Raw genomic sequence first — 69,950 nt, forward strand, 5'->3', positions numbered from 1 at the left:
TCTAATTGAGCAGCAGCATCTCCACCCCTAAGGTCTAGCACAAGGAAAAGGACAAGAACAAAACTCTTCAAATGTGCTGGTGCCCCTCTCACCAGTTTGGGTCTTGTAGGATTACTGAAGGGCCTGTTTTTCTGGGCCTTCCCATTGTGGAGGATTAGGCTTTACACAGTGTATCCACTCTAGTACTGCAATTTCCTTGAGCCTTAAAATCCCTTCTTCAACACTAAGCCGAGGGATAGCAGGCATCTTCAACTCCTTTTCAGTAGGATGTCTTTTGATAATAGCTTCAGCCAGCCATTCAAACTTCTGACACCTTTTTTTTTTTAAAAAAGGATTTATTTATCATTATATCTAAGTACATTGTAGCTGTCTTCAGTCGCACCAGAAGAGGGCGTCAGATCTCATTATGGATGGTTATGAGCCACTATGTGGTTGCTGGGATTTGAACTCAGGACCTTCGGAAGAGCAGTCAGTGCTCTTAACCACTGAGCCATCTCTCTAGCCACTGACGCCTTTTTTTTGTTTTGTTTTGTTTTTTTTTGTTTTTTTTTTTTAGGATTTATTTATTGATTATATGTAAGTACTGTAGCTGTCTTCAGACACTCCAGAAGAGGGAGTCAGATCTCGTTACGGATGGTTGTGAGCCACCATGTGGTTGCTGAGATTTGAACTCCGGACCTTCGGAAGAGCAGTCGGGTGCTCTTACCCACTGAGCCATCTCACCAGCCCCACTGACGCCTTTTTTAACTGTGCAAGTTTCCATATTAAACCTAGAATCTCCACTCGGAGGGCCCATGACTATAAACTCAGCCTCATCTAGTTTTATGTTCCTTCCACCATTATCACACACCCTTAAAATCCCTTACCACACTTAATCCCCAGAGTTCTGCTTGAATGAATTAGCAAACTCATTAAGCTCCTTAGTAGTGTATCGAATTTCCTCATGGGCTACACTTTCTACCTTCTTGGGGCCGGCTTGGCCTTGAGTCTGGTTATAGGTCTAGAAGAAACTGTTGGTGGGCCTTGAGAAACATCAGCATTGTCTGGCTTTTTCATCAGAGAAAGTCACTGCTGGTTTATCAGACTCTGAGGGATTAATTTCCTCATGTGAAAAGGGCGTTATTTCAAGGGGTGGGGCTGAGAGTACTACTTCGGGTGAGGTAAACCCTTGAGAACCTGAGGATTCAGAGTTCTCAGTTTCAACAGGGTCCTCCCACACATCCCCATCCCAAGATATAGGATCCCATTCTTTGCCTATTAATGCCCTTACTTTAACTGCTGACCCCCTCTGAGGCTGAGACTTGAATTTTCGATGTAATTCAGCCAACCTTAGCATGAGGGCTTCAGTTTGATTTCCTGTAGCTCAGCTCTGTGGCTGCTGGAGAAAAGACACTCTTCAAGGGCACACATAGAAACCTTAGACGGTTAACTTGCATCTGGAGTGGTTCAGTTTTATCATACACCTCACTCCTTTCCTTCATCAATTTCTTCCCAGAGATACTAAGCAACAAGCCAGCAAAATCATTTTCCGATTTTAACCCCAACATGGCCCTGACCTCAGTACTTGGGAAGTAGAGGTAGAAGGATAAAGTATTCAAGGCCAACCTTGGCCACATTTGGAAGCCAGCCTTGGCTACACAAGATCCTGTCACAGGGGAAAAAATGTCATTCTGGCTTACTAGACAAAAAAACATTTTTAATTGTGTAAAATTTTACATAGAAAATACATAGAAAGTACGAAAAGGATAACTAAAATCTTCAACATCAAAAGTGGACAGAACAATTTTTCCCATGTTCTTTGAAGTCTTGGATTTTTGAGAAAAATAATTCCAGGAGGTACAAGGACAATTCTTCCCCAAACTGATAACCCTTAACACATCTTACATAAAAAGAAAGGAGCACAGGACAAACTGCAGGATTTGTGGCATCTAGGTTATAACTATCAATTTAAAACAGTGACACATGCCAGGCAGTGGTGGCGCAAGCCTTTAATCCCAGTACTTGGGAGGCAGAGGCAGGCAGATTTCTGAGTTTGAGGCCAGCTTGGTCTACAGAGTGAGTTCTAGGACAGCTAGGGCTATACAGAGAAACCCTGTCTCAAAACAAAACAAAACAAAACAAAAACCAACAACAAAAAACAGTGACACAAACCATGTAATGCAGGAGCCTCTATTCTAACCCAGTGTGTTTTATGAAACAAGAGACAGGGCTAAGCTAACTAAAGGAATCCAAACACCCCTTTCTAAGCAGTGACACTATTTTAACTAGACACTCTATCCTGATCCCATGTGTCCTTGTCACAAAGATGATTTCAAAAGCAAGCAAGCAAGCAAGCTGCTTTTCACCTTGTTACGACCCAGTGAGCAGTGATTAACTCTGCTCCCCTCCCTCCCTCTTCCTGCCAAGTGTCTCCTTCCCTCCCCTCCCCTTTTTGCAGTAGAGATTAAATTCAGGCTTCACATGCCAGGCTGACTCTCTTCCACTAAGCTATATCCCCAGTCCTGTTTTTACTTCTTATTTTTGAGATAGAGTCTTGCTAAGTTACCCAGGTTGCCCCTGAACTAGCTCTAGCTGGGGTAGACCTTGAATTTCCAATCTTGCCTTAGCCTCCTTTGTAGCTGAGATTGCAGACCTGCACCACCAAACCCAGCTTCTAACCTAAAATCAAACTGCAATTGTCACATGGGAAGTCGCATTATAGTAGCATTAACTGTCCCAACTTGATAGAAAGTGCACTGAACAATAATACAATGTAGCAGAGACCACAGAAAGAAGGGAAATTGAGCTTACTACATAAAATTCTCCACAAATTCAAGAGTTAAACAGCACAGCTCAGTGGACAAGAGAGGAACATGGTTCTCACTAAACAGAACAGCTACCGTTTCTAAAGAACAAGATGTTTCTTGTCACTGAAGGAAGGATTAAGGCAGCTGAGGTGGTAGTCACTGTAATCCTAGTGAGAGGCTGATGCAGGAGGTCTGAAGTTCAGGGTCATTCTCGGCCAGAAGAAAAGTTTGAGACCAGCCTGGGCTACGTGAACAAATGGAAAAAAGTGTGCTCACACGTGCGTGTGCCAGTGTCAGCCTCAGCCCTTACCCTCTTCTCACATCCAGAAAGCTAGACTGCTAGCAGGGGTAGGTAAGCTCAGAAGCAGCCCAGGTAGTGCCACCGACCCACCCCATAGGAATTGAGTGTATCATTCTCTTGTTCTTAGGCAGTTTCTCATGAGTGACTTTAAGAACAGGCCAGGCATTGTGACCCATGCCTATGATTTCAGCAGGATACAACCACAAGCATGAAGCCCTCCTAATCTATAGGATGAGTTCCAGGCCATGATAAGATGTCTCACAAAACAAAAGGAAGCCAGATCTCCTTCTGGATAAGGTAGGGAAGCCCCCAAATGAAGGAGCACTTAGAGGCAAGGAAGAGGGAAAGTGAGCAGGGGGGTGTATCGGACGGTCACTTCAAACCAAAACCTGACGCTCCCACCCTGTTTTCGTCTAGTAGAAACCAAGAATATGGGTGGTTTTATGTGTGGGAGGAGAGGGGTCTGAAACAGGATCTTACACACTGCAGCCCATGCTGACCTGGAACTTACTATGTAGTCCAGGCTGGCCTCACATTCACAGCAATACTGCCTCAGACTGCTGAGTCATCACGTACCTGTCTGCTGCTGTTTCAAAAGAAAGAGATATGAATACTTAGTAAACTGTACATGTTAATGACTTAGATAATCTAAAGGTTTAAGAGCCAACCACGCTATAAAATGGAATAGTGATATTTCAACGGTAACTACATCCCCAAACTGGAAGTTAGAAAAGGGATCTCTTAGCAAATAGGAAGCCAGGTGTAGAATTTATACATATATATCTATATTTTAAAGTATAAAATTGAGAAAGTATATACAGAAATCATCATTCTAAGTCTTAAAAAGGAGACATACAAAAAAGGGGCCTGAAGAGCCATGGCGAGTAGAGGGTAGATGCTTAGCAGCTGGAAGAATGCATATTGCCCAACTGCCCAGCAGCCAGCATGAGAATATCTTTCTTCTCCTTGTGGAAGCGCAGCTCCTTGCCCGCCAGCCGGGCTTCATCGAGCTCCCGTTCAGTGGAAGCCAGCTCTCTTGACAGTGCCCCTGGCACACTCTGCTCCCGGCTCACCCAGTCCAAAGCCATTTGGTGGCGAATATCATCATCCAGGGCCCGATGTGAATAATGAGCCAACACCTCCTGGTCAGAGAGGAATGCAAAGATCACTGAGAAGGTCAAAATACGTTATACACGTCATTTAGCACAGTGACCCTGATGGATAAGACGTATGTCCTATATCTTATAGCACAGTGATCCCAATAGAACTTAGCCTTGATTGTCTGACCTGCTTTGCACATATGTCCTATAAAGAGTTGTTTTCCCCTGACTCATAAGAGTTTATGTAAAGCAGAAGGGCGTGGAGCAGGAGGTTGAATACATGCACAGATCAGAGAAGCACAGGGCCCTGCTGTGAGGAGCACAGTGAAGTTCAGGCTCAAGGACAGGTCACACCTTCCAGTACTCCAACAGCATGTAGAAGGTGTTTGACTGGTGGAAAATGTGGCCATCTTTTTTGTTTTGTTTTGTTTTTCGAGACAGGGTTTCTCTGTGTAGACCTGGCTGTCCTGGAACTCACTCTGTAGACCAGGCTGGTCTCAAACTCAGAAATCCACCTGCCTCTGTCTTCCAAGTGCTGGGATTAAAGGCGTGCGCCACCACGCCCAGTGTGGCCATCTTTTAAAACTACAAAATCTAAATGTGAAACCCTCAGCACACTATCTCCTTGGTTGTTTGTTTTGAGACAGGGTTTCGCTGTGTAGCCCTGGCCATCCTGGAACTTTTTCTATAGAGCAAGTACACTGTATCAAGCCACCACTGGCCCTTGCTCAAGGGTCTGTAGGAATGCCCATAACTTGGCAAAATTATGTTAAAAATGCAGTGACTATTTTATCTCTTCTGTTCCAGCTAGCTCCTTGTTCTAGAAGGGAGGGGAGGGCTCCATGAAACAATGGAGACTGACCCACAGTTAGTGTGATAGACTGGGTCCTTCCTGAGTTCTTAGAGAGAACTCAGAAGGTGATCGTTTCAGAGTTAGCAGCCTGTTTTAGAAGGGAGGCATAGCAGAGCAGACTAGTTCATGTCATAGCAGCCAGGAAACAGAGAGGACAAAAAGGTAGGGCTTTTTGTTTGTTTTATTTTGTTTTGAGACAGGGTCTCACTGTGTAGCACTACCTGATGTGGAACTAGCTAGAACTCAGATCTGCCTGCCACTGCCTCCTAAGAGCTGGGATTAAAGGTGTGAGCTACCAAGCCCAGCTTAGCCAAAGAGTTTCCTAAGGGTAACTTTACGGTGGGGAAGCATGGCAAAAAGAGTACAGTAACATTCAAAAAGCAAAGACTACAAGAGCAGGCCGGGCGCTTGCAGAAGGCAGAGATGGGTGGATCTCTATTCAAGGCCAGCTACTCACTGCAGAGTGAGTTTCAGGACAGCCAGGGCTACCCAGAGAAACCTTGTCTTGAAAAACGAAAAACAAAAAAGAATACAAGAGCAAAGATGCTAAATAAGGCCTTTAGTAGTCACAGCTTAGTAACCATTTAACAGCCCAAAGTAGCTCTCCTCCTGCCCTTTCCCTCGGGTGACTCTTACCTGTCGAGAGCACTGTCTTTCCCTCATGGCCTTAAGGCTGCCATTCCAGTGCAGTAGCTGAAAAACTGTCATCAGCTCCTGAGAAACGAGAGGAAACACCAGCGTGAAGGCCATTTTTTGTTGTCAACATGATGATGACCCCTGGAACTAATTAAAACCCAAGCTGCTGGTTACACCTGTGAGGGTTTTTTCTTGATTGGATCATTTGAGGTGGGAAGACACTCCCTTAAGTCTGGGCCACACCTCGGGGCAGTCTCTATGAAGGACTTGAAGAAGGAAGCTTGCTCTGCCTGCTTGCTCTTGCCCTCGCCAGGAAGTCCATTCCTTCATTGGCATTACAGCCTATGCTTTTGGGATTTTGGTGTATACTGAAGACCATCTGAGACATCCAGCCTCATGAACTGAATAGCTACTGGATTCTAAGAGTCAGTCATTTTTGGAAAAGTCAGACCACAGCCTATAAGCCACTCTAATAAACTGTGTGGGGGTGGGGGTGGGGGGGGTACACATGCATTCATTCTGTCAGTTCTGTTTCTCTAGAGAACCCTGACTAATACAACCAGGATAGTGATTTTAAGTTATGAGACTGCATCAGAATTACAGGGGAAAAGTTTTACTAATCATATTGTGGAAGCATCTATAATTATCAATTCTGGTATGCACCCCGTGCGGGGAGAGAGGTAATTGTACACTGTAAATTTTAACCACATTTTCTCCCTGTGTCTTTTTCTGAATAAGGAGGTAAGGATTAGTAGGTGGCATTAAAATTGCTGTATCAGGCTGCTCTGCTTTATTAGAGCCAGGGATGTGAGTGGAACTGTACCTGGAACTCCAGCATTGACTTGCCCTTATTAGATTCCAACATGAATCGAAAGGCACCAATCCCCGTATTTGGGTTGTCAGCTTCCTCTCTGTTACCCTGGTAACAGGAGAAAGAAAAAGACAAATAGATCTTTAGTTAGATTATTTTGACTGGCACTATCCAATAGGCACTAGTCACATTTCTGTGCATGTGAGTGTGTATGTGCATGTGTGCAGTGTACTCATCTGGAGGCCGCAGGCTAGTGCTTTTCCTTGGGAACACTGGCCACTCCTGTCAGACAGGATGCTTGGCCTGAGGCTCACCAGGCAGGCTAGACTGGCTGGAACTCTCCATGAGAGCTACCACACTCAGCACTTTAAATGGGCTTTGGGGATCAAAATAAGGGCCTTCTGCTTGCAATGCCAATGGTTTACTGCTAACTCATCTCTAGCCCTTCACACACTTCATCTTAGCCAAAAGGCTGAGAAATGATATCTCTAGCCCTTCATGAGCCACATATTTAATCTTTAAAGATTTTTTTCCTTTTTTTTTAATTAGGTATTTTCTTCATTTACATTTCCAGTGCCATCCCAAAAGTCCCCCATGCCCTCCCCCTCCCCCTCTCCTCCCCCCCTAAAGATTTTTTTTATATGTGTATGTTTGTGTATCATGTGTGAATGTCAACAGAGGCTAGAGGAAGGCAGCAGCTTCCCCTTGGAGCTGGAGCTATAGACAGCTCACCTGACATAGAGAACTGAACTCCCGTCCTTCTAGAAAGCAGCAAGTGTTGGGGCTGGAGAGATGGCTCAGAGGTTAAGAGCACTAACAGCTCTTCCAAAGGTCCTGAGTTCAAATCTCAACAACCACCTGGTGGCTCACAACCACCCGTAATGACATCTGATGCCCTCTTCTAGTGTCTGAAGACAGCGACAGTGTGCTTATGTAAATAATAAATACATCTCAGAAAAAGAAAGCAGCAAGTGCTCTGAACTGCTGAGCCACGTCACCAGCTCCCATACGTTTCATCTTAATGTTCAGCTGCCACATTGAAATAAAAACAAATAGTTTAGCTGAGTGGTGGTGATGCACGCCTTTAATCCCAGCACTTGGGAGGCAGAGGCAGGTGGATTTCTGAGTTTGAGGCCAGCCTGGTCTACAGAGTGAGTTCTAGGATAGCCAAGGCTACACAGAAAAATTCTGTCTCGAAAAAAAAACAAAACAAAATAAACAGACAAACAAATAAATAAATAGTTTAAGAGTCTGTGTGTGTGTGTGTATAGGCCAGATATTAATTTTGGGTCTTTCCCTCTCTTTCCCTTCCTCCTTCCCTCCTTCCCTCCCCCTGTCCCTCCCTCCCTCCCCACTTTTATTTGTTGTTGTTCTCTTGTTCGTTTTTAAGATTTATTAACTTATTTTATGTATATGAGTACCCTGTAGCCATCTTCAGACACACCAGAAGAGGGTATCAGATCCCATTATACATAATTGTGAGCCATCATGTGGTTCTGGGAATTGAACTCAGGACCTCTGAAAGAGCAGTCAGTGTTCTTATTGAGCCAGGTGTCCAGGACCTTGTTTTGGGTTTTGTTTTTTTGTTTTGTTTTTTGTTTGTTTGGATTTTTTTTTTGTTTTGGTTTTTAAAATTTATTTTTTGAGACAGTTTCACTGTGTATCTCTGGCTGTTCTGGAACTCAATCTGTAGACTAGTCTGGCCTTGAACTCAGAAATTCACCTGTCTCTGCCTCCTATGTGCTGGGATTAAAGATGTGTACTACCACCACCCAGATGATAAAAATTTTTCTTATTATTTTTGTTTGTTTGAGATAGGTTCTCTCTATGGTCCTGGTTATCCTGCTACTCACATGACCATCATTATAAAAAAAAAATTGAATTCCACAAAGCTCAGATTAAAAATATCATGATACTAAAGAAATATAAAGACAAATCAATAAACATAAAAACACAGATAAGGAATTAAACACAGACTTGGAGCACACACACACATTGGTAGTATAAACAGAATAGAAATGCAGACAAAAGGGCTGGAGCCATAGCTCAGTCATTAAGAGCACTGGCTACTGCCCTAGAGGACCAGAGTTCAATCCCCAGCACCCACATAGCACATCAGAACCAGCTATAAATCCAATATCAGGGACCTGATGCTCATCTGGCTTCTAGGCACTGGATGTATGTGGTATACCCATATATACAAAGTAATCAAATACAGACAGAAAAGAACAAAAATGGATGGATTCCTTGCCTCTCCCATTCCCCATGCTCCCTCCCTTCCATTTCCAAGTTCCTTACATTGAAAGATGCCAGGGCCTCTGAGACACTCTTCTCAATAAACTCATCAGTAATTCTTCGGGATGGATGCTCATTAAACACAGAGTTCATTAATGCAATCTTTGCAGCACTTCGCCGGGCCTCAGCTTTTGTGGGACAAAACTAGGCAGGAGAGAAAGAGTGAGAATATATACACATGTGCATCTAAGAGGGGGGAGGAGGAGGAACAGGGAGGACACCACTGAGGAAGAGGAGGAGCAGCAGAGAGGATACCACTGAGGAGGGAGGAGGAGCAGCAGGGAGGACACCACTGAGGAGGGAAGAAGAGCAGAGAGGACACCACTGAGGAGGGAGGAGGAACAGCAGGGAGGACACCACTGAGGAGGGAAGAAGAGCAGGGAGGACACCACTGAGGAGGAAAGAAGAGCAGGGAGGACACCACTGAGGAGGGAGGAGGAGCAGCAGGGAGGACACCACTGAGGAAGAGGACATTTGGACACCATGGAGGAATCAGTTGCATTCATCACACTTTCCGAAGCTTTAGTGAAAAATGGCATGGTGTTTGGAAACACAATTTTGACTCAACATCCTGAAGTCATTAAAGAATTGGAGATGACTACTACAAAATTGAATGCAGAGCTAGGAAGGCTGCTGAAGTCAGCAGATAGCCAGCCATAAGACATGGAAAATGCATTTATGTAAAGTGTCAGTGGACTAATTACTCAAAAGCCAGTTTGTCAGGCAAGGCTCTCTGAATTCTGGATAACCCAAGATTTAAACAAGGCCATGCATGACCTGTTGGAAGCACTTATCTGGGTTTCTTCCACGTTCTCTTAGCTGTAAACAGGCATTTTCTACAGCAGACCAGAGGAGCTACCTCCATAGGAGCTAAGGCTGAAGATGTCTTTTTTGCTTGAAGTAAATGCAGGGAAGATGGGTCACTGAGGTAAGGAATGATGACTGAGGAAAACAAGGGAAACAGCTTTTTAAAACTAACTAACATGGTCTTAGGGCAAATCTAATGTTCAGAAGTCAGATCACCTGACTTCAGATCCTTGGCCGTCATGGTCTTCTGCTATAGTCTCTAACAGGCGCTGAAGAAGCCTCTGCCCCTTGGTCACTCATGATTAAGAAGAGTGATACAGCTTTTTCCTTTTTTGAGATAAGCTGTCTCTCTGTGTAGCTCCTGCTGTCCTGGAACTCACTATGTAGACCAGGCTGACCTTGAACACAGATCTCTCTGCCTCCCAAGTGCTGGGATTAATGGCGGGCGTGTATTACCACATTGGCTTGATGTTTCAGCTTTCAAAGGGACAGTGGGAGATGTTGTCACTTAACTATATTGATAAGTCCTGGTTTCCTCCGGAGGGCAGTTCCCTCTGAGACAGCATATGGAACTTGATATATCCACATTAAGGCTTTTTGTTTCTTTAGTTTCTTTATTTCTACTTTATATTAACCTGTTAACTACTTTATCCCATAATATTACTACTAAAAAAGTCGATGTGCAGAAAATCACTAGGAAAATTCCACCTGCCAAGGGGAATGTAAAATAAGCTAAAAGAAGCCAAGAACAGATAATTTGACTTTCAGAAAATAACAAATCAAAGTAAAACTCAGCCTGCCCTTCAGATGGTGATGGGGTGAGAAGGAGCCATAATACCCTGAGGAAAGAAAGGGGGCTGAGATGGGCCCGTGTTAAAGGACTTGCTGCACAGGTGTGAATTCAGAATTCGGCCAGATTTCAGACCCCAGGTTCTGGAACCCATATACATGATGCCTGCCTGAGGTTCCAGCCTCTGGAACAGCAGAGCTGGGATCCCCAGAGCAAGCTGGCTAGCAAGAGCTGCCATGTTGGCAAACTGTAGGTTTGACTGAGAAATTCTGCACTGATGAGGAAGGTGGGAGAGTGGCTAAGGATGTTTCTCTGTCAGCCTCAGGATTCCACACACACAGCAGGCATGGGTACATGCACCCACATCCGTGCACACCACGAATGAAAACGGAAAACTAATCATTAGTCTGGGCTTATATTTATCTGAAATGGATCAAGTGTTGAGCCAAAAGGTTTAGTCATCTGATTTAAAACAAAGCTACCAAGCCAGGCATGGTGGTGTACACCTTTAATGCAGGCAAATTTCCATGAGTTCAGTCAGAGCCAGCTTGTTCTACAGAGTGAGTCCCAGAACAGCCAGGACTATAGACTCCATCTATGGAGAGAGAGAGAGAGAGAGAGAGAGAGAGAGAGAGAGAGAGAGAGAGAGAGAGAGAGAGAGAGAGAGAGAGAGAGAGAGAGAGAGAGGAGAGGAGAGGAGAGATTTCCTTAGGAAATCTCTTAAACAGAGTTTTTGCCTCTGTTTAAGGCAAAAACTGAGCTACAGTGGCTTTTACTCATGCGATAGGTAAATTGACATCTATGTACTAGTCTCTGAATGGGTGGCAGGTTTTTAATACTGACTAAGAAGAAAGATAGTTTGCAAGGTCCTGGGTTTAATCCTATGTGTATACACGCACATATACACATATACAGAGGGGAAAAACAGATACAGTTGGGAATCCTTGCAAAGACAAGCAGTAATGATACATTGTAAGTCATATGATGAGGAAACCCAAGGTGCTATAGACACAGCAAGGGCTCCAACCATATCTAATGGTGACACAACCACATGAAAACTAACCAAAGGTGTCTATTATCTTCTTTTAATTCTATCCAGATTCTTTAAGGTGACATTTTGGAAGGCTGCCTTCCTCTCTGAAATGGAAAAAAAAAAAAAATCTTGATAATATTCATAGAATCTGTATAATTTATTTTTAAAGATTTTTATAATCTGTTTTATTTGTGTGTATATATATACATGTATATGTATATATGTGTGTATGTATGTATATGTGCTTATATACACACACACACACACATACATACATATATATGGGTGTGAGTGCCAGTAAAGGCCAAAAGGGAGTGTGGGATTCCCTGGAGCTAGAGTTACCAGTGCTTGTGAGCTGTCTGACATGAGTGCTGGGATCTTAACTTGGTCCTCTGAAAGAGCAGCCAGCTCTCTTAATGGTTGAGCCATCTCTTTAGCCCCTATAATTTCTCACTAGCCTACAAAGCTTTCAAGTATTGCCTTTCATCTCTGTATAGAACCTTAGCAATAGGAAAACTGTAGAAACAGTGTAACCGGGAAGCTAGGGCTGGCTGTAGCTCAATTGTAGAGTGTTTGCCTGGTGTGCCGGAGGCCCTGGGAGCAGCCCCCTAAACACGTCATAAATGGGGCATGATAGCTCTATGTCTGATAATCCCAGCACTTGAGAGATGGGAACAGGAGGATCAAAAGTTCAGCATGATCATCCTTAGCTACATATTTTGAGGCTAGGCTGGACTACATGAAATCCTGTCTTTAAAAGAAGAAGGAAGAGGGGATGGAGAAACTTCTTGTTCTTCCAGAGGACCTGAATTCGGTCCTCACACACAGAGAACCCACATCACAAGGTTTATAACCACCTGTAACTCCAGCCCCAGCGGCTTGCTCTCATCTTCAGGCTTTATACACATTCGCCCAACATACACACATATACATGTAATTAAAAATAAAATCAGAGTCAGGCAGTTGTGGAGCACGCCTTGAATCCCAACACTTGGGAAGCAGAGGCAGGCAGATCTCTTGTTCAAGGCCAGCCTGGCCTATACAGCAAGTTCCAAGACAGCCAGGGTTGTCACATAGAGAAACACTATCTCAAAAATCATCATCATCAGAGCTGGAGAGATTGGTTGGAAGCACTGGCTGCTCTTACAGAGGGCTCAGGTTAGATTCCCAGTACCCACATGGCAGCTTAAAACAATCTGGAACTTTAGTTCCAGGGTATCTGGGCACTCCTCAAATGTGCTACACAGACATAGAAGCTAGCAAGACAGTCATACAAATTTCAAAAAGAAGAAATGGCAAGGAGTTGGGAGTGCAAGAGTGGAAGCCAGATTAAAGCAAAGGTTGGCGCTGGGAGTGCAGTCATAACTGCTCAAATTTGAAATGGGTTTGAGTTGTGGGCCAAAACAAAGTATGCTGATTTAGGCTCCTCTGTTATCTCATGAGCCTCAGGTGCTTGCTGGAAGGATTTGCCTAGAGTTAGTCCTCATATCCATGACATCAGGCAGAGACCAACGGCCAAATGATACAAGTCCTTGTCAGCACTTACACATTTACCCTTTCTGCAGCCTCATGACTCTTACCTGGAAACTCCCGAAGCAGCTCCCCCCAGGCAGAGTGACATAGCAGACGTAGGGAGGACTGTTGGAGGGGACCATCTCGTACACCACCAGAGCCCCGTTCTTCAAGTCAGCACCCCGAGACTGTTTCATCTGCCAGAATTCCTGAAGGGCCTCCACCACATTCACTGCAAGAGGGCAGACATAGACTAATAAATCAGCATGCCAAAGTTGGGCTTCCGTCCTCCTTTTCCTCCTCCTCCTCCTCTTCCTCCCCAGTGCTCTAGTTCCTAGCTTCTTAAAGTATGGGTTGTAACCTTGTATGGGGTGAGGTAAATAAATGGAGAGTGGGAAACTGGAAACAGAAAAAGGCTCCTGGATGTGCTGTAAACAAAATGATTCAAAATCAAATGTGAAATGGACCCACAGTGTTTCTGACAATGCCGCTGGTGGAGGATCATATAGCAACGCAGCAGCCTTGGTGCCTTGTGACACCTCAAAGATGGCTGAATCACTTCTGCTCAGATTGGAGATGCTTATAGGTCATGAACTGCACTGTCTCTAGCATGAATTTTTGGATCTTATGGAAACATAATAGTTTCTAAATAGTTCCAAAAATAGTGTATTTCTTATTGTGTTAAAATGTTCAATTTAAAAATTGTTTTGTGGGACTGAAAAGATGGCTCAGCCATTTAGAACATTAAAATGTCAGATTTATCTTTTATTTCTTTGTATGTTTATGAGTGTTTTGCCTGCATGTATGCCTGAGCACTATATATGTGAGGTGCTGGCGGAGGTTAGAGTGCACATCAGATCCCCTGGAATTGGAGTTTGGATGGTTGAGAGCCACCATGTGGGTGCTGGGAACCCAACCCTAATCTATTGAGCTATCGCTCTAGCCCTGCAGTGTTTGCTTTTAAAAGTTGTTGGTTTAAGTTTAATTAAAATAGATAGGTGGGGGCTGTAGTGATGGCTCAGCAGTTAAGAGCTCTGACCACACTCTTCCAGAGATCCTGAATTCAATTCCCAGTAACCACATGGTGGCTCACAACCATCTGTAATGGGATCCAATACCCTCTTCTGGTGTGTCTGGAGACAGCTACAGTGTACTTATATACATTAAATAAGTAATATTTAAAAATAGATGGATGGATGGATGGATAGATAAGTGGAGGTCACCAAGATGACTCTTCTTGAGCCTGGTGATCTAGTTCCATTTCTGAAATCTACATAAAGATGGACGAGAACTGACGCCATGGAACTGTTCTCTGACCTCCACAAATGCCATGGCACAAATGCCCATAAACGTGTATCATGCACACATATAAATAAATAAGTGCAATTTTAATTGTTATGTTTATTTGGCTTGTGATTAAAAGTTTTCTTTTAAAAGGCTTATTATTTTTGTATATGGGTGGGTGTGCTTGAGTATGTTTGAGCACCCTGTGTGTGCAGGGCCCATAGATCTAGGAGAGGGTACTGAGTCCCTAGACCTGGAGTTGCACATTTCAGCCCAGGACAGAGTTGTTACTTCGGCCAGTCTGTACTAAGTACTACCATAAATCGGCTCTCAGTATTGATGATGATGGGTTCAGAGTATCAATCAACTTTAAAACTGTTGAAGATGCTCTATGTCCACAGTGTCAAATACTCATCCTAGATTTACTTTGGTGGTGCACGCCTTTAATCCCAGCACTTGGGAGGCAGAGGCAGCCTTTAATCCCAGCACTTGGGAGGCAGAGGCAGGTGGATTTCTGAGTTGGAGGCCAGCCTGGTCTACAAAGTGAGTTCTAGGACAGCCAGGGCTACACAGAGAAACCTTGTCTCGAAAAAAACAAGAAAAACCAAACAACAACAACAAAACCCCACAGGTAAATGAACAAGATAAGAAATAGATATACAGGCTGGGGAGATGGCTCATGGATTAAGAGTACTGTTAACCTCAGGCTTTTCTGAAGGTCCTGAGTTCAAATCCCAGCAACCACGTGGTAGCTAACAACCATCTGTAATGGGATCTGATGCCCTCTTCTGGTGTGTCTGAAGACAGCTACAGTGCACTTACATACAATAAATAAGTCTTTGGGCCGGAGCAAGCAGAGGTCCTAAGTTTAATTTCCAACAACCACATGGTGCCTCACAACCATCTGTAGAGCTACAGTGTACTTGTATGTATAAAGTAAATAAATTAATCTGTAACCCCCCCTCACAGATTGTAATGCTTTAAGTTAGTATCACCAATACAAACTGGCCAAAATTAAAAAAAAAAAAAGAAATAGATATACTAGATGATGGTGGCATATGCCTTTAATCCCAGCTCTTGGGAGGCAGAGGCAGGCCAGCCTGGTCTACAGAGCAAGTACCATGACAACCAGTGCTACACAGAGAAATCCTGTCTTAGAAAAAAACCAACAAACCAATAAATGCAAATAAACAAGTCAGACTATCTCATTAGTATGCATATTTATCTTAATCTTTAGTAAATGGTAAAGTATATGTATACTAAATAACTGTTTTATTGTATCTGTGTGTGTGGTTTTGTACGTGTGTGTCTGTGAGTGAGTGTAGGTATGTGTCACAACCTATCTGGGAACAAAAGATAATCTTGGTTTATTAGTCCCTGGAGTCTGACTTGTTTGAGGAAGGGCTTCTTGTTCATCACTACTAAGCCACACTAGCTGGCCTGTGAGCCATCACTCATCTTGCCACAGGCACACTGGGATTACAGATGTGCTGCACTGCATCTGCCTTTCCATGGATTCTTCAAATCTGAGCTCTGGTCCTCACACTTGTGTGGTATGTATTTTATCACCGAATCATCTCTCTAACCCTAAAGAATTGCTAAATTAACATTTAATTCTAGTTTACTACCAGGAAATGTTTGATTTGTATATCTATTCTATATACCTATATTCCCAAGGTTTGAGAACAATTTCTTGGGCAAAAAGAGTGTGGCCAATGGAAAAGTTTAAAAACCCTGCTTTATCTCACATTTTGATTAGTACTGGATACCAAAGGAGTTTAACTTAAATACTATAGGTGGCGTTTCCAGGGCTAGCCAGCAATTATTACTGTGTGATAAAGTACAAGTCAGTTATTCTACAGTTGGTCGACTGGCCTAGGAGAGTGACAGCCATCACCAGCAAGTAGCCCCATCACATTTATGGAGTGATTACTAAATGTCAGTGCTGCACCCACCAATCATAGCCTTACGAGGCCGGTCCTTTTGTCATTACCATTTTACAGATGAGGAATAAGACTGGGAAGGGTTCAATAACTGTCCTGGAGAGATGGATGGCGCAGGGGAGAAGAGCATTGGCGGCTCAGTAATAACAGTCCCCGAGGATCAGATGCCGCCTTCTTGCCTCCACAAGACTTATACATAGGCAGGACACCCATACACATAAAATACAAATAATTTTTTTAAGGCTATGAACTACTGAACAAGAGGCCACAGAACAAGAAGCAAACCTAGCTAGGTGTGGTGGCACACGTCTGTAATCCTTGCACTTGGGAAGCTGTGGCAGAAATTTAGGGCTGTACTGCCTATTTTTATGTCAACCTGACACAAGTAGGATCATCTGGGAAGAAGGACTATGAATGGAAAAAATGTTTTGACTGTATTGGAGGCCAATCCATAGGGCATTTTCTTGATTGATGGTTTATGTGTGAGGGTCCATCCATTGTGGAGGTGCCCCCCCCCACCTCACCATGCACCTGAATATAGGAAAGCAGGCCTAACAAGCTATGTGGAACAAGTCAGAAAGCAGCACTCCTCCATGGCTCATGCTCACAGGTTCTTACTAGGCTTGAGTTCCTGCCTTGTAATGGTTATTCTTGGTTGTCAACTTGACTGCATCTGGAATTAAGTAAACTCCAAAAGGGGAGGGTACTCGGTGAGGGTTTTTTTTTTTTTAATTATTTTCGTTTTATATATCTTGGTGTTCTGCCTGCATGTATAGCTGTGTGAGGGCATCAGATCTGAAGAGTTACAGACAGTTGTGAGCTGCCATGTGGGTGCTGGGACATGAACCTCTGGAAGAGCAGTCAGTGCTCTTAACCACTGAGCCATCTCTCCAGCCCTCCCCCTCTTTGCTTTGTTTGTCCTTCACTGGCCCTAACCCCTACTTATTCAGGGCTCCAGCATCTATTCAAGACTAGCTGCGACACCCAGCCTCAAAGACTAAGCAAGCGACTTCTGAATTCTTGGTAGCCAGCCATGTTGGATTAGCTGAACTACAGCCTACCTGTAAATCATTCTAATATCTCTCTCTCTCTCTCTCTCTCTCTCTCTCTCTCTCTCTCCCTCCCTCCCTCCCTCCCTCCCTCACACACACACACACATACATGAGCAATATGAGAGAGACGTTCATTATATAGGCTATTACTCTAGTGAGTCCTGACTAATATATACCTTGACTTCCCTCAGAACTATAAGCTGAAATAAACCCTTTCCTCCCCAGGTTGGTTTTTATCATGATGTTTTATGACAGCAATGAGAACCCTAAGAGAAAGGCCATCCTTTAGAGGGGAGGGGATAGGAGAATGGTTCTTGTGGTTATAATACTTGCTGTGTAATCACGAGACCCTGAGTTTGGCTTCCTAGAGCCCAAGTAAAAGCTGATATGATGTTGTATATAAAACTCCGGTGTTGGGGAAGGGAGAGTTGAGTAGAGACAGGTCCCTGGGCTCACTGGCCAACCAGCCTAGACAAAAAGAGAAGCTCTAGGTTCAGTGAGAGATCACTGGCCTCATAGGCACACATATGGGGAGTTCACCAGTGTACACAAGGTCATGTGTATATGACAAACTGATGACCTTGGTTCCACAATCAAATCATTTTTTTATTGTTGCTGTTTTTATTTTTTTCCCCTTACTTACAGGGCCTTACAGACAAGTACTCTACACTAGAGGCTTTAAAAGGTACTTTAGAAAAAACTTTTTAAAAATCTTTATGTGTGTGGGTGTTCTACCTGCATGTAAGTGGTGCACATATCACATGTCTGGTACCCTTGGAGGCCAGAAGAGTATTGGATCTCCTGAAACTTAAGTTCAGATGGTTATAAGTGGGATAGAATCCAGGTTCTCTAGAAGAACAGCTGGGGCTCTTACCCTCTGAGCCATCTCTCCAGCCTCTTAGTTGTACATGTTTATTTCTGTTCCAGCCTCCTAATTTCTGGAATTACAGGCACAGCCAACCTAGCCTATCGTCAGTGTTCTGAAAACTTTAGACAACACTGCCATTCAAGGAAATATGACCCTCAAACTTGATCCTCAAGTGAATAAACTAATGGGCAGAGTTTCTTTCTGTTTTACAATGTTATGTGTATATTACAAGAGAGAATGGAGCATATGGATTCTCTTCTGAGGCTTTTTCTGGGTAGTAATGGTTTTTGAGGAACCTTATTTTGGGCAGTCCTCCCTGAGGGTCTCTTCTCTTTCACACCTTGCAGGGTTTGTGGCAACACTGCAATGCCTGCCCTCTTTTTCCGTGGACCACTTCTCAGGACTGTGTTTGCAGGAAGAGGGATGCAATGATGCCTACAAGAAACAGCAGGCATGCTGCCAGCATAGGGGTTCACATCTACATCCCCAGCATTCACAAGGCCGAGGCAATAGGACTGCCTCAAGATGGAGGTCACCTGGGCAACAGCAGCCATCCCAAGCAAGCCTCAGCTGCTGAAGTGAGATCTTGTCTCACAAAATTAATGATGACAAAAATGAAAAGAGCAAGCGTGCTTAGTGCTTATTATAAAATGGAAGGTTCTCCAAAATCAGTGTGCCTCTCTCATGATGCGGCCACAGCCTGTGCAAGCATCTGCCCGAGCCTTCTGCATCGCTTAGGGAGCACGAAGACTGATGCACCATGATGCTCATGCTTCTGGCTGTGCTGAGTCAGTCATAAGTCCATTATCTCTGAGCCGGAAATCTTGTGGCTTCTAGCATTTAGTAAATAGAAACCAGCTAACGTTATTAGTTGTAAGTAAGGTAAAAACCAAAGTCTAGACATGACAGTATTCTGGAGTACTCCCTTCCACTCCTTAATGTTTGGGCTCAGCCATTCCAAAATATCTTACTGGGTGTTTGCTCTGTGACTGACTGTTAGCTACACTAAGACAATGGCCCCTTTTCTTTGGGGCTGTATTGTAAAACGGGAAAGACATTAGCTAGATATTCTCAAGCATTTGAGACAGCTACAACTCTGATAAGTCCTATAGTGCTTTTAAGAGGTTTTTGGTTGGTTGGTTGGTTGGTTGGTTAAGTAGTTAGTTAGTTGGTTGGTGTCATTTTTTTGAGACAGGGTCTCTCTGTTTAGTCCTGGTTGTCCTCAAATTCACAGATCCACCTGGCTCTGTCTCCCATGCGTTAGGATTAACCAGCATACCACCACACCCAGCTCTCAGTGTTAAGTGTTAAGAAGATCAAACAAGCTACCTTAAAGGTCATGTCTAGGCTGAAGCATGAACAGAAACTCTTTAGGCAAAAAGTGAGAGAATGATACACCATATAAAGAACAGCAGGTACGGAGGCTGTGAGGGAGCAGAAAGCATAGCAAACACGGGAGTGAGGGCCCACCATGCCTGCAGGAGAGCCAAGGGAGGGAAGGGACGTGCAATCCAGGATGCAATTGCAAAAGGAGGCAGTGACCAAACTGAGTCTTGTTTGGGGTTACTTTCAAAGCAGTGCATTTTACATGGGAAAGAGGATCTGGTCAGTTCAGCTTTGGCATGGATCACTTTGACTCCAGGGCTCCAAATATTTCAAAAGGCTTTTACTGGAGCCTCACAAATCACACAGATCTTCCAGTACCTTACAGCATGAATACTCACCCTCTCTCAATTCCCACAAACCTCATTCATTTCCTCATAGTGTGCTAGTTTGGGTCTATCAAGAAGGTGCTAAGGTGAGAAATATATGCAAGAGATTTATTGGAGTAGACCGAAGGGACAGCCTTCAGGGCACAATGGATGTCTGATGGGTAGAAGCGGGGAAGGAAAGAGTCTTAAATTTGTCCAAGCCAGTAAGTATGCCAAAGGAATCCCATATCTTACCCCATGTGTCTGCATTAACATCCCTGTTGTTATGTCTCAGTCATTGACTGAGGCAGTGACAGGAATCTTGGACTGTGTGCAAACGTGGTGATGGACCTAGAGGGGCAAGGGCGAGGCTGTGAGCCAGTTCTGCTTCTGAAGAAGGGATCTGACCTGAACACTTTCACTAAGAAAAGTCAGTCTTTAAGGAAGAAAAGAACAGGACACAGCCTTGGCCAGCAAGATGATCAAAACTGGGTGGCCAATGTGTCAGCTCTTACCTGCTCTGCAAACTAAAGCAAAGATCCCCATAGAGCAGCTGCTAAGGAGAAGCAGCAGAAGCCCTTTTCTCATCTCACAGCCTGTATGTGACTGACTTGGTAGAGTGTTCATTGTTCTATCAAAAGGCTGCATGAAAAGGAAAGGCCCTCTTTCCTGTCCTTGGGCCCCATTGGGCTCTTCAGAGGTCACTCTGGCCCAGAGAGCTCCACCATCTTTGTTCTTTCAATGGAGACCTTTTCAGCCCTTGTCTTTGAGACAAGCAACAGCCCCCCTAACGCAAACAACAGGGAAAATACTAGGGTGGCTGAGAAGGGGGAGGCGACCATGGGGAAAGGGCCATTCAAAGATTATGCTGGTCTCATATCCAGCTAAAGCCAGACCCTGGCATAGACCGCACAGGGCTGGGTCTTCATAATCCCTCAAAGCCAAAGGAAATGGGAGCTAGTTTAGGTAAATGCTGAGAATGAAATGAGAGCCTGAGGAAAAGGGTTTTGTGTTTTGGCTTGGGGTTTGGTTTGGCTTCTTTTTTTTTTTTTTTAAGCAGTTGATTGTGATCTGCATTTGAAAATGTTCCTAAGTGATGCTGTGTGATTGGGGGAAGCTGGAGCTCTGGGGCTCAAAGCCTGCAACAGAATTGCAGCATGAATCTAGAGATCCTAAGGGCAAGGTTCTTCCCAGCTTGGGAAACCTAACCAAGATCCAATCTATGTCTGAGCCTCAAAGGGCCTCATGAGTCCCCTAAAACTTACACTCTTACAATGTGTGTACATTGTTTGAGTTTGTACATGTATAAGTGAATAGCCCATAGGGTTTTGTTTTGTTTTTTGCTTTGTTGTTTTGTTTTTCAAGACAGGATTTCTCTGTATAGCGCTGGCTGTCCTGGACCACGCTTAACTCAGAGACCCATCTGCTTCTGCCTCCTGAGTGCTGGGATTAAAGGCGAGTGCCCAGCAGGTTTTGATTTCGGTTTGTTTTGTTTTTAAAGCAGATTTTCAGTAAGGAATCATGGACATAATGGTTTATACAAAATATTAGAAGAACAGGATATATTTGACAAATGCAATGCTTTGTAGAAGTTACTGACAGATGCTGGGTTGAGATAAAGACCAAACACGTGTTTAAATGCTTATACCATGATGCTGTGAACACAAAAGGGAATATTTGGGTTTTGTTTTTTACTTATAGGAAATAAAACATTAGATGACTATCTAAATGAAATGTTGGTGACAAATGATTTCTTACTAAGGATAAAGACATTAAAATAACACATCAGGCAGAGGCAGGCGGATCTCTGAGTTTGAGGACAGCCTGGTCTGTAGAGTTTTCCAGGACAGCCAGAGCTACACAGAGAAACCCTATCTTGGACAGAGAGATGGGGATACACACACATGCACGCGCACACACACACACACACACACACATGCTAATTAAGTGGACCTTTAAAAAGACAATAAATATAGAGTGAGAACGAAGCTCAGTAGTAGAGTGTTCGCCTAACAGGCCGAAGCGCTAGCTCCGGGCTCAATTCCCAAGCACCAGGGAGGAATGAAGGAAGTAACATAGGAAAAACAATAGTAATAAAAGAATAATTCCAGGACCAGGGGTGGTAGCATACATCTCTAATCCCAGCCCTGAGGGGGCTGAGTCAAAAGGACTGCACATTTGAGGCAAGCCAGGACTACACGAGAGCCTTCCTCAAAAAACAAAGCAAGCAAACAAACAAAAACTCAAACCAGCCATAGGCAGAGAAAAAGATTAAAGACAATATTGTGTGTGGGGGGGGGGAGACAATATTGTGGTAAGGATGAAGGGGTTAAACAGCAGTAACTAGGTAGTGCCACCGAGAGGTAAGGGGTTTCCCTGATCATTCTAGTTTGTGAGAATACGCTGGCAGAGGTTCATCCAAGATATTATGGAAACAGGGAAGGTGCTTGACAATATTTTATCAACTATTTCCTTTTTCGGTTTTTGGAAGACCATGAATAGCCTAGGGTGCACAGAAGTCTTTGAAGGCCAGCACTGCGGAGAAGCAGTGACTTTGGTAGGGACTTTATCTACTAAAGCTAAACAATGCATCCTGACAACATCTGCTTATTTAGTCCTTGGAGCCAGTGAGGCTACCTCATGTGCCAAGGACTTTGCAGATGTGTTTACAGACTCTGACTCGGGGAGTGAGAGATTATACCACTGGCATGGGGAGGCAGAGGCAAGGGGATCTCTATGAATTCGAGACTAACCTGATCTATATTATGAGTTCGAAGCTAGCGAGAGCTACACAGCTCTACAGATACAGGTACTGCCTGTTTCAAAAACAAAAAGAAACAGCAACTGTGAGGCTGAGGTCGGAGTTGGCAAAACACAGAAGAGAAGACATCAGAGGCAGATACTGGAGTGCTGCAGTTATGACCAGTGCTCAGGAATGCTATCAGAAGCTGGAGAAGGCAAAGGAGACTAGACTTTCTGGCAGGATCCTGCTACTACCCATTTGGCCCAGTGATACTGATGCTGATGTTTGGCCTGCAGAACTGTAGAAGAACACACACTATTTTGCTAGGGCTCACATAGTCCAGCATGGCCTCAAAGTCCCCATGTAGCCAGGGATGACCATGAATTCCCACTGCTCCTTTTACCTCCATCTCCCAAGTAAGGACACAGATATGTACCACCACACCCACTTCATTTCTTTTGTTTTAAGCAGCACAATTTATGATGCTTTGTTATGACAGCCACAAGAAATTAACAGAGGGTCTGATACAGTAGTTCTAAAAACTATAAATGCCCACATCAGTTTAGCTCCAGTGATATTTAGTCTATGGTTGTAATGACAAAGAGTAGCCAATCAGAAAATACCATGCAAAATTCACTTATTCTTGGAGTGAAGAAATACATGGCTTACTGGTTTAAAGCACTTGTTGCTCTTCCAGAGAACCCAGGTTCAATTCCCAGCACCCACACCGTAGCTCAAAACCATCTGTGATTCCAGTCCCTGGGGATCCAACACCCTCTTCTAGCCATTGTGGGTACTAGGCATGCACATGGTACACAGACATGCATGTAGGAAAACCACCCATAAACAAAAACACTTAAAAATCAAGACAAGTGTTACAATGCTTATTCTGCCAAAAGTCTCCAACTTAAGGAACAGACCAGAAGTGGCAGAGCCAGGATAAAGAACCAATAATTCACTTGGTTCCAAGACAAGCCCTCTTTCATATTATACTACCTTGCTCTATTGTGCCATTAATCTTCATGCATGCTCTAAAGCAGACTGGGCTCCATCCACGTAGAGACTAAACATGTGATTTGTTCACCACTGCATCTGGTGAGCAGTAAATATTTATTAAATGAAAAAATGGAACAGATAAAACTAAAAACGAGTAAGCACTCTCTCTGGGATCCCAATGCCACTGCAGGACAGGACCAGGTCCCCAGTCAAAGTCCTTCATACCGTACTGTGAGTGGAGCTGAGGATCAACAGCAAGCCAGGCATGATGGCGTACACTTGTAATCCCAGCAGGAGGGAAGCTGAGGCAGGGGAATCACCATGAATTAAAAAGCCTGAACTACACAATGAGTTCCATAGTAACCTGGGCTATATACCAAGAGCTTTTTTCAAAAACAAAACAAAACAAAATAAAACAGCCTACACAGTAGTGTATGTGTGACTTTTGAGCAGGTATGCGTAGAAGAGTGGGGAGTGGAAGCTAATGTACAGAGGAGGGGACAGCATAAGAGAGAAGTGTGTGTGTGTGTGTGTGTGTGTGCTGGGACCCAATGCTGGTGAAGATAAATCTGAAAACTCAGTACTGGAAATGGTGAACTTAGAGTCTTCAGGAAAAGGATGAAGGATGTGAATTGAAGATGGCATGTAAGGTATCCCCAGATGAGAGAGCGACCTGGCCCGAGACCAAAGTAAATTGTATTCAGGGCAACAGAGCCATCCCCTGAATATCTTGCCATCAGTCACAAGGGTACATGGGTGTATGCCAAGGGCAGCTTTGCCTATTAATTGAAGCAGAGTAAGTGATTCCATGTGGTGAGCGACTTTGAGCCAAATTCTCCTACAGCACTGGCTGGACACCCAGACTGGAAATGAGAAACTCAAGAATAATAAGACGATGGTGGGAGGTGGGGAGACTGAAGGGGAGACGCACCACAGACTCTGAAGCCTGATTGTTCTCGTCAGCACAACCCCTTTGTTCCTTCGCCCTTTCTTGGGAAGCTAAAAAGGTTTTCCGGACACTCAGTTTAGAAGCCAGACTAGAGGTTCTTCAGGGCATAGAAACATGGGTGAGGGCACATTTCTCTATCATGTCGATAAGGGCCTGTAAGTCTCCAAGAGGAACTCTTCAGACATAGGGTAGCTACTTCTGGCTACCACACCCGAGGCAAAATGTTTCCCTCAGAATTGAGATAGAAAAGAGCGGGACAGATTTATGGTGTAGCCATGTTAAACCTTGTTAAACCTTGTTAACTCTAACCGACCTGGAAAGTAAGTCTGTGACTCACTAGCTTCAGAAGTACATCCATTTGTAGCCCAGCACCCTACAGAATCCTAGTCTGGCTGGAATTCAAACTGGTTAGAGAGCAAAGAGAAGGTGAGAATAAACAAGCCATCAGAGTGGATCTGAACGTTCAACTTCACTGAAACCTTCCTGTTCACAAAGATACAAACATTTACCAGTAGAAGAAAATGAAATGTGTTCTCAAGGAAGAGATGACCAGAAAATCGGGGCTAGCAAACATTTCAAGTGCCCACTCTGTCATCAGTGCACAATCCTTGAAGAAACTGCTGCTCAGTGAAGTTATGAGACCCTTTGCCCAAAGACAGAGCCGGGACTGACAGGCCTCCGAAGCCTGTCTGCTCTTTTCACTGAAGCTTCCAAAAGGAAGCAAAGTGGGGCGGAAGGACGGAAGGACGGCATCCAACAGTCTGGAAAGAAGGAAAGGGGGTGGGGTGCGCTGGGCAACTTTTCTCCTAGGAAACAGAAAGGAGGCAGTCACTTTTAGACCCAGGAGGACCTGACCAAGGAAACAGAAGGGATGTGTTGGAAATTCCAGACTTAAAGTCTGAGTCACACACCCTTCACTGTGTGTTCCTTGTCGTTTAAACTATGAATTTGGAACCAGGATTCTGACAGGAAATTGGTTAACGTTGCCTAAACAAAAACAACAAAGAAAATCCTCACATCCCTCTTCCCAGAAATTAGGCATCTTTAAGCCGGCAATTTCTAAGCAAAATAAGGTTGTTGCCTGGCTTGTTTCCACAGAATTTAGCATTGAGTGAGCCAGGGCCCGAGATTTATTCTCAGTTCCTGGGCAAGGGCCAGGAGCACAGCGCCAGACAGACAGAGGCCCGAGTTGTGAGGCTCCAAACTAAGACACTAAAGCGAGGCACCAAGTCACAGGAAGCTGGCACGGCCTCAATGGTGTGGGTTCAGATTCAGAGGAACAATTATTGTGAGTGACTTTTGAAAGCACTACCTAATTCTCCAGCAGATCTGAAGTCATGGTGGAAATTTCATGGTGGGAGGTGGGGTGGGTAAGTTAAGTATGTGAAGAAGTAAAAAGTCGGGATTCAGAAGATGAAGTACAAGGGCTCAGGAGATGGGAGTACAGGAATTGCTGAGATCAGAGAGAGAAGACAGAGAAGGGTAGGGATGAGAAATGCCCTGGGTCTGAGATAAAGGAGAGGATCCCACACAATAGGGGCGGGTTCTTAAAGGGAGAAGGACATTAAAATCTTAAGCCTGCTGACAGAGAAAAAGTTGGGAAGAAAAGAGAATTGCATCTGAAAACAGGAGTCCCTGGAGAATGCATTAGTAACTCACTGTGTGTGTGTGTGTGTGTGTGTGTGTGTGTGTGTGTGTGTACACGCGCGCGTGCGCGCTTGTGTGTGTGTGTGTGTGTGTGTGTCCAGAAGGAAACTCCCCAAAAGGAAATGCATGCGAAGGCTGGACGCCAAGCGGAGCCACTGTGAGGACAGTGGGAGCTGTGGGAGCCAGGCTCCTGACTGGAGGGTGTCCCGCAGGAGGCCAGTTCCCGACACTTACCTCGACCGTAGCCCTGCGTGTGCTTGGCGAAGCTCCTCACCACCGCCTCCACAGCCTCGCGCAGCACCGCAGGGCTCCCCGCGGCGCCGGGGGGCAGGGGCAGCCCGGGGGCCCCAGCCAGAAGCAGCGGAGGCGGGGGCGGGGCGGGGGGCGGCGGGGCGGGCGGCGGGCCCACGGGGGGTGTGGCGGCGCTAGTCGGGGCCCCGGTCACCCCGGGCCGCAGCGCTCGCAAAGTGCCTCTCCCGCCGACACCTACACCGGGCTGCAGCCGCTGTGCTCGCATCGTCTCCATCCCGGTGGCCGGCGGAGCTGGGCCCCGGAGCCTGCCAGCCTGGCGAGCTAACGGTCCCAGCCACCCCAGTGAGCAAGAGCCAGGGGATTGAGGGCGGTGCCGGGATCCAGCTGTCAGTCAAGAGCGGGCGGGACGAGCCAGATGCCATGCCAATCACTGGTGGAGAGGGAGGAAAGGGGTGGGCTCCTGAGCCACCTTAGGCAAATGATTGAGGAAGGCGGAGGCTCGGGAACCAATTGAATAAAGAAAAGGCTAAATCGTCTAAGAGAGAGAGCTTCAGAGCATCTTTGGGAATCCTGTGGTAAGCGATAGAAATCCGGCCAGACCCCTGGGGCGGGGCTTGAAGGAAAAATAGGCCTGGATGCAAGGCTGGATAGAACTGTAGCTGGAGAGGTTTCTTAAGGAACATTTGTCTGATCACTTTACTTTCTAGATGTAGATGAGGTTCAGAGAAGTGATGTGACTCGTCTTTAAGTTCATACACAATTGGTGGTGGAGTGAAAACTGAGTATTAGTGCTGACTTTAGTGAGAATATTCTATGTAGTACACTTGAGTGCACTGCCTTATTTAATAGCTGCCAAGTACAAACCAGGTTTTATTTTACAAACAAGAAAAGTCATGCTCAGGAAGATTAGATACATGAAATGGCTAGATGGCAAGGGAGATTCAGACATTAAGTGTTTTAATCCAAATAGTTTCCTTTTTACACTATTTACATTCAGGAATGGTTTTCTGACTTCAGCCACTCACTAAGGGAGACAGAGAACGTAGAATGTGTTTATCACTGTACAGAAAGAGTGAGCTAGAATACATGCAGAAACCTATCAAACAGAGAAATTCAGGACATAGATGGAAAGGGTGCTTGGTCCAGGTAAGTCTGTGTTCCAACAGTTGTTCCCAGCAGACATCCGTGCACACAAGCTGTGACACCCTTTTGTTGACTGACCACTCCTTTTCTCCTTAGGTGAAGTTACTAGTCCCACCTCCTCTCCTACGGTTGGCTAAGAGACCTGGGACTATGGAGGTTAGAAGAAAATGAATAAAGGCACACCTGGTGAAATGAAATTAAACCCTGCATTTAAAACAACAACAAAACCTGTGTGATCAAGATGTAGGAAGTAGCATCTGCTTATGGAGAAGAGGGGCAGTAAGAATCTTAAATCATTAAGCATGGGGAGGCTAGGGGGGAGGCCCACCAAATGCCTTAAAACCTCAGAATACAGGGCCCATTTGCCTTTTCTTCTACAACCACTACTGGTCAGTTGGTCTCCTGGAAAGAAGGTAGCTGCAGCCTCTAGATTGGCTCCCTGAGTAGTTGTGACTGTAAGCCTCACCCTCCCATGCCCTCTCTCTTCAGCCCCCTCCCAGCCCACACCTTCAGGCAGCAGTGACGAAACAGACTTCTGAACACATTTATTTGACATGTCAAGTGGTAAGAGGACTGACTTAGGCTTGCTCCCCACTTCTACCTGTGGGGGGTTGTTCATAAGCTCAGACACACAGAAGAGCAACTTTGAGCCCATGACCTACCCCTGGGGTAAACGACAATCTGGAGTGGTATATGTGTTGGGGGGGGGGCACAGGGAGGGAATAAAAAGCAGGAAACTGAGAAGTGGAGAGCATGGAAGGCAGCAACAGAAGTGAGATTGGGAGCTGCTTCGGGAACCCCAAGAACAGTGAAGAAGACATCCTGAAAAGCGGATGGGAGCAGGGTGTGAACAAGGAGCCAGGCATGAAGAAGCAAGGCCTGCAGAATGGGGTGAGATAGTCATGAAGAGAAAGCAGACTGTGCGAGGGGATGCTAAGCCACGCTGCAGGGCACACAGGGAAAGCAAGGGTTCTTCAGGAGGGGCAAAGATACAGGAGACCAACCATGAGTGGGGGCTCCCTGCTGCTTCGGAACAAATGTGAGTCTGGGACCCTAGCACAAGTGGTCCTCTGTTGGTGTGCTGTGCCTATGGGTCCCCAAGTAATCCCATGTACTTGTGACATGACCAGGGCACGATTGCGTGGGTCTACACACCCGGTAAACACAGTATTTATCCTTCTCGTTAGTAAGTGTACTGTACTTGTGGACAGACACATGCTTACCCATGTGTGCGTGCACAGTGCCAGGAGCACATGCAAGAGATCCCGTGTCCGAGGTATCAGCTGGTTCTCCCTCTATCAGGGTACTGACCCTCCCCCTCCTTGGCGCCCCTCATTTCCTTCAGCGCCCGGGTTCCCCAGGCCCGCCTAGACTCTGAAACCCCCCTAGCAGGCGAATCTGCTCAGTCTGCATGGAGTGGCGTCTCACCAACTTGCGCTTGGTCCTGGGAGACCCAGGTGCCCCAGAGGATGGAGGGGCAGGCAGTGAGGGTGCCCGACCTCCGGGTTGGGGACGAATGTCGGGGATGGGAGGGTGGGGACTGACGTTGAGAGGAGGCAAGAAACCCGGTCGTGTTTGCGAGATGTGGTCCAGGAGCAAGGTCCCGGATCCCCTTCTTTCTAACAGCCCTGGACTCCGCCTCCGTCCGCTCAGCGGGGATACAGCCCCTGGCAGACTTTCCTGGGACTGGCGTGGGGAGGAAATTGAGCCCGCTGGAGGGAGGGTCAGCGGAGAGGCGCTGTATCGCCGGCGCTCCAGGGATAACCGGCTGGACTCGGGGGAGTCAGGGCAAAAATGTCCAGGGGTGTCGAGCTCCACTGGCTCCATGCGGCTCAGTTTTTGCCTTAGCCCTGAAGGAAGACCAGACTCCTGAGCCTCGGGCGCAGTGTTTCGGCGCGAGAGAGGACCCCCACCCGTCACTTTCTCCGCCCATGGGGGCGGGTCCTCCGGGCCTTCGGTGCTGTGACGCCGAGAAAGACGCGGTCTCCCGGTCAGGGTCAAGCCATTGAATTCAGCAGCCAGACGCTCCAAACCGGGCCTCCCTTCTGCAGGAGGGACCGGTTGAGGAGGAGCCACAAGGCCCCAGGGCTCGGAATTGAGCCTTTTGAGTGGTTTTGGAGGATGCCGAGGTGGCTTGGGGAGAGGCTCGGAAGGGGAAGGGTCATCAGGGGGCTTGGGAAGAGGAAATTCAAAAATGTCTCTTTTCTCCTCTTCTTCCTGGGCGCGAGGGGATAACAACCCGCGTCCTCCTCCTGCAGTCTGCAGTTGGACTTCTGAAGGCGATGTGCAGACCCCTGGACTAGGAGGAGCGGGTGCAGGGTCCTCTACCCCCGGGGACGGTGGGGAGTTAAGATACTGCCTGGTCTTCTTGGTGCCCGAGGGCGAGGTATCCGTGGTTATGATGATGACCTCCGTGCCCTTGGCCTTGCAGGCGTCCAGCAGTGTGGCAAGGGTCTCGCGGTCCCCCCGGTCCAGGGCGTGGACAAGCGCCGAGGCGCCAGCGTGGTCTCGAACTGAGGGGTCTGCGCCGTGGGCAAGGAGCAGAGAGGCCACTGCGGCTCCCCCACCCCCGGCGCAAGCATGCATCAGCGCGGTACGTCCTAAACGGTCTGCGATGTTGGGATCCGCGCCTTGCTCCAAGAGATAGCGTACCATGCGCGCCTTGTTCTGAGGGTCGTCGTAACGGGCCCTACAGGCCGCCATTAGCGCAGTCTCCCCCTGGGCATCACCCTCATTCACGTAGGCTCCTCCCTCCAGAAGCAAACGGGCCAAGCGTAGCTTACCCTGTCCCACAGCCCGAAGAAGAGCGTGGCCCTCGGTGTGCAGCATAGCTGCGGCTCGAGCAAAAACACCGATGGAGCCGGGACTGGGACCTGCCGAAGATATCTAGGAGTATGGGGGTGGTGGTTGGGAGAGGCCTAAAGTCTCGGTAGTGAAGCCTATCCCTGTGAAAGAGAGAGAGAGAGAGAGAGCTCATTGACAGGCTCAGCAGGGAAACTGAGGCACCGATGAACGCACCTGATGTATGACGGGGGAGGGGGTAAGTGCACAGTCTTTTCTTTTGACTTCTGTCTTTGAGCGGTCCCATCCCCCCCCCCCCGCACACTCATGCCAAAGGAGGTGGGAAGGGTGCACCACCCGCACTGAAGGATGAGAGCTCGTGCATATACGTACATGCACGCGCACAGATATTCCCACCCCCCACTCGCACCCCACGGCTTATCAGACCTTTCCAACATCCCCCTTTTCTTATCCACACTTGGAATCCCCCTCTCTAGGATACTGAACGCCACCCACCCACACACATGCACCCGTACAGTCATACACATATTTCTATTCCTAACCTCTTTTAGATTGCCACATCCCCAAAAACTGAGGGGGGGGGGAGAAGCAGATTGCAATTGGGACCTAAAGGAGTGGAGGAAGAAGTGGGGTTTCTTTTGCCTTTGCTATGTTCCCCATTGCTCCTTGTTCTTCCCCCTCCCAGCCTGTACCCCCAAATAGATACCTGAATGTCCGCATAATCTCTGCCTGGCCAGGATTGAGGCCGGGGCCATGGGGGCCTCTGGGTTGGAGGAGCCGGGTACCTGGGGGCCCACATGGCGTGGGGGGGTACCCGGATTCCCTTGGTGTCAGTATCTGCGCCCCAGCGCTGGATCCTGGTCCCTCCTCCCGGTGCGCCCCGGGCACAGCGCCGGCTCCGGAGGAGAGAAGGGGGGCGGAGCTCTTCTGTGCTATTTATAGCCCAGTCTCTGCGGGTGGGGGCGTCCGGCACCAAGCCGCTCCCCACCCCCATGCGCACACATATAAACCTATAAACCCCTAAGGGGGAAAAAAGCACCTAGCGCCTCCAATCTTGACTTCCCATTCTTATCCCACCTCCCCAGCCCAAACAAACCTAAGCGCTCCTTAGGGGACTCTCCCACGACCCATTCAGGAACCATCCAGATTCTTCGTTGATCTTCAACAGATCTCCATGAGCTTCGGTATGCCAGACCTGACTGCCACACACGGCATATGGCACACTGCAGAAGGGTGTAGGGAGGCGGTTGGGATCTGCAGCGGCGTCCACACAGAGCAGAGAGGCAGGAGATGTGGCTCCCTTCCCGTAGTTTAAATATCAGGGAAAGTATAGTCTGGAATCAGACAGCAGTCTATCCCCGCTGCAACCCTTTCAAACATCACACACCATAGAGACACTTGGATCTCATTTCCCTTGGGTCCCATTAGGAATGTAAGGAAGGTGGTTTTCCCAGGGAATTTTTAGGGCAAGGGGCCGTCCCAAATTCCCTCTTTACAATATTTTAAGGGGTGTGCATAGGAGGTAGAAAAAGGCAGAGTGATGACCGGACCCTGTTGCACAGATGCGTTCATTACATCTCTACTCCCTTAGACTCATTCTTCCCTCTCCCTTGAAGGTCCCTGCCTGAATCACTTGTCTCTTCCTATCTGTTGCTCACTGCCTCTGCCTCTCTGTGCCACCTGCCCTGTCTCCATGGTTACCAAGGCTTCCATCTGCATAGTTTAGCGATGAGTTTGTGTCCAGCTGGAAGGTACCAAGGAAAGTGGGGGCATCGGATGGGTATTAAGGGTTTGGAAAGCTCACCGAGGATCCTAGAGGACTCAAATGGTGGACGCCACCAGGTACAGATACAAAAAGTCTCGTTCCTGGGAAAGGAGGAGAAGCAGCCGGAGGGAAATCACCCACTTTTACTAGCTATTGATGTGTGCCGAGAGCTGAGCATACATACATCATCTCCCACCTTCACAACTCATATGAGGGGGGCACTATTGTCTTCCTGCAACAAATGATAATGAGGTTAAGCAAGTTCCCCCAAAGCGCTACCGCTATGTTTTTATACTATTCCAAAAACGGAGTATGTGTCATCCACACGCAACTTCCCAGTCTAGAGGCCATTTTCTCTGACCTCTGTCATATTCTTGTTGACTGACTCCTAGTTTTACATCCATCCTGAAGTATTTCCCTTTACTTCTACTCTGTAAAAGAATGACTCTTTCTATTCTGCCCTCTTCCCTTGAAGGGGCTTGAAGGGCAGTGGAAAGTGCAGAAAGAAAAAACCCACTGGGTTCTTGTCTTCTCTCCCCAATTACTGCTCTGGTCCCAAGCGCCCTTCTCTCCCTCACTTCTCAGACACCGCAACAATCTGCATTTGGGGCCTGAGTTTGGTAGCAGAGTCAAGAATATCAAGAGTTCAAGGCCAGCCTAGACTGGGTAGCCAGACCCTGCCTTTAGAAAAAAAAAATCTTTTAAAGATTATTTATTGGTAGTGCTGGTGACTGAGGAAGAATAATAAAGAGGGACTGTGTGTGTGTGTGAGATGGTGGTGTGTGTGTGTGTGTGATGGCCTATATATAAAGGAAGAATAATAAAGAGGGAGTGTGTGTGTGAGAGATGGTGGTGGTGGTGGTGTGTGTGTGTGTGTGTGTGTGTGTGTGTGTGTGATGGTGATGTGTGGTGGTGGTGGTGGTGGTGGTGGTGGTGGTGGTGGTGGTGGTGGTGTGTGTGTGTGTGTGTGTGTGTGTGTGATGGCCTAAGCCAGAAGAGGGCGCTGGAGTCCGGTAGTTGGGAACCTCCTGGTGTGTTTCTGGGAACTCCTGCAGGCACAGCTGTTAACAGATGAGCAATCTGGTTTCTCTAACCCATGGCTACATTTCCCAGCAGCGGTTCTCCTCTTCTGGCTCTGCCACGTGTCTGGATGAGCTCTGAGTAGCAGGTCATCTTAGCCGTCTTGTTCGGTCTGGGCTAAAGAGGTGAATTCTGCAGCCCCAGGTCTCAGCGCGCGCCACTTCCCAAGCCTTAGTTCCGGTTAAGCTCGCTCCCTCCTCCTTCCCTCCTCGCCCGCCTCCGCTCTCGTCGATTGGTCAGGAAAACCCACCAATGGAGAGCTCGGGGAGGCGGGCCTAGAACGAGGGCTGGAAGAAGAAAAGCAAATTTCAAGTTGGCGGCTGCGTGGGCCCTGAGTGGGGGAGGGACGGCAGGTAAGGCTTCGACCTGGTGGCTCTGACCCGGTTTGGTTCGGTACTTCCCGAATTAGTCCCTCGGCGCCAACAGCGACGTAGATAACGCTTTCTGTCAGCCTGTTGGATCAGCCCCCTTCTAAATCCCTCCCCTTTTTCCCGGGCTCTCACTGATGTCTTGACTGTATGCCGGAGACAGCTTGCTGTCGCGCCTGGGGACAGATATTAAAGCAGGAGAGGAAGGTTCATTCTTGTAGCTCAGACTCTTCTATGGTATCAGCTTCTCCCGCACCCATTAACGTAACATTAGCCCCCTGTCAAGAGCCTGACAGATTATTACCTTATTATTATTACCTATCAAGTCAACTGAACCGCTACCCTTTACCCACCACTTTCCTAGACCACCGTGAAGAATTTATTGATCCCCGACCTGACAATGTCCGATTATCACTATTGGAATCTCTTTAATTTTTAAAATTACATTATTTGTGTGTGTGGGGGGGTACGTACAAGCCATGGCTTGCGCAAGGAGGTCAGAGGACAACTTGAGCTAGTCAGCCTGTTTCCTGTACACTTGGCAACAAGAGTATTTACCATCTCACGAGGCTGACTTTTTCCATCCCTCCCATGCTTTTATCGGCAGACTCTTGCTATGTAGCTTATACTGGCCTCCAGTTTGCATTCCCCCTGCCACAGTACCCCCGGTGTTAGGATTGCATGTTCTCTTTCACACTTTCTATTCTATGAACGGAAGGTTTGGTGGGACAGATTGGGGTACTTAATACATTGTGTTCAATAAGCGTTAATCGAGTGGAATTGATTTGTGGGAACCAGTGCTCTTGTCAAGGAGGACAAACTTAAACTCCTGATATAATTAGGGAGCAATAAAAGACAACATATTATATAATTAGGGGTCTTTGAATTGGTGGTTTATTGCATTAATGTTTTATAGTTATTCTCAGACCAGAGAAGGAAAACAACAAAAAGAGCCAGAAGGGAGTCTTTGTGACTCACAGAGTCTGTAGACAATGTTCAAACGACAGATATTTACTGAGACCCTACTACACACCAGACACAGTGCTAGACAACAGGGATCACAGCGAACCCTCTGGTAACATCTATTCAATAAATTGTTGTTTAGTATGTGGGAAAATATTTTTGAAACCAGTTCTTTCTATGCAGGGCAAACAGGCTGGCCTCCAACTTATGATCCTCTTGCCTCAGCCTTTCTGGGATAACAGGCTTGTACCACTACACCCCAAATAAGCTTTTTTCTTTTAAATTGAGAAACGTGAATCTGGTCTTACAAATGCTGAGCATTCATTCTGCCCCTGAGCTACACCCCTTGCTCTGAAACAGCATCTTTAGGAAGAGAACTCACTAGCTCTTTTCAGGTCGGTCCACTATTTCACTTTTTCCTTTGTATTTATTCAACTTAAACTTATTTATTATTAGTGGGCCTGGGTGGAGTGTGTACCATGGTGCATATGTGGAGGTTAGAGGAAAGAAGTATATTCTACAGGCTGGCCCCAAACTCACCATGGAGCCAAAGATGAATTCAAATTTCTGAATGACAGGCTTGGCCCAAGGCTTTCTGCTAAGCAAGTTTGTTGTTGTTGTTGCTTCTGAGGGTTTGCTTATCTTCTTTAACTGGGGATTGAATTGAGGACCTCGTGATTTGCTAAGTAGGGGTTCTACCACTGAGCTCTAGCACCCACTAGTCCTCTGAATTCTTGTGTGTGGGCGTTTTGTCTGCATGTGAGTCTTTGTACCACTTGTGTGCTTGAAACCCTCAGAAGGCAGAGAAGGGTGTTGGATTCCCTGGGACGGGTTACAGACAGCTGTGAGTCACTGTGTGGGTCCCGGGGAATCGTCTGGGAGAGCAGCCAGTGCTCTGAGCCACTGAACCATTCTCCAGATTTCCCCTGCGTTCTTGAAAACGAAGCATCCTTTTTACTTGTTAATTGTAGGATATACATTTATTCCACACAACTTTCAAACACATAGTAATATAAGAGTGTGCATTATTTCATAGCCCTAAGGTAATAATGATTGTAATTAGTATTTTACAACTTTAAACTTTATTGTTATTTTATGTACTTGTACACTGGTGCCACGGCATGCATGTCAGCGTCAGAGGACAGCTTTGTAAGGTTATGTCTCCCTTGTACCTTACGTGGTTCCAGGGATGGGACTCAGGTTCTTGGACTGGCACTGAATTTATCTGCTGAGCCATCTTGCCTGCCCCTGATACTAGTATTTAGACATATGTACTCTCAGTTTATTCTGTATATATGCATAACTTTTTGTTTTATAAGTAAATAGAGCCACACTATAAATTCAATTTTGTATCAAGAATGAAAACATTAAAAAACAACAACAGATAAATATGACTTTATATTGTATTCTCCTTCACCCCTAAACACTCCATATTATTAACCTCCTCCCTTGAAAATGGCTTGTTTGGGGTTTTTTTGTTATTTGTTCTGGGTTTCGTTGTTGTTGTTGGGTTTTGCTTTTTTAAAGATGCACTTATTATATTTATGTGAGTACACTGTAGCTGTTTTTCAGACACCCGAAGAGGGCATCAGATCCTATTACAGATGGTTGTGAGCCACCATGTGGTTGCTGGGAGTTGAACTCAGGACCTCTGGAAGAGCACTGACTGCTCTTAACCCCTGAGCCATCTCTCCAGCCCATTGTTTTGTTTTGGTTTGGTTTTTGGTTTTTCAAGACAGGATTTCTCTGTGTAGCCTTGGCTGTCCTGGAACTGGCTCTGTAGACCAGGTTGGCCTGGAACTCTAGATTTCTGTCTGCTTCTGCCTCCTGAGTACTGGGATTAAAGGCACCCTGAACCACTGTCAGGCTGTTTTTGGTTTGTGGTTTTTATCATCTATTATTAGACCACTTATGTCATTTCAGAATTTGTTGTTTGAAACAAGGTTTCACTATGTAGCCCAGGCTGACCTGGAACTTCATAGATACCTCAGACTGACCACTTTCTGTCTGCCTTAGCCTCCTTGAGGTGTGAGTCACCATGTCTAGTTTATTTCAGAACTTTTGCTGCCACAAATAGCTCGTTAGCAAACATTGTGATACTTTTATTGCAGAATATGTGACTATTTAGGATAGATTTTTAACAGTAGGATTTGTAGATTAAGAATAAAAACCCAACCTGCTAGTGGTGGTGCGCGCCTTTAATCCCAGCACTTGGGAGGCAGAGGCAGGTGGATTTCTGAGTTTGAGGCCAGCCTGGTCTACAGAGTGAGTTCCAGGACAGCCAGGGCTACACAGAGAAACTCTGTCTCGGAAAAAAAAACAAAAAACCCAAACAAACAAACAAAAACAAACAAACAAACAACAACAACAAACAACTCAAGAGATTCTTTAGTCTTCCCTTGGAGGTGTGCTTCTGTTTTAGTTGGCTTCCTATTGTTAAGGTAAAACACTAGGAAAGCCTTTGTTAAGGGAGGGTTTATTTGGTTTACACTTCCCAGTCAGTCTTTGATAAGGGAAGCAGAGGCAGGAACCTGAAGGCAGGAACTGAAGCAGAGGCCATGGAGGAGATGGAGGAGAGCTGCTGACTGACTGCTCTTTAGTGCTTTCTCAGCTTCTTTTCCAGACAGAGCAAGACTGTCTGCTCAGTGGTGGCACCCCTCACAGCAGACTGTGCCCTCCCACACCAATCATTCATCAAGAAAATGCCCCACAAACTTGCCCACAGGCCCATCTGATGGAGTCATTTTCCCAATTAAGGTTCCTTCTTCCCAGATGGCCCTTGCTTGCATCAGTTTGACAGAAAGCTACCCAGCACAGCCAATGTCCATCTGAAGGAAATCTCACCACAGCCTGATTATAATTGTTTAACTTTCTGTTAGTTCCTTATTAGGTAGAAAAATGGTTTTATCAGGCCAGGGAGATTGCTCAATCCATAATACCTGGGTTCATTTCCATGGAACCTATGTTAAAGCAGGGCAGATGTGGAGGCCTGAGCTGTCATTCCAGCACTCCTATGGTGAGATGGGAGGTGGAGACTTGGCGTTGGGGGGGGTGGGGGGTGGTATACTAGAGAAGCTCTCAGGCCAGCTGTGGCAAGCAAGAAAGAGCTCGCCTGTAAAACCAACCAGGAGGTGAAGACCAACACTCAAAGTTGTCCTCTGACCTCCACAAACGTCAAACACTCGAACATGGGTGAATTATACACACACACATACACAGGTAAAAGTAACTTTTATTCACCTGAATAATTGTTGTCTCAGAGGTGTACTGCCTCTGTCTGCTATCTAGGGCTAGTCCTGGAAGCTTCTAGCCTGCCACTCAATTAGACATCACTCTCAAACATGGGTGCTTCCTTCTACAAACTAAGCTTACCTTCACTGTTTGGGATTAAAGATGAGTTCTAAAGTTGTGGCCACACAGCCAGAGGGGTTAGAGGTGTATAAGGGCTGAGCCACCCCCTAACTGGAAACAGGTTCAAAAGCCTGTAACATATATACATACATACACACATACATGCATATATACAATTATATTTTTTAAAAGCAGAGGCTCAGTGATTGGAGGGTATACTGTTCTCATTTCTATTTCCCAGCACCCATCTGCAAGTGCAGCTGCAGGGGACCTCAGGCCTCCACATGCAACTCACATGCAACACCCACAAACACACAATACACATGGTCTGTAATTAAAATGAATATAAAATTTGAAAGAAGGAAAGAGACCAAGTATGGTTTTAACTCTAGCACTTGGATGGCAGAAGCAGGCAGATCTCTGAGTCTGAGGCCAGCCTGGTCTACATAGTGAGTTCTAGGACAGCCAGCACTATGTAGAGAGCCTGTCTCAAATAACTAACTAACTAACTAACTAACTAAATATTTTAAAGTAGCTTTATCAACCATTCTTTTGTCAATTTTCTGTTCATATTCTTTGTCATTTTTTGTTGTTGTCTATCTGGTTTGAGTCAGCGTTTTCCTATGTACCCGTATGCAGAACAGGCTGGCTTTGAACTCACAGAGATCTGCCTGCCTTTGCCACAAGTGCTAGGATTAAAGGCAATAGACGCCGTGTCCAGCCTTTGTTCTTTTTGTTTTATTTATTTACTTATTGACAGATAGTAGCTTAGGCTTGTCTAGAGTTTGCAGTCCCCCGTCTCCGTTTTTCTGGAGCTGGAATTACAGGCATGTTCCACATGCCCCTCTTACTTGCTGTTTTTTCCCCTCTAGTGTTAGGGATTGGTCCTGGGGGCTTGCTCCTCTTGGGGAAGGGCTCTGTCATGGAGCCACATCTCCAGCTATCATCTCTCCTGGGGGGAGAGGATGGTTTTCTCCCATTTAGATCTCCAAGAGTTCTGACACAGGACTGACTTCTTAACTTATTAGAAATAGAGGACCAGAGTGCCCATGGCCGGTCTCCATCACCTCCTCAAGGGGCCTCATTCGTGCTCTTAGTTAGAAGCTCACAGGTCTGCCAGAATATAAATTCCATGCAGGAGGCACCAGGGGTGCACAGGAGTCTCGTTATTGTTTAGTTTTGTCCATTTTACTCTCAGCTTTATCCACAGCATTCAGCATTGGTGTGGTTGTTTGAATGAGCACGGCTCCCCAGAGACTCATCTATTTGGAGGCTTTGTCCCCAGCTGGTGGAACTGTTTGGGAAGGATAGGGGAGGTGTGGCCTTGTTGCAGGAGGTGTGCCACTGGGGGTGGGCTTTGAGGTTTCCAAAGCCCTCATTGTTCCTGGTTAGCTAGTGCTTTCTCTGCCTCATGCCTGTGGATGAGGTGTGAGCTCTTAGCTATGCTTCTGTGCAGTGCCTTCCTGCTGCGTCCCTGCCATGATAGTCATAGACTCATCCTCCGAAACTGTAAGCCCCCAATAAACTCTTCTAGGAGTTTCCCTGGTCATGGTGTCTTTGGGAAGGAATTTAAAAGTAACTAAGGCAATAGGTTTATTATTACTCCCATTCTAAAGACAAAGAAGAAACCAAAGTTTATGTAGCTAGGAAATGACAGAACTGAGACTTTTTGGTTGGTTGGTTGGCTGGCTGCCTGGCTGGCTGGCTGGCTGGTTGGTTGACTGCTTGGTTTCAGTGTTTTGAGCCAGGAACCCATGTTGCCCAAGGTGGCCTGGAACTCACTATGTCGCCTCTCCTGATCCTGACCCAGGTCAGCCTGCTTTCACCTCTCACGTGATCACAGGCAGGTTGTGCTCCCTCTCCTAGCTCCGCCTTCCTTAAGCTTCAGGAATCTGTTGGTGGTTTTTTGTATGTTGTGTTGAAACACGCCCGTTAGTAGCTTCTACAGTGCAAAGGAGGCATAAGTGGGCACATCTGTCCTGTGAGCGCTGGAGTGTGGGCAGATCACAGTGCACAGGTGAGCCCTGGGGAGGAGTGATGGTAACAGGAGCAGATCTGGCTCACGTTATGGGAGACTTCAGATGCCCTCCAGGATCTCCTCTTACTGTTTTTATGAGTGTATGTTAATTACATAGCAGCGGATTCTATTATGACATTTTCATAGATGGACGTCAATTATCTATGTTAAGTGTATTTCTTTTTTCTTTCTTTTTTGTTTTTGTTTTCATTTTGTTTTGTGTTTCAAGACACGGTTTCTCTGTAGCCCTGGATGTCCTAGAACTAGCTCTGTAGAGCAGGCTGGTCTCAAACTCACAGAGCTCTACCTACTTCTGCCTCTTGGGTGCTGGGATAAAAGGCATGTGTCACCACTGCCTGCCCCCGCCCCCTCGAGCGCACGCGCGTGCATATGCATGCATGCACAACAACACACACATGTGTGGTCACACACACATACATACTGTGGGATCACGCCCAGTCTTTGACTGACTGAGTGCAGTTTATCACAGGTGCTGTGAGTTCAAGGGTTCAGCCCTGTCCGTCCTCCTGTGGAGTGGGTGAGAAAGATATCCTATGTACAGCTTGACAACCAACAGTGATGTCTATACCTTGACCAGTCTTCAGAGTCACTGCTGCCTGTAACAGAAGGAAGCTCTGCTCACCAAAGCTGACAGCAGCACCCGCCCAGAATTTAGAACCCTGTGTTTATTTAGAAGGCCTCTTACAGAGTTCCAGCGGTAGCTTTCCACCTTGGTCCTTGGTCCTTTGATCTCTGTAGCCAAGAGCTTTTGAGTGTACAGTGTCATTTGTTATAATGGAAAATGGATTCATTACAGATTCTCAAGCTGAGAAGGGAAGACCAGTGCCATTTAGTGTCTGCCCACCCCCTAATGCCCAAGTTAGATAGGGTTCACCATCTCTCGGTCTGCATCTCTGGTGGTCAGGTGTGTGATGTGGGAGTCTGTGATGTTGGTTAGAGTCGGCTAAGCTCCAAGCTCGTGGCCTTTTTCTTAGCTCCTGGTTGCTCTGTGTCAGAGCAGCTGGCTTCTGCACAGTTGGAGCAGTGGGGAAGAAACCTAAGCCAGCTGTTTTTTTTTTATATATGTGAGTACACTGTCGCTGTCTTCAGACACACCAGAAGAGGGCATCAGATCCCATTACAGGTGGTTGTGAGCCACCATGTGCTTGCTGGGAATTGAACTCAGGAGCCATTTCTCCAGCCCAACATTTTCTCTCTCAATGGCAATTTTTCCCTTCTATTTTATTTTTATAATAGTAGTTAGACTCCTAACTCCTCAGATACCATCTTCTTCCTGCTAGAGATTATTAATCTTATATATGATTTTGTATATGAGATATGTAATATATTTACATTTAGTTCAATTTTTAAACTTTTACTTTATGAGAGAGAGAGAGAAAGAATCCTCTAAGTCCTCTGACCTCATCTGTCCCCTCCCCCACCTTATTGAGGCAAGGGTCTCTAACCCCTGAGCAGTGAATGTCAGGCTAGTTAGCCTCTAAACTCCCAGTGATTCTCCGTTTTCTGTTTCCCATCAGTTCTATGGATCAAACACAGGTTGTCAGCTTGCATGCCAAAGGGCCTTTGCTTGCTGAGACATGCCATTGGACCCCCTAGTTAAAATTTTAAGTCAATAATTTTATTTATTGGCTGGTCATGTTGGCATGTATCTGTAATCTTAGAACTTGGGAGGTAGAGGAGGCAGGGGGATCACAAGTTTAGAACTTTGTGTGTAGCCCAGGCTAGCCCTAGACTCCTTGGCTTGGCCGTTCTCTTTCCTCAGCACCATGAGGGCTGGGATTACAGGCTAAAGGCACAATGTGTACGTAATAATTTTCTCTTATTATAAAAAAGTATTGATATAGGAAAAATTAATACACAAACAGGAAGAAAGGAAACTACCATGAAGGTCTGTCGCCTGGAAGAAAACCACGTGACAGGGCTGGGCTTGTAGTTTGGTGACCAAAATAATGAGACAACATTTAAAAAAAATAGGTTTACAGAAAACCTGAGCAGATAGTCCCAGAGTCCCCACACGTCCCTGCACACAGTTCCCTTCATTAATGCTGTGTATCACTATAATTTGTTTCCTATAATTAGTGAACCACCAGTGATACACTGTTATATCTCAAGGCTCATTTTCCACTCAGATTTCTTCACTTTTTATATAATGGCCTTTTCATGTGTCATGATCCTATCCAAAATACCACAGCACATTCTGCCTCATCTCCTTGGGCTCCTCTGGGCTTGGACAGTTTCTCTGTGTCTTATTTTTTTGAAGTGAACTGATCAGGCGTACTGTAGGCTATCCCTTTGTTGGAAGCTGTTTCTTCAGTGACTCGTGTAGACTCAGGAGGCTTGATCATGATGATCACAGAGGTACAGGCATCATTTTGGATCTGGGACAGGCATGGAAGTCTGCACTTGGAAACTGAGACAGGAGAAATAAGTGTTCAAGGATAGCCTGGGCTCCATGAGACCTTGTCAAGGAAGGATGAAAGGAAGGGAGAAAGACGGAAGGAGGCACATGCCCCTGCAGTCTCTGCACCTCCAGACCAGAGACGACAGATTAAAAAAAGGTCACGCTCATTGTCTGCTGCACAGTTAGTTTCAGGTCTACTGGGTTACTTGAGACCCCGAATCAACAAAACAAGAGAGGAAACAAATATGTCAGTGTTCATTAAGAATACATATTGTCCAGAGTGAGTTCCAGGACAGCCAGGACTACAGAGAGAAAGCCTATCTCAAAAACAAACAAACAAACAAACAAAGAAAACCCACTCGAATTGTCCTTGTGAGTCTCTGCTATTGATGCTGATGTTGGTCACTGGCTACACTGATGTCCCTTAGAAGGTACCCCTACACTCCAACTTGTCAAAAACACGAGGAACAAAATTCCCACCCTTATGAATCAGGAATTATGTTCCTTTGCTGTTACATGGACTGTCTACATGCTTTGTTTATGTTTTAGCTTCGGCTATCTACACGGTTTATTTAGAATTCTGCATGAGACTTGTGTCTTTTCCTAGTCATTCATATTATGATGGACTCGTAGGCATTTACTTTGTACTTTGGGATTATAATCTAATATTAACTTATTTTATTTTATTGGGAGCTGAAGTGACGGTTCTGTGATTGAGAGCACTGATTGCTCTTCTAGGGGATCCAGGTTTGGTCCCAGCACCCACATCCGGCTGCTAACAACCATCTGTAACTCCAGTCTCAGGAGAAACAGTGCCCTCTTCTGGTCTTCATGGGCACTGCATTCAAATGGTGCCTGCCTGCCTGTCTGTCTATCTATCTTTTTGTCTGTCTGCCTGCAAAACACCCATACACATAAAATAAAAATAAATAAAGATCTCAAAAAATAAACAGATATGTCTGTTTTTAATTATGGGTCTGTGTGTATCGCTGTGTATACACATGAAGGCCAAAGGCACCAAACCCCCCTTCCTGGAGCTGGAGTTATAGTAAGCCCCCCATGTGAGTGATGGGAGTCAAAGTCGTGTCATCTGGAAGAGCAGTATCCCACCACTGAGACATCTCTCTAGCTGAATTGTTTTAATACTTTAAAATATTATTTACTTTTACTTATTTGTATGTGTACCGCTTATGTAAATGTGCATGGAGGCTGCGGCAGGTGTGGATTCTCCGGGAAGTAGAGTCACAGGCAGAGGGAACCACCTGATATGAGCAGAGGAACCAGACCCAGGTCCTCTGCAAGAGCATGGGATACTTTTAACCACCGAGCCATCTCTCATGTTTTAAAACATGTTTTAAAACATATTTTAAAAGTGTGTGCATGTGAGCGCAGATGCTCATGGAGGCGAGATAAGGGTATTAGATTCCCTGGAGCTGGGTTTACAGACGGCGTGAGACACCAGACACAAGTACTGGAACAAAACTCCATTCCTCTTCGAAAGCAATGCACATCTTAACCACTGAACAGTCTCTCCAGCTTTGTTTATCTTGAGACATGATCTTGCTATTTATCCCTCAGTGGCCTGGAACTCTATGTAGACCAGGCTAGCCTCAAACTGATAATCCTCTTGTCAAGTACAGGGCTCAGATTACAGGTTTGTGGTATCACTCCTAACTTAATGTTTTATTTATTTTTTAATTAATTAAGTAGTTATATTTTGTATTTATTTTGCTTTTTTTTTTTTTTTTTTGAGACAGATTTCTCTGTATAACCTTGGCTGTCCCAAAACTCATTCTGTAGTCCAGGCTGGCCTCAAACTCAAAGTAATGCCTTCCTCTGCCTCCCAAGTGCTGAAACTAAAGGTGTGTCCCTCCACTGCCTGGCACATCAAATTTTTAACTGTCACAGAAAAACGGATTGGAATGTAGCCCAAAGTAGAGTACTTGCCTAGCATGAGAAAAGCCCTGGGTTTGAACCGGGGCACAGAGGAAAACGTCACCTGCCATAGAACATCACATGATGTGCCCTGCAGCTTGGCTTCATGTCTCTTCTAGTACACTTCTTTATCTCTCTGTTTTTGTCTTTATTAGGTTTTTTCTCACTGGATCTCTGCATATCCAGGCCCCCTCCACCATGGCCAGCCGGGGTGGGGGCCGGGGCCGTGGCCGGGGCCAGTTGACCTTCAACATGGAGGCTGTGGGCATTGGGAAGGGTGATGCTTTGCCCCCACCCACTCTCCAGCCCTCTCCACTCTTTCCTGTGAGTGTCTCCCTTCCCTTCCTAAGCCTCCCATGTGAGCCCCCACTGAGCCGTGTGAGCACAGAGTCCTCCTGGCCCATCTTGAGCCATCCATCTATAGTCACACCTGCCCCACGGGCGGTGTTTTCCAGGCAAGGAAGTGTTTATCTTCACTCTTCATACCATCCACTCTCCAGCTCTCAGAATGCCCTCCTCCATCTTCTGGCCTTCCCAATCTTACTGAGAACACTGGATTTTACTTGGGGGAAAGGCCTTTTAAGGTTTTATTGTAGTGCTCCTGACTAACCACTGTACCCCTCAGCCCTTGGAGTTCCACCCAGTGCCTCTGCCAGCAGGAGAGGAGGGGGAGTATGTCCTGGCACTGAAGCAAGAGCTGCGTGGGGCCATGAGGCAGCTCCCCTACTTCATCCGGCCAGCCGTCCCCAAGAGAGGTCAGTAGAAAGGCTAGCATAAGGATTAGGGCCTTCTTCTATGGGCAGTGCCCATGCTAGCACACTCAGGGCCAGAGAGGCTCAGGAAGTTTACTGTCTAATGGAAAGAGCGTTAAATGTCCCTTCTGTGCCTGAAATGTATCACCTTATTGGAGATTTGAATTGAACCTTAATCTTGGGGCTGGTGGGACACTAAAGCATCAGAATCTTAGTTCAAATGGGGAAGTGGGGTACAAATGAATTTCCAGTTCATTAACTGGAGAGACCTTGATGCTGGGCCTCTGAGCACCCCACCTGTGCAAAGCCGTCACCCTTTCCCCAGTGAGAGCAGGAGACTGGAGACAGCGGGGCTGCTGGCAGGCTTGGGAGAATGGTTACTTGCCCTCCCTGAGAAGTATTGACAGTTGATGCTTTTCTACTGAGCCCCTGGGAGCTGAGGGCTCAAAGCTGGAAGAAGACTTGCCAAGCTAACCAGTTAGTGAGCGGGAGACAGAAGACTGAACCCTGGTTTTTATCCCAGGGTGTCCTGTCCAGTGAAGCTCACTGCTTCTCAGAAGAGGATTCTGGGCAAAGATAAGAGTAGCAACAAGGCAGGCTGGAGGAGAGGCAAGGCTGACCCGAGCTGACAGCTCTGGGCTCTGGGCTTAGAGTAAGGAGATTGATAGATAAGAGGGGCAGACCCTTAGGACAGATGTTCTAAGGTTAAAAACTCTTAACTCACGGGCTCTAATCCCCCCCACCCCCCACCCCCCACCCCCCCCACCCCCCCGCAGATGTGGAACGTTACTCAGACAAGTATCAGATGTCTGGGCCTATTGACAACGCCATCGATTGGAACCCTGGTAAGTGACTGGCCCCTCCTCTCCGAATGCCCTCCTTTCAGATTCTTTAGGTACCTCAAACTGTCACCTTCCTTTCCTGTACATCTAAAAACTAGAGTCTTAGATGTGCTCTGCAACACTCTCGGGTTCTACGTGGAAACCCTATTTTTAACAACAGTGCCCACCTCTCCAGAAGCATCTAGCCTACAATTTTATTCTGAAAAATCTTCAAACCAACCCCTTCCGTCCTTCCTTTTAAACACTCCCCTCCCCCTTAGCGCCAGCCATCACTCCCGGAAGCCCCCAGCCGGCCAGGGTCCTGCTGATTTTCACTCCCACTCTTCCCAGATTGGCGGCGACTCCCCAGCGAGCTCAAAATTCGAGTGCGGAAAGTACAGAAGGAGCGTGAGTGAATCTGCAGGAGGATGAGGGCTTGTCAGCCGGTGCCACAGGGACCACACGAGGGCAGCAGACCGCCACATTTGCTGCCGGAGACCACACGAGGGCAGCAGAGTGCCGTGTTTGCTGCAAGAGGGTGGAGTAGGCTCAGCTAGGATGGAGGGAGAGATGGCTCAGCTGATAGAGATGCCAGCCACCAATCCCCAGGACCCACATGTTGGAAGGAAGAACTCATTCTAACTTCCGCGTGTGTGTCACACACACACACGTACACACACACACACACACCAAATTTAAAACCCCAAAAGAAAGCTAGTAGATGTGCTAAGGCCTCACTTTTTGATCCTCCAAACAGGGACCACCATTATCCTTCCCAAGAGGCCCCCTAAGAGCACAGACGATAAGGAGGAGACGATACAGAAACTAGAGGTGAGGAGGAAGTGCGATAGACAGCTGGCCTCCCAGTCCCTTAGAGCCTCAGCTCTCCCCACGGTCTGTGAGTGTGAGTTTCTCTTCCTATTCATCCTCACATGAGACGCTAGAGAAGAAGGAGGAGGAAGTGACTTCAGAGGAGGATGAAGAGAAAGAAGAAGAGGAGGAGAAGGAAGAGGGGGAGGAAGAGGAGTACGATGAAGAGGAGCATGAGGAGGTGAAGGGGGCTCTGCTCCTCCCTATCCCGCCCCTCCTTTCTCCCTTACAAGTTGTGGGCTCACAGCTTTTTTTTTGTTTTTCTTTTCAAAATTTGTTGTTGTTGTTGTTTTATTTTTGGTTTTGGTTTTGAGACTGGGTCTCTGTTATGCAAGCCAGGCTGGCCAGGAACTCCCCAGAAACCCCCTGCTTCTATTTCCTGCTGTAGGAATTACATATGAGCATGCCTCCAGACTTAGCATACCAGACTCTGTGTGATTGCATACCAAGCATGTTCTGGTGCCTGAGGAGGCCTGAAGAAGGTCTCCGAACCCCTGAAACTGGGCGTTACCAGCAGGTGTGAGCTGCTCAGTTTAGGTGCTGGGATCTGAACTCCTCCGAAAGAGCAACAAAGGCCTTTAACATCCAAGCCATCTTTTATTACGTGTGTGTGTGTGTGTGTGTGCACATGCACACATGCATGTGCACATGTGTGTGCTTGCACCTGTCATGGCAAATGGGTGGAGGTCAGAAGACAACTTGCGAGAGTTGGCTTTCTCCTTTTCCCATGTGGGGTCTGGTTATATTGACCACAGGTCCTCTGGCTTAACAACAGAGGCCTTTTGTACTGAGCCATCTCACTAACCCTGGGCTCTCAACTCTTACACGGGAGACGTTCTCAGGGAGTTGCAGTGCCACCAAAAGCCTTTCTCCAGTTCATCTATCCCTGACCTATCCTCAAATCACATAACATGGCGGGTGATATGGCTCAGAGGGCAAAGGGGCTTGCTACCAAGCCTGATGATCTGAGCTCAGTCCCCAGAACCCACATAGTGGAAGGAAAGAACTGATCCCTGCAAGTTGTCCCCTGACTTCCACATGTACCCCAGGCACACTTGGACACACATATATAACATACATATACAGGCAAGCAAATAATTTAACTTGTATAACATGGAGCAGGAGTGAGGACTCTTGGTTAAGAGCGCATGCTGCTCTTCCATAGGACTTGAGCTCCACTCCCAGCATCCACATGGTGGCTCACAACCACTGGTGACTCCAGTTCCCCGGGCATCTGATGCCATTGTCTGGCCTCTGAGGGTTCCAGCACGAAAGCAGTATACACATACATGCAGTCAAAGCACCTATACGCATGAAAAGGAAAGAATGTATAACAGCAGGTAGAGGTGTCCCAGACCTCGAAAGGTGTGTGTGAGAAGAAAGAGCCTGGAAACAAAGAGAAGACTCTGATATCATCCCCGATCTCTGCTGCTTTTTACATTTCAGGAAACTGATTACATCATGTCATATTTTGACAATGGAGAGGACTTTGGAGGGGACAGCGATGACAATATGGATGAGGCCATATACTGAAAAACCTGGGCATAGACTGAAAACCTGGGCATAGACTGAAAACCTGGGCACAGACTGAAAACCTGGGCCCATATATCATTCTTGATTTGAGATACAGGAACTAAATATCCCTATTTACTTAGGGGTTTTCCTATTTTTCTTATTGACTTTTTTGTTTTGTTTTCTTTTGTTTTGGTTGGTTGGCTTGGTTTGTTTTTTCCAGAGAGGTCTCTCTGTACAGCCAGCCCTGGCTGTCCTGGAACTCACTCTGTAGACCAGGCTGGCCTCAAACTCAGTAATTTGCCTGCCTCTGCCTCCCAAGTGCTGGGATTAAAGGCGTGTGCCACCACTGCCCAGCTTTGTTATTGTTTTTTTGGGAGAAGATCTCATGTAGCTCAAGCTGGCCTGGAACTCAGTATGTAGCTGAGGCTGGCCTTGAACTTTGGACCCCCCTTCCACTTCCCAAGTCTTGGGATTACAGGGCTTCACCACCACAGCAGACTTACTAGCGTTTACTCCTGTTGAGGAAAAATTGGTCAGAATCCAGGTGGCCTGTGTGATCCCTGGGGGCTGTGATGCACAGCTGTTGACAGTTTAAGGGAGACTTGGGGTGGGAACAGTCAAGAGGAGTAAGGCCTGTTTTGTACTTTTAAATAAAATGTTTGTATCTGTCTAACAGAGTGATGTGTACTGGGAAAGGGTCGGAGGAAAGGCTGAAGGGGGTGTCCAGTCAAGCCATTCTTACACCCTGCCATACCCCCTTTCAGAGGACTGAATTTACAGCCATGCAAATGCTAAACGGGTGTTCTATCACTGAGCCATGTCCCCAGCTCTTTTTATATATTTACTTTAGAATTTTTAGACAGAGCTTTTGCTAAGTTGCCTAAGTTGGCCTTGAACTTAACCCTGTAGCTCAAACAGGCTTGAAACTGACTCAGCCTCCCAAGCTGTGGTCCCAGGTCTGTGCCACCAGTGTCAAACCTCTGCTTGTCCAGTGTGACACAGGTGTGTGTGTGTGTGTGTGTCACCGCCTTGACCTTTGACCTTTACTTCTTAGCTCTCCCGTGGAGGACATTCAGGAACTCATCTGCAATGCTGTCTGAAAGCAGCGCTGGGGAAAGTATAGGCTCGCCCACAGACTACCCTAGCCTTTGGCCTCCAGCAGCATAGGGACATGAGCCTGCATAGTCGGGCACATTCACCAGGACGCCAGCCCTCTCCTTTCTCACACTTGACCTTGACGGTGTCCTTATTTACAAAGAGTGATTGCAGCTATTTTTGGGCAGGGAGTCCAGAAAGCCAGGGGCCGGGAGAGGAGTGACTCACTGCTTTCAGCTTACGGTCTTCCAGGACCTGGAGAGCCCACTTTGAAAGGCATATTTAGGATCTCCCTAAATATACTGTTCTCTACAGACAGCGGGGTGTGGCTTGCAGCTTCTTCTTTTTTGTTGTTCTTTCCTTTGTGGAATTAAGTTAGCCTTTCTCACTCCACTTTGGGGAGGGGGTAGGCGGTGTTATCTTCCAGGAAGTAAGGAGGGTGGGGAGGAAGGGAGTGATTTAGGGACACTCACAGCTCTAAGAGAGGCTTCCTCGCCCACACAGCGCTCCCTTGGGTGAGGTCACTTCCCTGGCCTCTGATTGGCTTCTAAGGAAGCCTTCCTCGAGCTGATTGGTTGCATGCACTTGACATGCCACAGCCACGAGTAAGTTGCGTGTCCAGTATAGAAACAGTAAGGAGAACTGCACAGACATCTGCGGTGCTACCACGGGAGGCCCCACTGAGCATTTCATGGTCTAAAGATGGACTGTGCGAGAAGCGTCCAATAAGCTCCCCAATCACTTTTAGACAGGCCGACCGAATTTCCTACAGCATCGTGGGTTAGAGAACCGAAATCCAAGGTCAGGTATTTCTGACCCCATTGTACAGGGCAAAGAGGGGCTTAGACTCCGTGGAGGAAAAGCGCCTTCAAGGCCTCGTTTAAATGTGGTAGCAAGTGCTGGGATAGAAGCCCAGCCAAGAAAGCGGAGCTGGGAACAGGAATAGAAGCGAACATTCCAGAGATATTGAGCAATTTGTGGTGATTGATGTGTTCCTTTTCTAGCTCTCCGAGGTGAGGGGAGGGCGGGGCCAGGAGACTTGTCCCTGGGGTTTCCCACAGTTCCACTGCCAGCGACTGTAGCTAGGGAGGGAACAGCCGAAAACAAAGATCCTGAACGGTTTGGTTCTGTTTTGTTTACCTGTTGTCTTTTCCTACGTTGTCCCGCGCACACACAGTGGAGGGAAGACACCATCCTAACCCTCATTACTTAAGTCCAGGTCTATGCTGAGAGACACTGCCACAGGCTAGCCCACCTGATGCTCCTCTGGAAACTTTTTTTTTTTTTAACATTTCATTTATTTGGCCAAGGGTGTACAAAATGGCGTGTGTGGGGAACCCAGAGGACAGCTTGCTGGAGTCAGTACTCTCCTGCTGCCATACGGGTCTGGGGGCTCACATTCAAGGCTTGGAGGCAGGCACCGACTGAGCCACCTCACATCCCTGGGAACTTCTTGGTGGGACCAAAGATCCCGAACTAAAGGTGGTAAAGAAGGGCAGGACACTAACCCTCACCCATCTTTCCACAGTTCCGTCTCTTCACGTCCTCTTTCCCCTGGCGCAGGAGAAAGGAGGACAAAGGTTGGAATGACCACTTGGGATCAGTCATACTGCCTCAAAGACGAAGTGTCATAAACATCAGGTCATTCTTGGACTCTGCCCTGCCTGGACTCCTGCCTTCCCTGGCAGGTGACCTTGTTGGACAAAGCCAGTGACACGAGACACAACAGCTCCCCCAGATTCCTAATCGGTTCCAGGCATGAGCTAAACTATGTCCACTGACCTTTCCCCAACTTCCCACAAGCACTCACAAACAGGCAGAGGCTGGAGCCTGGGTCCAGCAGACAGGGTCAAAGCCGCTCTTCCTGGAGAGACAGGCAGCACAGCAGTTGAGGCCTTGCCTACTAATTTACATCAGACCTAGTCAGTGTTTGCCACCCAGGTACATCATACCCATTAGGAACAGTTCTTAATTGTCTAAATTGCTCTAGTGCCTGGGCTGCAGACTAGATTTTACAGCAGGAAAACCTGACCCATGTTCCACACCTACCCTCCCAGGCCTCACCTCCTTGGGCAGGACCCGTGAAATGGGGAGTCGGTGAACAGGCACGAGGACTCGTGTGGTTTAAGAGAGGACCAAATAGAGATCTGGATGCAGCAAGTTTAGGTTGAGAGTAGAGAACAAAGAAAACTGAAGGCCAGAAGGCAGGTGGACGGAGCAATTAGACACCGTGGTTTGGTAAGGGAAAGGTAGTTGGTCTCTGCAACTTACTTTTATGGTTGTTTGAACTTTGAAAGTAAAGAAGGGTGTGGGCTGGTAGAGAATAAAGCAGGGTGTGAACTGGGGGTGTAGCTCAGTAGTCAGAGCACTTGCCCAGCATACACAAAGTCCTAGACTTTATCCCCAACACCACAGAACTGAGCATAAAAGCGTATGCCTCTAACCCTTGGTTCTATGGAAAATTTGAGGCCAAGCTGGGGCACAGGAGACACTGTCTCAAAGGAAATAAGAGAAAAAGAAGCTGGGCGTAGTGGCGCATGCCTTTAATCCCAGCACTCGGGAGGCAGAGGCAGGCAGATTTCTGAGTTCGAGGCCACCCTGGTCTACAGAGTGAGTTCCAGGACAGCCAGGGCTATACAGAGAAACCCTGTCTCGAAAAACCAAAAAAAAAAAAAAAAAAAAGAAAGAAAGAAAGAAAAAGAAAAAAGAAAGAGAAATGAAGAAGCTAAGTCAAGGGGAACAATTGTCATCTCAGATAGGCAAAACATCACCCCAGGGCTTTGGTGTCTTTACTCCATAGTCTCGTACCCTTGGAACGTTGTGTCACGACCCCATGCTCAGTTTCTTCATATCTGATATATGAATCTGATACACGAGTTGTCTCCCGAGACCCCCTACTCCACAGTAGGGTTGGTGTAGACTCACTTGTAAAGGTAAAAACGGTACCGGGACTCCAGACATTTGCTTGGTCCAACAAGGTCACCTGCCAGTAAAAGCAGGAGTCCAGGCAGGGCGGAGTTCACATCTGACTTGATTTGTATGACATTTTGTCTTTGAGACAGCAAAACTGATCCCCAGTGGTCACTCCAACCTTTGTCCTACAAATGGCGGGACATGCCCCTTTCGCCAAGCTGTCATTCGATCTCCTTGATCTTCTCACCTTATTTTCGGCCAGGCAAGCTAAAGATACCTCAGGCACATGGCCAGTTGTTTCCAAGAACCTTTGCAGGCAGGGTAGCTGGGGACCAGCAACTCCCACAACTAGTAAGAAAGCAGAAAAGCCTTATAACCGAGAGTTCAAGGTTACGACCTGCGAGTCGGGAGTCACATCAAGGACACCACAGAGATTTCAGACCAAAGAAGCGGCTGCAGATACAGGTCCTTCCTACCCGTCCTTAAACACGTCTGGCCAGAGGTGAGGGGATAAATGAGCTAGACAGGAATCGTCCTGTTAAGTAATCTGGCCCGGGCTAGTGTGACCTTTTCTCCACTGACTTTTCCCCTACTGAGACTCACATTCCCCCCAAGGAAATCACAAACATAGAAATTTGAAATCCCGACGCAGAATTCTAGTTTCTAGTATTATCAGCAGGAATGGTTCGCCTAATCCTTAGGATGTAATGTGTCTCTTCTGTGTGCTGCCTGGCTATAGCTACCCCAGTGGGAGTTAGCAGGCACGCACTGACCTCACCCCAGACCAGAAGGGTGAAGGTTTTCCATGGTCATAGAGTCTGGGCTATTTTCTCTTCAAACCGCCTCATGTCCCAGGACTATCAGCTGTGCTTCCTACAGCTCAGACTTTCCCCCACAGAGTGGACACAGCCCTATGGTTCTCCCTCTCTGGATTTATGGTAAAGAGGGGGAAACATCCAAAATCACCTTGTCCCCACCACCCTGCAGTATCAGTGCCTGCCAGGAGGATTAAACCCATGTTTGTGTTTGGCTTTGTTCATTCCCGACAGGGTCTTGGGGAGCCCAGGCTGGCCTTAAACTTGATCACTCAAACACTCAAACTCCTAATCCTTCTGCCTCCATCTCCCAAGTGCTGCGATTCCAGGCTCACACCACTACTTCCAGTTTGCTTTTGTTTGTATTTTATTTAAGACAGGGAATTCATTGTGGAGTGCAGGCTAATCTCAGGCATGTAATAATCTGTCTGCCTCAGCTTCCAAAGTGCTCGGATTGTCAGGCACAGTGGCTCGGGCCTTTAATCCCAGTACTTAGGAGACAGAGGCAGGTGGATCTCTGAGTGAGTTAGAGGGCAGTCTGGTCTACAGAGTAGATTCCAGGACCACTAGAGCTACATAGTGAGAGCCTTTGTTGGAAAAACCAACCAACCAACCAACCAACAAAAACAACCACCAACCCCCCCCCGCCCCCCCAAAAAAACCCAAAACAAAACCAAATTAAAGTGCTATAATTATGGGTGTGTACCACCACACTTGCTTTATTCCTATCTTGATGTGAATTTTTCCGTTTGTCCGTGTGCATATGTGTGCTCATGCATGTCTATAAATATGAAGGGCAGAAAGCAGCCTAAAGTGCTATTCCTCATGTATGGTCCACCTTGTATGCATTTGAAGTAGGCTAGGATGGCTGGACATTGACCTCAGCAACCTGCCTATGTCTATGTCCCCAGTCCTGGGATTGCAGGGACTACATAGGTCCTCAAACTTGCACACAGCAAGCACCTTGCTGACTGAGCCACCTTCCCAGCAAGCACCTTGTTGATTGAGACACCTCCCCAGCAAGCACCTTGCTGACTGAGACACCTCCCCAGCAAGCACCTTACTGACTGAGACACCTCCCCAGCAAGCACCTTGTTGACTGAGACACCTCTCCAGCAAGCACCTTGTTGACTGAGCCACCTTCCCAGAAAGCACCTTGTTGATTGAGCCACCTCCCCAGCAAGCACCTTGCTGACTGAGCCACATCTCCAGCAAGCACCTTATTGACTGAGCCATCACCCCAGCAAGCACCTTATTGACTGAGTCACCTTCCCAGAAAGCACCTTGTTGACTGAGCAATCTCTCCAGCAAACACCTTGCTGACTGAGCCACCTCCAAATCTTCTTTACAATTTCTTTGAGACAGGAATTTGATCTCAAATTTGAGAGCCTTCTGGCTCCTGAGTGCTGGGGTTAGGATTACATGTTTGTGCTAGCACAGCCAGCAACGAAAGCCTGTGAGGATGAGGCAGGGCAAGGGACAGCTAGGAGCTTAAGCTCTCTTAGGCTACATAGTGAGTTTGAGGTCAGCCTGAGCTGTAAGAGACCCTGTCTCAAAACACACACACACACACACACACACACACACACACACACACACACACACACACACACAAACCAAACAAACAAAACCAGGAAAAGGCTGTCTAAATCGGATGTTTCTTTTATCATGGAGATGCCTCCCACGGTCCCTTAGTCAGGAAAGAAGCCTTCTCCTTCTTCTTTCCTTTGCCCTGCTGTGGCCTCGGAGGCAACCATTTTGAGAGGAAGCTCCCTCCTCCAGAGAATGCTTTTGCCAGGCCACTGTGGTGAAAGGAAGTAAGCAAAGATGGGCGTTCTGTGGGAGAGCCACTCCCTCTCTGAGAGAGAGAAGCAGCCCTTCGCAAAGCTCCTTCCCCCAGGCCTCTCTCCTGGCACCCAGATAACTTTTTCCTGCCTTACCATACTTGGATCTGGCTGCTCTCGGCCCCTCACCTCTCCCTTACTTGGCCTGGATCCTGTTTTGAGTCTTGTTTTCCAGCCCAAGCCACCACTCTCACCTGTCCAGGGTGTCGGTCGGTGGCTTCTCAAACCTCTCAGGGGATGTTTGCGGACCTGGCCAGGAGAGGCGGCTGTACACAAGAGATCTTTAGACTTATCCTTGAAGTCCTTAGGGTGCGTCACATAATTTTCCTCTTGTATGTGTGTATGTATTGTATGTGTGTGTGTGTGTATGTATGTGCAGACAAGGTCTTATGTAACCCAGGGTGACCTGGAACTTGCTATGCAGCTGAGAATAGCTTTGAACTCCTGATCCTCCTGCCTCAGCTTCCCTAAGGTGGAAGTCCCCCCCCCTTGGATTTTGGGGTGTGGTGTAAATGCAAGCACATTTGTGCTATGGTGTGCACGTGGAGCTCAGGGGACAACTGTGCACTCTGTTGACTCCTCCCATCTTTTCCTGGGTTCCAGGGATTGAATTCAGGGCACCAGACTCAGGTGGCAAGTGCTCTCACTTCTAAATTGTCTCACCTTTTTTCCTTCCTCCCTCTCTGCCTCCCTTCCTCCTCCTCCTCCTCCTTCTTCTTCCTTCTCTCTCTCTCTCTCCTCTTTCCTTTCTTGCTTCTCTCTCTCTCTCTCTCTCTCTCTCTCTCTCTCTCTCTCTTTCTTCCAACAGTGTCTGGGAGCAACCTGTTATAGTATCAATTGTGTCCTGGTAACTGTTAACCCTCTTGCCTCAGGCTTCCAACTGCTGGGATTTCAGGAATGCAGTGCCACACCAGGCCCCTAAAATGTAGTAATATCGCTTCTAAATGTTCACAGCCAATTCAAACTTTGAGGAAGAAATAGTACAGACTTCTAAACATCTGCAAGCGTCTTTGGTTTGTGCTCTGCCTCGGGCTTAGCATTTCCTCTGTTGTGCCCTGTTTTGTCAACTTCAGCTAAAGTCAGCATACAAGAAGAGAACCGCGAACCATAGCACAGTTAAGCTGGGGCTCTATGGCAAGCCAAAGTTCTGTCTTCCCAGCCCTCGGGGTTCCTGTGCTGAGGAGGACTCCTGCCTTTACCACAAAACAGGATATAAAGTATCAGAAGAGGCTCTGAGACACAGAAAGAGACAAAGGGAGAGGAGGGCGAAGTCTTTGGTGTGTGGTTTAAAAAGAAGGCCAAGATGCAGGGTAGTGGTGGCACATGCCTGTAATCACAGCACTTGGGAAGCAGAGGCTGTGTCTCTGAGTTCAAGGCCAGCCTGGTCTATAGAGTGAGTTCCAGGACAGCCAGGGCTACACAGTAGGAACCCTGTCTCAGCACACACATACACACCAAAGGGGAAAAAAAAAGGGGGTGGGGGGTAGTTAAAAGAAGATAAAATGAAGCCCATTTGAGAATTCCCATAATTTTTCTCTTCCCCGCCCATTTCCATGCCTGTATCCAGGACCCTCCTCCCATAGTCAACAGGCTCTCCTAAGCTCTCTGTTAATTGACTGCTCTCCACCCCCCTCCATCTCTCCAGTGACCTAGATATCTAGGTGGCCGTGTCCACATGCCACCATTTTCAATCTCTGACCTCCACAAGCAAACATCTCTTCTGTGTTCCCAAGGTGTATAAAGCCCAAACCTGGGTTTCTCTGTCTTAGATTCTGTTCTCAGGAGTAGGGACAGTAGGGTCCATGAGGTCTCAGAAGAGTTTGGAGCCCTCCTACAGGCCGGTCAAGGAGGCAGCATAGAGAGCTCAGGTGCCACTGCCTGCCTGCAGGACCACCTCTTTCTCCATGAGGAGAAAAGGACACGCCCACTGGTCTATGGAGGTTTGGAAGGGAAAACTGAGTGTGGAACAAGAAGCTAAGCTTCTGCTCTGGAAGGTGAGGCAAGTATGAAAGACCATGCGTGCAGAGAGAAAGAGCGGGATGCCAAGCACTAACTGTGAGTCTGGGCGGCAGGAGGAGGATCTCGGCGGGAGGAGTTTTCGTCCTAATGTAGAGCCATTTAAAGGGCGCACCTTCACTTGCGGTCCTCTCCCTGCACCTGGAACTCTTCCTCTCTCCATCTGTCCAGGAGGTTAAAAATACCCTTGACAAGCACCTAGCCGGACGTTTCCACGAACCTGCTTACTGACCGCTTGGTGGACTCGAAGATGTCCGCTCAGCAGTTCCATCACGCAAAAAGAGAGAATGGACCTCACTTGACATCCTGAGATGCAGGTCACATGAGATTCACAATGCTGTCCCCATGGCTCTGTCTCTCTCCTTCCATCACGCTGTTGCCTGGAGATGACCAAGCAGCGGGAACACAGAAACACCGCAGTGCACTGAGTTCGTTCATTCTTTCCTCTTTATGTAACAGGCTAAAGAAAGACTAGAGAAGGATCAAGCCCGGGGAACGGTCAGGGCAGGACAAGAACAATCCAGGTCAACTGACCTGGGCCCGGAGGATAGGCTCATGACTCTGACCCTTGTTCTACCCAGCTAGGCCCTCTCTGGGAAAAGAGCAAAATATCTTAGGACTGGAGTGAGGGCTCACGGGAAGAGCACCTATGCGTCTTACAGAGGACCAGGTTCTGGTCTCAGCACTCATGAGGTGGCTCATAACCATCTGGAACTCCAGTTCCAGGCCCTTTTTGACCCCTGCAGTCACCAGTCATGCAAGTAGTGCACATACGTACATACATGCAGGCAAACACTTATGCACATAAAAAATTCAAAGGAATGTAAAAAAGAAAGACGCAAGGAAGGAAGGAAAGAAAGGAAGGGAGGAAGGAAAGATAAATAAGAGACTCATTTATTATGTTGTATGTCTATGTTCTCTGGCCCTTGATTTGCCACACTAAATGGTAGAAAGCTTTCCCATAATTGTGTAAACTGAAGAATTTAGAAGATCCCATTGCAATCCACTTGCAGAGGTCAAAGAACAATTTGTGGAAGTAGGCTCTCTTCTGGACAGAGCGGGGCTCCGCCTGTTCAGCTGCTCCTCCTTTGAATAACAAGCACGCCCTGTGCTAGCAGCACCCACATGCACCCTTCCCTTACTACACTTCATCTTTTTAAAAAGATTTGTTCTGCTCTTAAGCCCTTGCTCTCTCCTTGTCTCTTACCCCTCTCTCTCCTTCTTCCCTTCCCTTCTCCCTTCTCTCCACGTGGCCATGGCTGCCCTCCACTTCTTCTTTTCTCTCATCTCTCATCTCTCTTCTCTCTCTCTCTTTCTGCCTTTCTACAATAAATGCCTTCAAACCATGAACAAACAAAAACAAAAACTCAAAAACCAAAAAAGAGCCAGTCGTGGTGGTGCATGCCTTTAATCCCAGCACGTGGGAGGCAGGGGCAGGCGTCTGAGTTTGAGGCCAGTCTGGTCTACAAAGTGAGTTCCAGGACAGCCAGGGCTACACAGAAAAACCCTGTCTTGAAAAACAAAAAACAACAAAGAAAACCAAACAAACAAAAAAGATTTGTTCCTTTTTTTTTTTCTTTTAGTTTATGGGTCTGTATCTCTGTGAGTGAATACCACATGTCTATGGATGCTCAGGGAGACCAGAAAAGGGCTTCAGATCCCTTGGAGCTGGGGTTTACTAGCTGCCTGATAAGTGTGCTGGGAACTAAATCCAGTCCTCTGAAAAGCAGCAAGTATTCTTAGCCACTGAGTCATTTCTCCAGCCCCTACATCAGTGTGTTGTGTGTGTGTGCATGCACACATGCATGTGTATGTATATGTATGCATGTGCCGCATGTGTGCATAGGCACTATGGCATGCCTATAGTCAGAGGGTAAGTTTTGGGGAATTGGTTCTCTCCTTCCATGTGAGTAGTGGGGAGAGGTTTGGTGGCAAATATCTTTACCCACTCCCCACTATGCATTTCTAATCTTCATAACACCTATGGGGGCAGTTCTATCCCTTGCTTTCATTTTACAAATGAACAATCACAACTACAAGTGGCAGTTCATGTCTGTCTACAATCCCAACATTTGAGAGGCAAGAAGATTATAAGTATGAGGTCGGTATGGGTTATCTAGAGACTCTTTCTCCTAAATAACACACACACACACACACACAACCTGGAAATGTAGTTTACACCTGTGATCCCAGTGCTCAGGAACCTGAGGCAAAGGAGGATTGAGATAAGTGTGAGGCCAGCCTGGTTTACACAGTGACATTCTGACTCAAAGATAAAGAAACAAATAACAAGTAAACCAGGGGGGTTGGTAAAGTGCTTGCTATTTAAACTGAAGCACCCATATAAAAAGCCAGGTGGGCTGGTGTCTGACTGCAGTTCCACTGCAGGAAGGCTAACAGGAGGGCCCCGAGGCTTGCTAGCCAGTCTGAGAGTTCCCAACTTTCAGTGAAAGACCTTGTCTCGAAAATAAGATGGAAATTGTCAGAGGAAGACACCTGACCGACTTCGTTCTCTGTGCATACACATGTTTTACTAAACTTCCTGTTTGAGTGTGTGTGTGTGTGTGTGTGTGTGTGTGTGTGTGTGCAATGCGTGTGCTCCCCTCTAGCTCCCAAAGGTATCAGGAAGGCACATAGAGCACAGACAGACATACCTGCAAACATAGCCGTGCACACAAAGTAAACTACATAAAACTTTACATCAAAGCAGTATTGAATGAACGGCCTACGGTGTGGAGAGTTTAAATAAGCAAGCCAGTATCACATGCTGGCAGGTGTCACAGGAGGTGTAGAATTTAGTTTGGTTTCAGGGCCTGCATTCTCAATAACTAGCTCTCCTAAGTACCTGTGCTGCTGGTGAGTGCTTTGTTAACCCCAACTAAAGTCATCTGGGAAGAGAGAGCCTTAGTTGAGGAGATGCCTCCATCAGACTGGTCTGTGGGGCATTTTGATTAATGATTGATGTAGGAGGGCCCAGCCAGAGGTAGGTGGAGCCATTTCTGGGCAGGTGTTCCTGAGCCATATAAGAAAGCAGGCTGAACAAGCTATGGGGAGCAAGCCAATAAGCAGCACCCCTCCATGGCTTCTGCATCAGCTCCTGCCTCCAGGTTCCTGCCCTTGCCTTCCCTCACTGATGGACTGTGATCTGGACATGTAAGCCGAATAAAACCCTTTTCTCCCTGAGTTGCTTTTGGTCATGGTGCTTATCACAGCAAAATAGAGAAACCAAGGCAGAACTCTACGGGAAGGCTAATCACGGAACTTTTCCAGGCTCTAGAGCCATCACCTAGTGAGCCAAGGCCTGCAACCCTGAATCTGTGGCTGTCTCTGGAAGGTTGTTTCAACCTCCGAAGTACTGTGGATAGGAGGTCTTCTTCCTGTCAGAGCGCTTAGGACAGGAGAGTCAGTTAGATGTATGCTTTATCTCCCTTCTGTGTTCTCACTTAGAGGTGATTCAAGGAAAAAATACTCTAGCAGGACTCTGTGGACTGCTCAAAAAAATTAGTCAAAGGTAGGCTGGGAGCTGGCTCACTCAGTAACATGTTTGCCACACAAGAACAAAGGTCTGAGTAGGAGCCCAAACCTATTTAAAATGCAGAACATAGTAGCTAATGCTTATAATCCCAGTGGTGGAAAAGCGCAGACAAGGGGGCCGCTGGGGATGCCTGGCCAGCCAATGTAGCCCCATTAGGGAACTTCCAACTCTGAGACATCCTATCTCAAAAACAAACAAACAAAATGTGCACAAAGTCAGAGCAACAACACCCAAAGTGAGAGCACACACACACACACACACACATGAGACAGAGAGAGAGAGAGAGAGAGAGAGAGAGAGAGAGAGAGAGAGAGAGAGAGAGAGAGAGAGTGTCAGAGAGTCAAAGGTCTTCATGTGTAGTTAGTTCCTGCTGGCCATATGCTTAGTTTTCTCTTCTCTCCACAATTTTCTCTCTCAATGTCCCAACTCTAGTTGGATCCTTTCATTTTCTTTATGTTTAGAGAAGCCCCTTGGCTTTTTGTTCGCGTGTTTGTTTTTAAGTAACTACCTGTAGCTGTTGTTTTTGGAGCCCACCTTGGCCTCAAAGTCGCTACTGCGCCCCTGAGGATGGCCTGCATTTCCTGATCTACTGTCTGCTTTTTTGAGGCAGGGTCTCATGTATCCCAGGCTGGCCTCAGACTCACTACATAGATATATATGGCTTGAACGTTTGAACTTCTGTGATCTTCCTGCCTCTGCCTCCCAAATTTAGGGATTGCTGGTGTTTACCACCAGGCTTTTTTTTTTTTTTTTTTTTTTTTTAAATATGCTGCTAAGGTTCAAATTCAGGCTTTGGCTTTATGCATTTTAGACACTCTTCCAATGGAGCTGTGGCTCTGATCTTTTTGTTTTGGTTTGGTTTTTTGTTTCAAGACAGAGTTTTTCTGTGTATCTCTGGCTGTCCTAGAACTCACTGTGTAGACCAGGCCAGCCTCTAACTCACAGAAATTCTCCTGCCTCTGCCTCTGGAGTACTGGGATTAAAGGCGTGTGCCACTGCTACCGGCTTCCACCTCTAGTCTTAATAACAAAAGCTTTCTGTGTACCCCAAGCTGGCTTGAACTCTTGACCCATTTGCTTCAGTCTCCCATATGATGGGGTGACAGGCCACCAGGCCCTTCTCTTAACTTTATTTTCTTTAGGGTGTCCCCCCCCCCGCCCCCCGCCACTTCTCACTATTTCTTTTTGACTTTTCTCAGCTCTTCCCGTACTAGACTGGACCTAATGAATAAATAATACTCAGAACTAGATCTCTACTAACGGCGGTGGTATGTGGGGGTTGTTGTTCTTTAAAAATTGAAAGCCATTTGAGAAGAGCACGGGAAAATGAGACCCAGTGTTAAATGGGGAAAGAGCTGCCCAGCAACGGGGAAGTGGCACAAAATGAGCCTTCAGGCAGGAAATGTCCCAGGATGAGACAGAAATTGTGTAGAGAAGGCAAAAGGAAGTGGAGGGCAGCCTGCTGTGCCCTCAGGAGGGATGGGTTTCCTCTTGGGGAGCAGATCCGGCAACTTCCTTCCTCAGAGTTAGCTGCGAGGCACGATATGGGGATGACTCGTGACACAGTGCTGTATAAGTCTAGATTAATTAAACAGAACTAAAAATGCCATTTTTCAGTCACAGTTTGATGACTCCACAGCACAAGGTTCACACAGAATGTCCATTGTCACAGAAAACGCCTTAGTCCAGGTGTTATGAGCGACACTTATAAACCCAGTCCTCAGAGCTTGGGGCAGCAGGATGGCCCCCGTGCAGAGTGAGGTCCAGGCCAGCTTGGGTGCCAGAGAGAGACCAGTCTTGGAAAGAAAATAAAATCTTGTAAATAGTGCTAGATGTGGTGGGGGTGGGGTGGGGCTGGGATACCAGGAGAGGGGGCATATGTTCTGCCTCTTGCAGGATCAAATCTCTTGAGTGGCCTTGGGTGTTGTTATCTGTCCTTTCCTGGCCACTCAGTTCTCATAACAAGTCTGTGTACACAAATACGCAGACCTTCCTGGTCTCTCCATCCCTTAGCCTGGCCCTCTTTCTCATTCTTGTCCCTGCTCCAACCCTCAAGTCCCTGGAAACCCAGCTGCATAAAAAACTTTTCCGTCAACTTTGACCTAGTTTCCTGATCACAGAATTAAAGGGGAGGGGCTACTAAATGTTTGAACAGGTGAGAAATGGGGGAGGACTTCAGGTGAGAGTTTTCACAGCAATAGGGAGAGGTAGGTACCAGCACACTGTAAACAGATAAAAGGAGCTCACGAATCTAAGATGCAGATCAGTTGGCAAAGTGTTTGCCCAGTGTAGACGGAGCCCGATTTCAGCCTCCAGCAGTGTATAAAGTGAGCGTGGAAACACATGCATGCCTATGAATCCAGTGCTAGGAAGGTGGGGCCAGAGGGTCAGAAATTCAAGGTCACCCTGAAGACACAGCCTAGACTAAATGAAACCCAGTATCAAAAGACAAAGAAGGAAAAATGTCACCTGGCTTGGATAAAGGCAATGGCTGTGAGTTTGGTGACCTGTGTTTGATGGGTCATTGGGATCATGTAAAGGTGGAAGGGGGAACCAGTTCCACAGATGTCCTTTGACCTCCCCGGGCACTGTGGTATACAGACACAAATGATTGTTCTTTTTATTTATCTTTTATTTTTTATTTTATTTTTGGGTTTTTCAAGACAGGGTTTCTCTGTGTAGCCCTGGCTGTCCTGGAACTCACTCTGTAGACCAGGCTGGCCTCGACCTTAGAAATCCGCCTGCCTCTGCCTCCCGAGTGCTGGGATTAAAGGCGTGCGCCACTGAGGCAGGAAAGTGACAGGTGCGATATAGCGAACGGAGGGTAAAGATCAATTACTAGCACAGGAAAGGATTTCTTTTTTTTTCAATTTCAATTTCTGTTCAGTTCTGTGTTCACATGCTTTTTTGTGTGTTGTGTGGTTTTGTGGTTTGTTTGGGGGGATATAAGTGCTTGCTTTGTAGCCCTAGAAGACCTGGCGGTACCTGTGGCCAAGGCTGTCTTGAACTCTTGACAATCCTCCTGCTTTTGTCTCTCAAATGCTGGGTTTTAGGTGTGTGTTACCACAGCGAGCCTCCCCTTGGTTTCTAATACAGTGCTTCAGAAAGGGTACTGGTGTGTCGAAAGCTATGGAAAACCCATTTTGACGAAAAACATTTAGATGAACCAAAACCCAGGAAGAATGGTGTGATGTATTCTGCCATCTCTGTTTCTCACGTGTGTAGCTTTTTCCTGAATAAAATAACTTCAGTTAGCAGTGAAATGGTTTATCAGTCATCAATACCCTTGTAAGAAATAGAAAATTCCAAAACAGGTCCCAAGGAATAAGGGTAGACACTGAATTCTAATTATACGTTGAGAACTGTAAAGAGTCAGGCTGTGGTGGTAAACTCGAATCCTAGCATTCGGGGGACAGAAGAAAGTGGATCTCTGAGTTTGGGATTAGCCTGATCTACAGACCAGGACTACAGAGGAAACCCTGTCTCAAAAAACACAATAAACTATAAAGATAGAAAACTGTAGCTGCTTCTAAAACATCTAATCCCTATAACTAAAACTAAGTCTGAAATAGTTCCTCTTTGCAGCTTATGAACCAAGTTTATATTGGGGGAATTCTCAATAAAAACCAAGTGATGAACGAGACCGTGGTCTTCTAATCCCAGTGCTCGGGAGGCTGAGACAGGATTGCTTCCAGGTTAAGGCTAGCCCGAATTTGTCTCAAGCAAAACAAAACCAAAAACTCCATTGCCACCAGTCATCCTGTTTTGGGGTAGGGTGGGCTAAGGCCTCTGCCAGTCAGGACCCATTCTCACTCTGGACTGTCTGCTGAGCTTTCGGGAACATCAGATCCAGAGCACACCAGGACCGCTTCCTGCCTCCCATCTGAGCAAACACCCATTTAATTTCCCTCACATTAATCTCCCAGTCCCTTCTCCCCACATCCTCCCTGCGTTTGTGTAAACAAAAGCTGCTCATTTGGATTTAACAAAAACAAAAAAGAATCTCACCGTGTCCCTTCCAAATCCCGAGTTATTTTTAAAGAATTCATAAACAGGGCAGAGAACTGGGCCTCAGGGTCCCACAAAGTGGAACTGACTTTTGCAAGGTAGGTTCTAAGCACCACATTCCCACCTGCATTCACACACACAAACTATGAAAACCTGAGCATGACACTGCGTGCTTGTGATGTCTGCACCAGAGGTTCAAGGCTATCCTTAGCCCCAGGAGCAAGCCTGATCCTGAAGGAGTTTTCTGACAAACCAGCCGTTATGTCACTCAGGGTCAAGAGACTTCTCTCCCCACCGGCTTTCAGTATTGGGAAGCAGGGAAAAACACTTTCTAGTAACTTCTCCAGTATCTCAGACAAGAAAAGAACATTTATTTTGGCATTTAAAAAACTTTATTTAATTTTTTTACAAAGGATAACCCCACTTTGGGGTGAAAATATATTTGGATAAGTAGAAAATATAGTTTTTAATCATACAAAAAGATACACAAAATACAAAAACAACAAAAAACGAAACCTCCATCAGCTCGCAAACATTCTGGCTGCACAGTTCTCAGGTGGAGTGCTCAGGGTGGAGCTGACACAGGACAAAGTGCTAAGGCTCAGTGAGCTTACAGAAGTCTGTGCGTTGGGAGAAAGCCTCAAAAGCAATAACCAAGCTGGGCCTTTGATCGCAGCACTCAGGAGGCAGAGGCAGGTGGATCTCTCAGGCCAGCCTGGGTCTACAGAGTTCAGGGATAGAGACCCTACCCCCCACCCTCCAAGTCACTGGGCTTAACCCTTAAGAGACAGACTGGTGGAGCTTACATCTATGATGGAGACTAAAACAAAACTGACAAGCTAAAGTGCTAAGAACATCGCCTTAGAATCAATTCCAAGGGATTACAGGGAAATAACAGATTCTCCCATCTGATTATGCTTACAAGAGAACACAGTGCAACTGGCTGTAAAGTGGCTTTTATGGCCGTCAATGGGCACAGCTACTACTGCTCCCAGGGTGAAGTCAACTTGGAGCAGCTGCCCCAAATTTCACAGGCTGCGTGCTCACCAGCCGTGGAAGGTCTTTTTTCTTTGTAAAGATATAAAAAAGGAACACTGACTTTAAAAAACAAAAACACTCCTCTTACAAAATTTTGGCCATGACTTGAAATTGGCTCTGTCCCCCATGGCACAGATGATGGTCTACTGATATTTTAAACAATTTAAAATTCCCTTTCAAACAAAAACCTTGGAAAGACCACGCCAGAAGGTCAGCAGTACCCTGACTCAGTCAACACAAACAAGTTCTTCATTTCCAACATCCGAGAAAGTGGTCAGGTCTCAATTTTCCTGAGTGTTCTGACGTCCACCCAGCAAACACTCCTAATACCACAGTGCGGGCACTGGTCTGCACCACTTGAAGCCGGAGACCCGCCTACTGATTGCCACCCATCTTGAGGAGTCAGCGGCTGGGGTGTACCCGTTCCCCACTGTAGAGACTGAGTCTCTGAAACACTGGAGAGTTCAAGCAGAGAGGCAGAAAGAAATGCGCTAATACAGACGCTTCATTTCCTGCAGGCTCACTGCACGTTGTTGTTGTTAAGGACGCACGGATCCACCTGAAAGGGGAAGAGAGAGGAAATTTTCAGTTTTTTTAGTTAAGTAAAAAACCCACATTAACCCTTCCTTCAAAAGGATGAGGACAAAATGTTGACCCTGTGAGAATAGCAGTTCTCACCTCAGTGTAAGTGGGTGGGGGCATGAACTGGAACTCAGGGGCGTACATAAAGATAGGGCTGTCTTGAGAGTCGTCCACATCGTCCAGCAGAGGGGTGGTGGGGCTCTCTAGTCTGTGATCTTCAGGAATGATGTCCATATAGCAAGGAGGAGCTGAAGAGAGAAAACGGGGTCAGAAGTCCGGCTAAGAAATAAATGCCAGGCCACCCCAACTCCACAAGCCCAAGCAGGTCAAAATCACGAGAACCTATCCGGCTGCAGCTTACCTTCTGGGGTATCTGGGATGTTTAGGTCTATCCAGCTCATCTCAGAGCTCGTCCGGCTGGCCATGCTGGATGTCCGGCTGCTCAGACCCGACCTGCTGCCAATCACTAGGGGTAGATCCAGGATGACTTTCTTGGAGCCAGGGACACTGACGTAGATCTAGAAAGGAGGGTGGCAGTTTGTTAGATGGGTTGAGTACTAGAAAGCGCTGAATTTGTAAACCAAGTAATTGTCTCCCTTCTCACCCACTCACCAGCAAGGAGTATTCGACTTTGAGGATGTTGCAGCCCAGGATGGATGGTCTGATCTTCTGCACTCTGAGGCTCTTGCCACGCCACGATGCGCACGTCCCTGAGATAATGTGATTGCCTCTGACCGAGGACAGCTTCTGAGTGAACACTTTGGTCTGGCCATTGGCAAGGTAAGTGTGTCGGGCCACAATAGCGGCTTTGGGGACCACGATTCGGGAGCAAGTGTTCTCAAAGTCAGCATGGATGGAGATGTCATCACCTAGAGTTAAAGAGAAAAGAGGAAGTATGAATATCCATGCAAGTTAACAGCACTTCCTCTGCCTCTACCCCGTGACCCTCTCCGAACCCCCCTACCCCCCCCACCCCACCCCCAGTTCTGGCTATCCTGTCTAGCATTTGAAGCAGTTATGTTTTTACCTTCACAGAATCCCTTTCTGTCAATTCGAGCAGAGACTGACACACGCCCATCAGGGATGAACATGCAGGAAACTTTCTTCTCCTTTTTGGCAGACACTGGTGCCTGTGTAAAAGGAAATAATGTTTTGAGATATTTCAGCGCCCCATGCATCTAATTTATTATCCCTGACCAAGAAGAATAAAACCTTTTTAAAAACAAAACAAAACCAAAACAAACCCCTCACCATTAAGTCAGGGGTATTGACATCCACTAGATCCATCACTTCGAAGTTTTTCTTTGCCTCTTGAGTTGGCTGGCTGGGGCGATCGAGAAAAGCCTTCACCCAGTAGTCTACGCAGCCATATTTTCCTTTAAAAGATGTTCCCAGGGGCCTGTGACAAAACAATGAACCAAAATTAAGGCTAAGAACTATAAGAGATCAACGGAAGGTTAAGACTTAGAAATAAGAGTGCAAGGTGCACACTTGGTGGATGCCTACCCGTGAGGAAGCTCGAAGCCGAACTTGTACTCGTATTTGTTTCCAGGCCTCATGATCACCATCTCATTCTCACCTGCTGGGAAACAAAGGCAAGGGGCCATTAGGCTTCTTGTTACATTTTCAAAGCGTCTGTGAGGAGTGCCTGGGCAGCAGACTAGCCTGACTTCCATCTCTTACACTACGGAAGAAAAGATCCCAGAGCACTTTCTTGGACAGAAGTGAAAACATTAATCTTTAAGTAGTAGCTAGGGCAACACTTTCAGGAAATAGTACCTCGGAAAGTGTTCGAATCACTCTAGGGGGTTGGAGAAGGGTAGTGGAAAAACTTGCAAATTACAAAGTAAAAAAATATAGGGACCAACAGTTCAAACCATTCAAACGGAACATTTAGTGGTGCCCTCCCCGACCCACAGTCCTCCCAAGTCACCATCCGCCCTGCAGAGAGCGCAGTACCTGTAGGCTGCTCTTCTAGGAGAAGTGTGTCTTCATAGCGCAGGTAGTCCAAAGTCTGTTTGCACTGCTGAGACCCTTGCATCCACAGGACCTTGGCCACGCCGCAAGCCAGGATCCTGACGGCTTTGACTCGGGTAACTTCACACACTTCCACTATCACCCGGCCGGCCACCTTCTCCCCGCTGCCGTACACCTTCTCGGGGTCGTTGAAGACCACCTCAAAAGACTTGATCTTCTTGAACATCACCATGATTGAGCCGAGCGGGTTCAAGAAAAACGGAAGCCGGAGAGGAAAATAATCTTTAAGAGCCCTTCACAGCAAACGAAGAGCTCACTCTCCTCCGTAAAGTCAGGGCTTGAAAACCCAAAGGAAAATGTAAAGAAAGCCTCAAACAAACCCTAACAACTTCTCCAAAAGGTGCCTGAAAGTTTCAACCTGCTGGCTGTGCCAAGAGCTTTCAGGAGAAAAATAACAGCTGTCTTCCGCCACTGGAGGAACTCTGGAAATCCCGAGACCAGAGGAGGAGAGTGTCAAGCCGCTGCCGGAAACGGCTTATATAGCCGCCCGGCTTGCCGCTCCACGCGAGTGCTGGCCTGGAGGCTCGTGCAGCCCTCGTGCACAGTTCTCCCATTGGCTACTTGGCCCTTGTTTACCAGGCCTCCAACCAATCAGCGAGGCCGCAGGGGCGCGTGGACACGGTGTGCTCCTAGCGGGGAAAATGGTTGTTGTTCGGGTGCGCAGCCTTGCCAGCAGGAGGGGCGGGGCCCGGGGCAGCGGGTGCCCCCCCACCCCCGGGAGGCTGGGACCCCGCGACCCTGAACCTCATCCAGGGGACTCCTCTTGGGAGCTGGGTTGTTTGGGTTTGTGCTTTGTTGTTGGGTTTTTTTTTTTCCTTCTTTTTTTAGGTGAAAGAAAAATGTGCTTAGGAGAGGATTTCATGACTCGCCTGAGCCAGCGCAATTCATTTCGAGGTGACCATTTATTCCTGGCTCACAAGTTCGCAAGTCTGTGAAAAACAATCCCATCGCCCCGAGGATACTCCAGGATGGAGCGGAGGGCGAGAGTGCAGTTGTGTTAGTGAGAAAGAGCCCACCCGATATGCTCCTATTGCACTTCTATTGAAGAATAAAAGGCTGCAGTCTCTCCAGACGAGAACTTGTCATATTTTAAGTCTGGCTTTCAGTCCTTTTTGGTGAATGCTCTGGTGGGTTCCCCTCATTTCATGCCCCTATGTGCTGCAGTTCCTCGCCCATTACATTCTATTCTGTTCTCTGGAGCGGAAGCAATAAGGGAGTGTCCACATCCTGTTGCTTATCCCCTCATCTCTTCAGTGTACCTGTGAAGTTGGGGAACATTTTGTATATGTTCCCTTGTTCCTCACTGCAGCTTTGTGAGATGTGTACTTTCACACTGATGGCTCCCCCGTCCTTGTTTCTCCAGGAAACAAGAGGGTGGGTACAAACCAAAAAAATAAGAAAAAGGAAGAAAAAGAACATCACTCCTTACTTTGTTTCCGAGTTCCTGTCATTCTCCACCCCCCTCCCTTGTCCTCTCTCCAAAATGACTAAATGAAATGCATATCCCTAAGCCTGTTTCAATTTCACCAGCGCTGGAGCTGTGTTGGTTTCACTTGGTTATCTGGCAAACCTTGCTGAGAGATACCTCAGGAGCTGACTAGAGAAATAACTCTTTAAGTGTGCAAAGAAATGCTTGTGTGTAGAAGAAGGATTACCTGCAACCCCCTCCCCCTCCGCCCCCTACTCTATTCCCCACCCCCCCACCCACTCCCACCCCCACCCTGCACCGGAGCCTTGTCATTGAGTCCTAAACTCCTTCCATATTTGGGCAGAATTATTAGGAGACTATCTATCTCCTTCTTCCTTGCGCGGGAAAATAAAGATGATAGCCCTGAGATTAAGATGGAGAAGTAAAAAGCGTTTGCATGCCTGTTCACCGCTGTTCATAAACAACACCCCCAGCCCCCACCCCCGC

The 69,950-nt window shown here is 47.0% G+C and overlaps 4 protein-coding genes across 6 annotated transcripts; 1 reads left to right on the forward strand and 3 right to left on the reverse strand.

The window, feature by feature from the left end:
- Positions 1 to 1,689: 1,689 nt before the first annotated feature.
- On the reverse strand, positions 1,690 to 26,694 carry Lix1l (limb and CNS expressed 1 like). Its single transcript, XM_021158356.3, has 6 exons — positions 26,332 to 26,694; positions 12,993 to 13,156; positions 8,786 to 8,926; positions 6,500 to 6,595; positions 5,677 to 5,754; positions 1,690 to 4,229 (listed from the first exon to the last, which is right to left on the reverse strand). Exons 1-6 carry the CDS (start codon positions 26,621 to 26,623, stop codon positions 3,987 to 3,989), a joined length of 1,014 nt encoding a protein of 337 aa, XP_021014015.1. The 5' UTR covers positions 26,624 to 26,694; the 3' UTR covers positions 1,690 to 3,986.
- Positions 26,695 to 27,280: 586 nt separating this feature from the next.
- On the reverse strand, positions 27,281 to 31,473 carry Ankrd34a (ankyrin repeat domain 34A). Of its 2 annotated transcripts, none has more exons than XM_085835648.1 (2): positions 31,391 to 31,473; positions 27,281 to 30,437 (listed from the first exon to the last, which is right to left on the reverse strand). In XM_085835648.1, exon 2 carries the CDS (start codon positions 30,319 to 30,321, stop codon positions 28,834 to 28,836), a length of 1,488 nt encoding a protein of 495 aa, XP_085691774.1. In that variant the 5' UTR covers positions 30,322 to 30,437; positions 31,391 to 31,473; the 3' UTR covers positions 27,281 to 28,833. The 2 variants fall into 2 exon arrangements, with proteins under 2 accessions (XP_085691774.1, XP_021014816.1); XM_021159157.3 differs by lacking the exon at positions 31,391 to 31,473 and adding an exon at positions 31,001 to 31,324.
- Positions 31,474 to 33,393: 1,920 nt separating this feature from the next.
- Positions 33,394 to 48,826, forward strand: Polr3gl (RNA polymerase III subunit GL). Its single transcript, XM_021158545.3, is given in 9 exon segments — positions 33,394 to 33,492; positions 44,351 to 44,519; positions 44,821 to 44,950; positions 45,724 to 45,792; positions 46,120 to 46,176; positions 46,526 to 46,599; positions 46,706 to 46,819; positions 48,085 to 48,157; positions 48,160 to 48,826. Coding segments are annotated over 8 exon segments (675 nt in total). The 5' UTR covers positions 33,394 to 33,492; positions 44,351 to 44,393; the 3' UTR covers positions 48,192 to 48,826.
- A 15,901-nt stretch (positions 48,827 to 64,727) lies between these two features.
- Txnip (thioredoxin interacting protein) lies at positions 64,728 to 68,491 on the reverse strand. 2 transcript variants are annotated; one of them, XM_021158593.3, is made up of 8 exons: positions 67,958 to 68,491; positions 67,505 to 67,577; positions 67,250 to 67,397; positions 67,026 to 67,128; positions 66,611 to 66,867; positions 66,360 to 66,516; positions 66,095 to 66,246; positions 64,728 to 65,975 (listed from the first exon to the last, which is right to left on the reverse strand). In XM_021158593.3, the coding sequence occupies exons 1-8, from the start codon at positions 68,205 to 68,207 to the stop codon at positions 65,937 to 65,939; spliced, it is 1,179 nt and encodes a 392-aa protein (XP_021014252.1). In that variant the 5' UTR covers positions 68,208 to 68,491; the 3' UTR covers positions 64,728 to 65,936. The 2 variants fall into 2 exon arrangements, with proteins under 2 accessions (XP_021014252.1, XP_021014251.1); XM_021158592.3 differs by having other exon boundaries at positions 67,505 to 67,580.
- Positions 68,492 to 69,950: the final 1,459 nt, after the last annotated feature.

The sequence above is a fragment of the Mus caroli genome, unplaced genomic scaffold (assembly GCF_978045245.1).
Source record: "Mus caroli unplaced genomic scaffold, Mus_caroli_1 scaffold_3, whole genome shotgun sequence".
NCBI classification, from domain to species: Eukaryota; Metazoa; Chordata; class Mammalia; order Rodentia; family Muridae; genus Mus; species Mus caroli.

Excerpts from the sequence above, each read along its gene's own strand:
- Lix1l (XM_021158356.3), bottom strand. The coding sequence starts at position 26,623 with ATGGAGACGATGCGAGCACAGCGGCTGCAGCCCGGTGTAGGTGTCGGC. Across the intron at positions 8,927-12,992 it reads GCTGCTTCGGGAGTTTCCAG|TTTTGTCCCACAAAAGCTGA; the intron begins GTAAGAGTCATG and ends TCTCCTGCCTAG. Across the intron at positions 6,596-8,785 it reads AGGCCCTGGCATCTTTCAAT|GGTAACAGAGAGGAAGCTGA; the intron begins GTAAGGAACTTG and ends TCCTGTTACCAG.
- Ankrd34a (XM_085835648.1), bottom strand. The coding sequence starts at position 30,321 with ATGCTGCACACCGAGGGCCACGCTCTTCTTCGGGCTGTGGGACAGGGT.
- Txnip (XM_021158592.3), bottom strand. The coding sequence starts at position 68,207 with ATGGTGATGTTCAAGAAGATCAAGTCTTTTGAGGTGGTCTTCAACGAC. Across the intron at positions 67,581-67,957 it reads CCTAGAAGAGCAGCCTACAG|CAGGTGAGAATGAGATGGTG; the intron begins GTACTGCGCTCT and ends TTTGTTTCCCAG. Across the intron at positions 66,517-66,610 it reads AAGTCGAATACTCCTTGCTG|ATCTACGTCAGTGTCCCTGG; the intron begins GTGAGTGGGTGA and ends CCTCCTTTCTAG.